The sequence below is a fragment of the Clytia hemisphaerica genome, unplaced genomic scaffold, assembly GCF_902728285.1.
Source record: "Clytia hemisphaerica strain Z4C2 unplaced genomic scaffold, Clytia hemisphaerica genome assembly, whole genome shotgun sequence".
NCBI classification, from domain to species: Eukaryota; Metazoa; Cnidaria; class Hydrozoa; order Leptothecata; family Clytiidae; genus Clytia; species Clytia hemisphaerica.
In genome coordinates this window covers 400-72,488 of record NW_027103409.1, presented here as the reverse complement: position 1 = coordinate 72,488, position 72,089 = coordinate 400, and the positions used below count along the sequence as shown (strand labels likewise).

General features: G+C 35.7%; 3 protein-coding genes and 1 long non-coding RNA gene across 5 annotated transcripts; 2 read left to right on the top strand and 2 right to left on the bottom strand.

Annotated features, from left to right (window-relative positions):
• Positions 1-26,182: 26,182 nt before the first annotated feature.
• Positions 26,183-42,814, bottom strand: LOC136797429 (uncharacterized). 2 transcript variants are annotated; one of them, XM_067054005.1, is made up of 11 exons: positions 42,675-42,814; positions 41,737-41,956; positions 40,706-40,818; positions 40,234-40,263; positions 39,403-39,590; positions 38,579-38,729; positions 37,803-37,977; positions 35,956-36,077; positions 35,376-35,408; positions 33,290-33,325; positions 26,183-26,436 (listed from the first exon to the last, which is right to left on the bottom strand). In XM_067054005.1, exons 1-11 carry the CDS (start codon positions 42,724-42,726, stop codon positions 26,189-26,191), a joined length of 1,368 nt encoding a protein of 455 aa, XP_066910106.1. In that variant the 5' UTR covers positions 42,727-42,814; the 3' UTR covers positions 26,183-26,188. The 2 variants fall into 2 exon arrangements, with proteins under 2 accessions (XP_066910106.1, XP_066910107.1); XM_067054006.1 differs by lacking the exon at positions 35,376-35,408.
• LOC136797428 (uncharacterized) lies at positions 27,103-27,813 on the top strand. Its single transcript, XR_010845252.1, has 2 exons — positions 27,103-27,441; positions 27,662-27,813. It is a non-coding gene; the product is annotated as an uncharacterized lncRNA (long non-coding RNA).
• A 2,766-nt stretch (positions 42,815-45,580) lies between the features above and the next one.
• LOC136797427 (fatty acyl-CoA hydrolase precursor, medium chain-like) lies at positions 45,581-48,798 on the top strand. Its single transcript, XM_067054004.1, has 2 exons — positions 45,581-45,661; positions 47,069-48,798. Exons 1-2 carry the CDS (start codon positions 45,646-45,648, stop codon positions 48,775-48,777), a joined length of 1,725 nt encoding a protein of 574 aa, XP_066910105.1. The 5' UTR covers positions 45,581-45,645; the 3' UTR covers positions 48,778-48,798.
• Positions 48,799-52,000: 3,202 nt separating this feature from the next.
• Positions 52,001-68,359, bottom strand: LOC136797426 (serine/threonine-protein kinase Nek8-like; the record flags this gene model as incomplete). The annotated part of the gene is given in 13 exon segments (XM_067054003.1): positions 52,001-52,117; positions 52,797-52,958; positions 53,676-53,834; positions 54,380-54,543; positions 55,902-56,052; positions 56,813-56,851; positions 58,481-58,636; positions 62,774-62,927; positions 63,694-63,872; positions 64,475-64,659; positions 65,791-65,999; positions 66,991-67,072; positions 68,310-68,359. Coding segments are annotated over 13 exon segments (1,728 nt in total), but the record flags the coding sequence as incomplete, so codon positions are not given.
• Between the last annotated feature and the right edge of the window lie 3,730 nt (positions 68,360-72,089).

The window sequence follows — 72,089 nt, the reverse complement described above, 5'->3', positions numbered from 1 at the left end:
ATCACATGCTTGGTAAAACTGATTTCCGAGCATGTGATCCTGCAAAAAATCACATGCGTGTGAAAATGCAATTCACAAGCCATCTTTTCTCAACTTAAATGGAGTGTCTGGCTAGATCTAAAATCACAAATCGGATTGTTTGTCTTTCTTAGAGAGAGAGGTTTAATAAAAGTAACTCACTTCTATTCTATTTAACAAGTGAGAAAAGGTGGACTGTGAATTACATTTTCACACGCATGTGATTTTTTGCAGGATCACATGCTCGGAAATTGGTTTTCACACGCATGTGATTCACGGATTTTTTCCTGTGACACTTTTTTATTTTCCAGTCTTCGAAACTTAAGAATTTTTTAGGGATCAAATTCGTGAAAAATTAAGAATCACGAGGCTCATCTTGATTTATGTAATGCTTATAAAAAAATGTGTAGTGATTTACTCCTCGCTTACTGTGAGTTTTTCAAAAAGTTTCCAAAAAGGGGGGGGGGCAAAAGAAAAAATGGAAATCCATGGGGGATTTTAAAAAGGGGTAACAAAATTTTTCTGGGGGGAAAGAACTTTTCAACCTTTTAGCAGAAAAGTGAATTGGCCAAAGTCGTTTCACTTTTGCATTATGGCTGATATTTCTCTCGTTATTTTATCATTTGACATTCTTTCGATCTTTTATAACATTTAAACTAGGATTTTTATTTAGATTAACAATTTATTTTCTAAAGAAGTACATTTTGGTGTGCAAAGGTGTGTAAAAATTAATTGCTCGGAATCGTGAAAAGGGGGAGAGAAAAAATTTCAACTTATCTGGGGAGGGAAAGTGCAAAAGGGGTGGGAAAAGGATTTTTTCATTTTCAGAGGGGGGATTTGACAACCAGGCAGTCTGAAATTTCTGGGGAACTGACCTAGGAGCCCCTCATTAGGTAATGGTTAAGTCATGCATGTTTTGAGAAAGTTTATTTATTTGAAGTTCATCTCAAATTTCAACTTTTCTGTCTTTCACTCTTTGCCGTCTTTCACTCTTTTATATGCAGGGAATTCCCCCTCTTGCTATAAAATAATTTATAAAACTATTTTAAAAAGTGTCAAAATAATTTTCTAAAACAATGGATACGTAACTTTACAACCGTGGGAACATTTTAATCTACTTTTTCTCAATTTCTTTTGCTTCTATTGAAAGCGTACATCACACTGAAAACGCAGCTGTTCTTATTAACACCAAAGAAATGTCAGTAATCTCTTTATTACATAATAAACTGAATATATTCTTTTGTTTTAAAACGTCTTCTTAAATAAGAGGAGGGAGGAGACCTGTAAATCACATCTTGGCCTCTTCAGATTTCATATGGGTACCTTATGAAGAATATTGTGAAGGAAATCACTACAGATACACGTTTTTTTTTTATAAGGAACCTTAACTTTGCTCTGAGCCTGGAGTTCCTTATTTTTACAGAGAATTTCAGCCTCAAAGTTCCTTATCGAGTTCCTTATTTACATAGCTGCTTAGTTTGGATAACCATCTCTTACTGTTCCTTAAAACTTGTTTTTTTATTCTCAGCCTGAGCAGTTCCTAAACAATTCCTTATTTTTTGGACCATTTTCAGCCTCGAGTTCCTTATAAACGTGTTCCTTATATAAAAAAAAACGTGTAGGGGTACTAAGAATATCATTTTATTTTACTTCTCATAATCTGATTCGATTCGATCTGTCAAAATTTTCCAGAAATGACCCCCGATTTAGGACGTGTATTGTCTGCCTACACGCTTTTTTTTTCTTTTACAAGAATATATGTTATACACGCTTTTTTTTTATAAGAATGGTGTTTTTTCATTTCATCATGGATATTCTTAACTTTTTAGCGAAAATCATCCAAAAATATTCTTATGGTATTCTTAGGTTAAGATCGAAATTGGCAATCTACAGGTTAAAATGCATTAAAAATGGCATTCTTAGGTTCAGTTGCAAATTCTATGATGGTGATATTCTTACCATATTCTTAATTTTTTGACCATTTTCATCAAGGACATTCTTATAAAGTGTATTCTTATAAAAAAAAAGCGTGTAAAAGTATTCATGATGAAATTGGCTCAAAGATTGAGAATATCCTAAGAATAGCGCCATCATGAATTTCTTTGTGCTAGCCCAAAATTTCTATTTTAAACTTTCTTCGAGTCTAACTCTCCTCCTAATTTACACTAACAAAAAGGTGTTTAATTTTGCATAAATTAATGCAGATTGTGGGGAAATTCCCTGTTTTCCATCACTTTTTTGACCACAAATACACGTTTTTTTTTTATAAGGAACACGTTTATAAGGAACTCGAGGCTGAAAATGGTTCAAAAAATAAGGAATTGTTAACCCTTTCCGGACGCACGGGCCACTGGGTGGCCCATGAATCGTGTTCCTATATGACGCACGGGCCACCGGGTGGCCCATAGCTTTGTAAAAGATTTTAACCGTTTTCGCGCCAAAATACAATAACATGGTTTTGAATAATGATTTTGAGATAAATTTCCCGTAACCTGCAAAAAACCGCTTTTCGATATCTTGTTTACAACTAGAATTATAAATTTTCAATATTTGTTGTAAATTTACTCAGGCTAAATCTGTAAGGGAAAAATTGCTCAAAAATTTGGACAAAAAATCACTTTACTCAGATTCTTGGAAAGCTTTTGACATGAAATTTTTTTTACCCGGCCAGTAATTCAATTCTCTAAATCATATTCAAAGTTCAAGGCGTAAAGCAAAGGCCTTTTACTCTATTTCTTTATTCAAAGTCAAAAATTTTGCTTTTCCGAAAAAAAATCTGCCGATTTTTCGGTCACGTGACCAGGTATCAGCCATATTTAAAATTTTTTTTTTGGTTTTTCAAAACCCCTATTACATGTGAAAAAAACGAGGTATTACTTATCGTGATATCTTTTATCAATCACTTTCTATTGCAATTTTAGTGAAGCCAGTCAAAAATCAAATTTTTGTTTGCGTCATATAGCCGTGAAATCAAGCGTCCGGAAAGGGTTAAGGAACTGCTCAGGCTGAGAATAAGTGGATTTGAAAATAATGTACCTTATTGGGACTAATTTGACCAAATTTTGATCTTTCAAGGGGCAAAAAGTTCAAAATTTCCTATGTAGTAAGGAACTCGATAAGGAACTTTGAGACTGAAATTCTCTGTAAAAATAAGGAACTCCAGGCTCAGAGCAAAGTTAAGGTTCCTTATAAAAAAAAAAACGTGTAGGCCCATAACTTTTGATCTAGAGAAGTTGGGACTTTGGTGTAATACACTTTTTTGCTCAGTTTGAAGAGCCCTATCATGTGATATAGGTCTTTTTTTAATTTGAAGACCCCCCAAAAAACCCCTTTCCAGGCCTTGCAATTTTGCCTGGAAACGCAAAAAATCGCCAATTACTCGTTACTTGCACGATAATATCGTGGAAACTTTTTGATTTTGGAATCTACATATACTAATTCGTGAGTTTCCATCAAAAAAAGTTAGTTCTAAGATGTGTGTCACGAAGCGAAACATTTATCGACCTCAGCAGCGGGACTACTTGCTTTTTGTTGTTATCTCTTCCTTCCTACGCGCGTGCTATTATTTTCAAAGAGTGTTTTAGGCGTGTTATTTTCGCACTCGTAAATCATTTTAAGCGTGTGCCAGCGCGTGCGCGTGCTTTCTCACGCCATTCATGGCCAGGCCTGGGTCATTTTTTTGCCCCAAAAGCCCTAAATTGGGCCTAAAACGCCCTTTTTGAGGGATTTTCAGGGCTTTTGAAGAATTTTGAGTTTGATTTTTGTATTCTACATGAAAAATTGAATAAAAATGGCAAGTTTCAATAAAATTGGAGAAACTTGATTTTTGAGTCATTTTTTTTGCCCCAAAAGCCCTAAATTGGGCCAAAAAACCCCTTTTTGAGGGGTTTTCAGGGCTTTTGAAGAATTTTGAGTTTGATTTTCGTATTCTACATGAAAAATTGAATAAGAATGGAAAGTTTCATCAAAATTTGAGAAACTTGATTTTTGGGTCATTTTTTGCCCAAAAGGCCCAGAATTGGGTCCGAAACCCCTAATTTTAGCTCTCATTGGTCCCAAATACACAAAAATCAGTATTGCCATTCAATTCTATGCCAAGTAATGGTGTTATATGTTAGCAATTTCATCAAAATTGGGGGACATCGATATTTTTAGCATTTTTGCCCTGGGGACACTCATCGGGGACACAAAGTCTTAAAGGGTTCACTCCTTTTACATATACCAGGCACATTTGAAAATTATAGACGATTTATTCGTTTATTTCATTGAAATAAAATATACGGTCATTTTTACTTCAAAATGTCTGTATATATACTTGCCATTAGAGGAAAATAGTCCCCCTCGCGAAAAATTCTATGACAGGAATCATGTAACGTGGCGAAAAATTCAAAACTACAATTTTTCTGATACGGCACCCGTACTTGGAGTCTCTACTGTGTAATGTTGCCATGTTGCCCTTACGAAATGGACAGAGAGCTTGAGCATGGTGGACAGAAAGCAATCACGATCTGATCTCATAATAGGTTACCCTTGGATTTGGCCGATTCTCACCCTGATATTCTTATAGAAGCTATTTTTAAATAAAAAGCGTGTTGTAATGAGACATGGGTGTTTTAGAAAATGTTGAGACTATTGCATCCGGGGGACTAGCTTTGCGGGCTAATGGAAATGTGCTGCCCGACTATTGGTAGTCGGGTCCTTAAAGGGACCAAAACGGATCATTAAAGGGACTGAAATCGAGGAAAGACCCGAATTTTCGTGAACTTCGTGACCCTTTTTGGAACTGTTATACTAGAAGGGTTTTGAGGGTCACGATATGGAATTTCAGCTGTTCACAATCCTTAGGGGACTGGAATTAGATTTTGTGTTTTATTTTAGCGGGGTTTTAAAGATCCAAAAAGGCACCCGTTAAAGGCGTCACTCCGTACCCTTCTTTTGAGGTAAGGTAACCCCCGGCCCAGTGGCATTGCATATTCATCATCATTTTTGGCCAATACTTATGAAGACTTTACCTTCAATTAATCGTTTTACTTGTTTCCTAGTCGTCTCCCCTTTTCCTATACTGAGCATGTTAATAATATCCAGAGGTTAAGAGCAAAGATGTGAAGAGTAGAATATCCAGGAGGTAAAAAGTAACATGTCCGAAGGGGGGGAGTAACATGTCCGGAGGGTAAGGAGTAACATGTCCGGGGGGTAAAAAGTAACATGTCCGGGGGTAAAGAGTANTTCCAGAGGTGTGGCGACTGGTTTGCATTCATTCATATTAAAACGATTAAGCACAGATGAAAGAAATGCATTTTGATCAATAGTCAATCTGCGATTTTTACGATCTCTCTTGACTTGCATGCCAAGGATGAAATGTACCTCACCTTTGTCCTCCATTTCGAAACGTTCCCCGAGTTTCTGTTTCTGTTCTCGAAGAATCTGGATGTTGTTGCAGGCGATAAGTAGATCATCGACGTATACAGCAACGATAAGGGTAAAGGATTTGTCTCCTTCGGTGATTTGTTTGTGGTAGATACAAGGGTCAGCGTCGTTTCTAGTGAATCCTGATTCTTTAAGGAATTCGTCTATCTTTTCGTTCCAGCATCGGGCAGATTGTTTTAAACCGTAAATGCTTTTTTGCAACTTGCATGCCATATTCGGATTGTCCCTGTTAATGAATCCTTCAGGTTGTTTCATGAAGATGTCTTCCTCAAGATCTCCATTTAAGAACGCTGTCTTGACGTCCATTTGATGCAGTTCTAAGTCGAGTTCGTTTGTAATTGCAAGTACGGAGCGAATTGAATTGTATTTTTGCGACAGGTGCGAATACGTCGTTGTAGTCTATTCCGGATTTTTGCGAATATCCTTGTGCTACAAGACGAGCTTTGCATCTTTGAATTTTGCCATCAGCTCCTCTCTTATGTTTGAAAACCCACTTACTTCCTACTAGGTTTTTGTCAGGTGGCATTTCAACCATTTCCAAGTTTCGTTTTCGATCAATGAATCGTACTCATTTTGGATAGCGTCCTTCCAAAGTTCAGCATTCGGGCTGGACAATGCCTCCTCAATGGTGGTTGGTTCCTCTTCGTCAACTATGGCGATCGATGCCGCATCCATCAGATTCCACCATTCACCAGTCAGGACGTTTAGTCTCTCAGGCGGTCTCCTTGTGCGTACAGGTCTAGCATTTGGGCGATTTTCCGGGTTGTCTTCAGGTTCGTCTGGCTCGGTCGATTCAGGAAAGAATTCAAAGTTTGAATTAGTACCGTCAAACTTTTCGATATCGAAATCCTTTTCCACAAAGGTTACGTCTCGGCTTCGGAACATTTTTCTGGTTTGTGGGTCGTAAAACTTGAATCCATTTTCGTTTGATGGGTAACCGACAAATATACATGAAATCGATTTCTTGTCGAACTTTCCTTTGCGTTTGGTATCTGGAACGTGTACGTAGGACTTACATCCGAAAACTTTCAAATTACTCACATCCGGTTTCTTTCGGTGCCATATTTCATAAGGTGTGGTCTCCTTCAAAAATGCTGTTGGACTACGATTCCGGACGTAGCAAGCAGTCGAAATAGCCTCAGCCCAAAATTTAATCGGTTTCTGAGCGTGATGCAACATCGAACGTGCAGTTTCTAAAAGAGTTCGATTCATACGTTCAGCAACTCCGTTCTGTTGAGGAGAATACGGTATAGTCGGTTCACGCGAGATTCCACGGTCGGTGCAAAAACTTGTGAATTCGGTCGACGTATATTCACCACCATTATCAGAACGTAAACGTTGGATAGTTTGGTTCTCTACGTTCAGCCGTTTAACTTTCAGTCCCGTTCGATTCTCGACAAGATTTACAAATTCGGTAAATTTAGCCAACACTTCTGATTTATGCTTCATCATATAAACGGTCGTATATCTGGAGTAATCGTCGATAAACGTAACGAAATACCTGGAACCTCCCACTGAAGGTACATCTATTGGACCACAAAACATCACTGTGAATCAATTCAAGTAATCCCTTTGTGGTGTTCGTCGATTTCTTTTCGGGAACGGTTGTCGATGTTGCTTCCCCTTCCCCATCGCGCAACCTTCACAGTTTCGATTGACTGTCTCCTTCAAGTCGAAATCAAGGCCGTTGACCATTTCCTTCTTGTTCAGTAATTTTAAGTTGTCGTAGCCGAGATGACCATATCGTTGGTGCCATAAATCGATTTCGTCCATTGCGTTTCTAATATAGCAAGTCTGATCAGAATTTATCGTGTTCAGTTTATAAAGTTTACCGTGTTTCTTTCCGACGCTATAACGTTTTCCTTCGATGGATATTCCGCAAGAGTCTCCCTGGAAATCAACGATATATCCTTTTTCGGTAACAGCCGGTAGGGAAAAAAGCTTGTTTTGGATTTTCGGTACAAAAAGAACATCTTTTAAAACAATTTTAACTTTCTCAGTCGTATCCTTAACTGTCAAATGTACATTACCTTTTCCATAAGAGTATAAAATGCTCTCATCAGCAAGTCTCACTGTTATAGGTTCTTTAAAAGCAACATAATTTTCGATACTTTCTTTTTGGGGCGTCATATGTTGGGTAGCGCCAGAGTCTATCCACCAATTTTCGTCTTCGATTCGATTCGATGATTTTAAAGCGAGTTCGGAATTTGCTTGTACATCAGATACGGCTTCATCTTTTGCGAGTTTGGCTTGACCTTCTTTCCTTTTAAGATCATTTTTCTTCTTGTAACATTCTCGCGCAAAGTGTCCAGTCTTTTTTTTTGCAATAGTGACATTTCAAAGTCTTTTGTCTAGCTTTGAGATCAGAGCTTCAGGTGATGTTGGGCTTTTCTCCGACTTCTTCTCGCTTTCGTGGATTAAACGGTCGCGAACGTAATCCCATGTCAAGTTATCATCCGCGATTGTCTCTAAAGCGGTAATTAAATAATTGTAGTCGTCCGGTAAACTGCTGATCAAAAGGATCACAAGATCTTTCTCGGCAATTGCATCGTCGATGGCTTCCAAATGCTCCCCTAACGTTTTGATTTGGTTAATGTGTTCGGTCATGTCTTGTCCTTTCTCCATCCGTGCGGAGTATAATTTCCGGCGGTAATAAATCTTTTTCGAAAGAGTCTTTTGCTGAAAATGTTTCTCAAGATTTTCCCATGCAGCTGTGGCGGTTGCGGCGGATCGAACATAAATTTGCAAGTTCGTTGCAATCCCGAGACAAATCGCAGCCAGAGCTTGGTTTTCTCGTTTTTTAAACTTTCGTTTGTCAGCCTCAGTCGCATCTCCATTCAAAGTTTCTGTACCGTTGACTATATCCCACAAGTCTTTTCCGATTAGATACATTTTCATATTAAACTTCCATGAATGGTGGTTCTCAGCGGTCAATTTTTCAACCTTAAATGAAAAATCTTCAGACGCCATGTTTGTAAAACCAGATTACAAAAATATTCCAGTACTCTATAAAAGCTGTATTGTGTCTGGGCCCATAACCTGTTAAAAATCAGACACACCGAGTGACTTCACTCATAGAGTACTATCTTCATAATAAAAAGCCTAAAGAAAAATTACACACTTCACTACAGTAAAATAATTAGTGACAATTAAAAGGGCAGCCGATGTAAAACCCCTAATGGAAATGACATCAGCTTTAAACTAATAAACAAAGCAATTAGCAGAAAAAGTTAAGACATACAGATAAGTAAGTAAAACGTCATATTTTTTCAAAAAGACCAAACACTTCTCCGTCGCGCGTTTTTCCTCATCAGAAATGTTCATAGTTTGGATCAAAAACACCAAACACTACTTGGTCGCGACTCTTCACTCCTTAAACATTGAGATATTTTTCACATAAAAACCCCAACAAATGTTACTCAATCATATCTTTCATTAAAAGCTCTCCTCACTTCCATTATTCGTCCAAAAATTTCTTCGATATTTAAAGAATTTTACGACATATTGAAAGTTCAGGTGAAGAGGAGTTGCTAACTTGCACTTTTAGTACATTTGCGGCCGAAACACCCGACGAGACAGAAAGAGATATACCTTTTTCTATTGAGATTTGTTAAGAATATTCAATTTTTTTTTAAGCTTTAGGGTGTTCTTTCTTTTGAATCTTAACCCTAAAAATATTATTGAAATTTTTACGGCGATCTTTAACCGGTATGACCGATTTTAAGGAATCCCAATCGTGATCAGGATAGGATAGAGTGATCTGTCGAAAACGAAAGTGTCCCAGAAATTGTGACCTGGTTGATGTATGTATCAAAAAACTTCTTTCTTCTACATTTTGACTTGTCATAAAGAGACTTTATCATTACTTTTAGAGATACTAAAGAAACGCTACACAGATAGTGATCTGTGAAAACTAATTTATTTAAAATTATTTAAAAAATAATGTCAAATTTGATTCCATTATTTTATAAATTTTCTTGTGCCGCTTCTTAGAAGCCGTATACAGTACGTTCTTTATAAAGTTTTTGACATTGAGATTTCAACCATTACTTTTTGCTAGACGGAACAAGAAAGCGATCTTCCATTCACTTTAATAGTTTGTTTGTTAACACCTTTAAACAAAGAGAGAGATCAACCATAGACTATTTATTGTTTCATTTGTTTATTAACACCTTCACATGAAAGAACAATTTTCTTGTTTAATTTCAACAGCTATAAAGGTGTTACAGAACAATACAATTAAAAAAAAAGCAAGTAGAAACCACCTCTAATCTCAAGATCAATCAGAAATAATTTATGCGATTATTCATGCATATATTATGACGTAAAAGAGAAAATAACAATAGGAGACGAAGTAAGGATATGTGACGAAGTAGTGCTATGCACAGGGGGGGGCTGAAGTTTAGTGACACCACGAGGGCGAACCATGGTTTGGCCCGAGGGGGGAAATTTTGAAAATTTGAGCTCTAGATTGCTTGAAAATGCACTCAATTGTGACAATTATGACAAATTAAAAAAGAAAAACTTTGCATTTTGCAAAATAACCATTTTTGAAAAAATTATTGGGGGGGGGGCATAGCCCCCCTTGCCCCCCCCCCAGTTGCTACGGCACTGCTAAAAACAAGAATCCTATGAAATAGGGTAATATCTGATTTATCAGGTCGTCTAATAATTACATATGAAAATATATACATCAGTGCTATGTATTGTATCATTCAGATTTTTTAGACAATGTTTTCGAGACTTCATACAAAGCTTCAAGTAACAAAGTCACGAAAAACAAACAAATCACAGTCAATGGCGTCAATAACGCCTCAAAAACGCCCAAAAGTTTCAAACCACGATCAATAGGATTCTGCAACGGTAAATCGAACGTGTATGCAAACGATCGGAACATGTTATCAACGACGTAAAACGTCAAGAAAACATACGACGAAATATCGAGTAACGATAATAAAGTCATAGTCTTTTTATATGGTTTGATCTGATAATGGAATATGGACAGAAACGCCATTACTGGTGCAACGACGCACATTCTGAATAACGGCTCTATGATGAATGTCACTAACATAGCAATGAATAATCGTTCGTAAAGCCGCCACGCAGTCCACCAATACAACGTCCGTTGTTTGCTATCATCACCAGTACTGTGAGTCTCAATAACTCTGTAAGGTGCCTCAAAAACGTCATACAATGCTAAATGCAAACCCTGGCGTTCCTCCAATAATCGACTTTTAGTTTTGCGATAAAAATACGTTAATACGAATGCAAGTGGTGGGAATAAGAGGCAAACAATGAACCAGAATCGGTTCACAAACCCAGCATCATATAATCGATAGGATAGTACCAAAGCTGTTGGGAATGGTACGATCCAGATGACGAGGAGGACAACGACGAACCATTGCCACATTTGGTAGCATTTGATTTCACCAGAAATGTAAAGGACTTGATCACCATGAACCTCCACACAATGCAATGAAACGATGGTGAAAAGAGATATGTTTTTGTAACCAAACATGAGGATTTTGATACTGCATAAAAGGATTCGATCAATTACTGATAGATCTAGAATGGTCTTCAATTGGTTTTGTGCGACTTTTTTTATTGTGTTCGGTTTTGATTCTTCATCAATGGGTTTTTTGGAAATGGAAGATGTTTTCTTTATCTTGGTCTTACATTTGAAATAGCTGATCCCTGCAAAACAACATGCGAAAATGAACAAGAAGGAGAGCATTGTTGCAATGATTAAGAGGTTCTTGATGAAACTAATCCATATAATGTTGATGGATTGGAAAGGACATATCTCTTCAGCTTCCTTTACTGCGATCTGTAAATTAAACAAGTCAATTATTCGGGTCAGTGTTTTATTTTCTTCTGCGTGGTTCCTTAAGGTCAATAAGCTGACAATTTGGAAGAATGATAACGTGATTTGTAAAACTGCAGAGAAAATAAATCTTCGTGGTTTTTCTTCTGATAATAAGCAATTATTAACGACCCGTTGGTTGTGATACATAATACATGATGCGTGTTTCGGGAAATGTCTAATACCATCTCGAGATAGTTTACGTTTAACTTTCACCCAACGTTTTTGTATATACAACATAATGGCGATTAAAATCAAGACCACATCTTTAGTAGCAAAGATAGCGATTGTGATAAGAAACGCGGTAAAGATGTAGATAACCCAGAACTTTTGTTGATTCTCCGGTGTGCATATTTTGTTGTCGATGCATTTGGGAGAGAAGTAACTTTCATAATATCCTGGAATGACAAAAATAACGGTATTTGAAAGGGATGATAAGACAGTTTAAAATATTTGTCTGTGGATTCCATCCAGAGTCCTCTACAAAACATCCAGATCTTCTTGTCGAAGTCTTGTCCGAAGTTGAGAGGTCGAGATGATTTTAAATATACACAGTTTTTACGTCGAAATCTTATTGATGCTTTCTTGCTAAAAGCCAAAAACTTGTATCTTACATATCTCAACTTTTGAAAAGGGTGAGGCAAAAATATTTGCTTAGGACCATAAAAGAAATCTATAGGCAAAATATACTTCAAGTCATCTGATAACCTTCATCTTACGTTATATAAAAGTCACTGACGCACGCTATATGGACATTGAAGTAAGGCATTGTCGAGGTTCCCCAAGCAGTTTACACAGTGGTTGGGCCTTTTTTAGGAGACGTACAAGAGTTGCAAACACCAAAATACGTAATAGAGATTATCGTCACATCAAGCTGAGGTGTGAATGCTAAAGATTACTCAGTATGACAGTGTCTCCAGTTATTATGGTCGACCAGTCCACCTTGTGTTGCTTTCTCTTTTAAGCTAAATTACTGAACGTACGAATTTCAAGACATTGCAATTACAGAGTTGACAACTGGAATAAAAACAATATGTTTGACTAATCAGCTCTTAAACTGGACACATTTCCTTTTTCTTTATACGGGAAGCCCGATCTAGTCAAGTAGTTAGATATCAGTGGTCAAAACAATCAAACGGTCTTACCATCCATACAAGATCCACACAATGCTCCTTCTCTATGATGATTACAGGTTGTAATACTTTCACATCTTTGGCCCTGGTTTGAACAACAGTAAGCTGGTGGACATGGCATAAACTCGACAGTGATGTTGTTGTTTGTGTTTGATGATTCTGTGGGAGTCGTGACTTGGCCGAAATAGTTTCCTTGGCTTTTTATTCCTGAAATTTGGAGATATGTAATTAAGTTTTGAAGATTAGTTATTAAGATCATTTGAGACAGCTTAGATTTTTATTGAATCACACTTACTAAGTCTAGCCTTCAAACAAGTTTAAAGGATTTAGTAAAACATTATCAAGCCCTTTTCGTTCCCGAAAACTTTTGAGAATCCCACCTGGAATTCTGAACTGTAAACGAATATGAATTGCTGAGCTCGCAATTCAGCTTGTGATTTATCATTCCTGTATTGTACACCTTAATTGGCTTGAAAACTTTCTCACCAGATTATCCAAACAGGAATGTATTGACAAAACAAAGCACATAGAGAAAGTGTCTGGTTCGCATCTATTGTTTCATTTTCAAAACAAAAATTTGTCGTTCTTTTTTAATGTAGCGAAGTAGGCACTTTCTCCTCTCATAGTGGTCAATCAAAGCTTACCGTAAGTGCAATTAGCACCAGGTGGGCAATCAATGCATTCTCCAATGATTGGTGAGTTCTGAATAACCAACTTTCGGCCATCATTATCCCAAAGAATCACATCAAAATCTGTCGTGTTAACGTAATCGATCACGTGTGAACCACGTGCTAAAGTGTACGACCCACGTGGGCATGGTAAACAATCCACTTGATTCGAATAGAATTGCTCACGTGTTTTGGGTGAGCTTGTTGGATTATAGCTTGGAGGACAGATAACTTTAATAGCTGGGTTTTCATGCTTTATGGAGAGCACATTCGGGTTCTTTGTGGGGAACTTAAGATGCAGAACTGAGATTTTAGAATGTTTCATTTCTTCAATATCGATTGTATTATTCTCCATATTGAGGTGAAACTCTGAGTTAATTTCTAAATCCATAATCGCGCTTTTAACGTCATATTCGTCATGGTCTATAACTGAAATATCAAAATTTCGAATATCTATGAAACGTTTCTGTGTGTTACACGTGCTCTCGTATATGAGGGCTTTACCGTGACTCCGTGCAAGATTCTCACGATACGTTATACCATTGACGAAGACATCAGATGCAAAGAAGATGAATCCAGAAACAAAATCATTGCCAATGATGGTGAGATTCTGAACAGTGGTATTGCTGCGTCTGGAGTGCCATAGATTCTCAGCAGTGTTATTCAACAGGATTGCATTCTTTAACATGATTCCTGGTGAATCAACACCACCGAAGAACGTTGACCAGAGCTGGTTATCCTTGAATCTAGCTCTGGATACAGCTATTATTCCAGATGTTGCTAATGTCTCTAAATTACTCCCATATGCTAAAAATGCTTGATGGAAGCGACTTGATTGGACATTTATATTATCAATATGAATTTCTCCATTTAAAGCTGTTCGGAACATTTCGTATTCACAAAGGCTTTGGCCAATTTCAATATCTTTGATGTTTGTTTTCGAGTTATCCATGCTTGTTAAGATTTGTTGCTTTAATGTGCTTTTTAAGATGATTATTTGGTTCATATCAATAGTATTGGTCACGTTAAAAACAAATAACGGTTTGTCAAAGATGCTTGACTTGACAATAATCTGATTCTTGAATGTTAAGTTACTATGGGTCGAGTTGAGGAATGTATCCTTGATTTCAGCATTATTGATGTGGATGTTTTCAAATGAACCTTTGGTGTGGTTCAAATGAAAACCTCGTCTTATGGTTGAATCTTTACTGAAGCTGATTTTTGATGCTCGGATATTGCAATAACGGCATTTCAGGAAATCTGTATCATTGTATTGTCCTTCGATTGATATATCTTCAAATACAATATTTGAATGTTCGACTGATATTAGTTCTTGGTAAGTTGTATTTCCAGGTGCTCCATTCCAAGAGACATTCTTGAAATATAGACTGGTGTTTGAATCTAAGCTTTGTATGGTTCCAGACTTGATTGTGGTGTCTTGGAGATTGAAAACCAAGGAATGAAGATTGCCAGAGTTGATCAAGATAGCATTCTCAACATAAACGTTTGAATTCTGCATTGAAATGCTTATTTGTTTTGATTCAACTGCTTCATCATTTAGTTTCACCTTGTTTTTGTTTTGGCTTTTGGTGTCTTCTGATGCATTGACTGTGTTTTGGGTGAATGAAATTTGTGAGAAAACATTTTGTGTATGGTCTGTAACGGTGGCATTCTCAAATTTTAATGTAGAATTGTTGTGCGGTGTCAAACTATTAAAAGTTCTCTCTGTTGATTCGAATAGATTTCGAGACCCTGTGAATACGCAATTTTCAAAGTTCAGTTTGACATTATGCGAAATGTTTTGAAACAATGTTACGTTATCAAATCTTATTCCAATAAATTTTATTTCTCTGTGATCGGTGCTTTTGTTACCAATAAATTCGACTAATGGTTTGTTATTAAGACAATCAAGTCCTGTAATAGTGTTCAAGGCTTGTTTAGTGTCTTGATGATTTACCATCTTAATTGTCAACGATTTCTGTTTGATTTTCAATGTATCCGGAACAAAGAAATGATCCATAGCATTACATTCAAAGTGAATCGTATCGCCATCTTGAATGACGTCACTATCAAGCATTTTTTCAAAAACTCGGTATGGTTTCGGTAGCGAGCTGCAATTTGATTGGTCATTTTCGTTTGTAACAGGGATAACGTGGATTTTTGCCAGGGCAAGATCTATAAAAAGAAATCAATTTTGAAAAAGATTTATAATATATAAGAGTTTTCCAGTTAATTGATAAATTTTCTGAATTTTCTTAACCATTCTAAATGTCCACCCTTAAATGATCCAAAAGCCCCGATAAGTGGTACCAGGTCTCCTGATTTTTTTGTGCTGAACCCCCAAAACTTCCCCTGAGATTCAAGTTACATTACACGTCTTTTTTTTTTAAGAAACTAGTTTTACCAAGCAGCCTCAATGTTTCTAAAGAAATCGGCCTTTTGAGCCTTAAATGTTTCTTACATGTTTCTAACTTTTTGACATAATTAGCCTTGATTGGAAGGTTCTTATAAAAAACCGAATTAAAAAATGTTATTTTCTCATTCTCAGCCTCAGCATGTTTCTTAGATGTTTCTTAGTTTTTAGGCATTCTGAGCCTCATGTTTCTTAAAAGTGTGTTTCTTAAAAAATAAAAGACGTGTAGGTCATCGATTAGTTTTGATAGATGAAGTAGGGTAGTCACTCGGCAAATTAATATGACTTCGCCATAGTGAGGAGGCTTGGTTACCTACAGGGAGATATGCCTACCACTGTGATGTGGTCGCTTGTCAGGTTCGACCATGCGAGGATGTCTGACGTCTTTCAAGTAAAGCTACTATACACCAGTAGCTATGTGTTTCGGGAGCACGAGTTAACAGACTCAGGAAAGCGCAGTGATTTCCCTATCCTAGGATATAGTACGCTGACCTGGTTACTTTGTTCAACTCTTAGCTTCGATAAAATAATTGCCTAAACTCTAAATAGTCCCATTAGCATACCGAAGACCTAAATCATAATTTGTCCATTATGCAAAAAATAGATGAAGTCCTGACTTTGTAATCAAATTTAATGAACCAGTAATTAATCATTTAAAAACCTTTAGCAACCAGAAAATATTAAGAAAATATCCTGATAATAAATGCTTTGCTTAGAATAAGACCGTTCACACACTACGGGGTTCCGTTTCGCTCCGAAACGAAATGAAGCCATTCTATTGGTTAAATTCAAGATTTACGTCAATTCTAACCAATATAATGGCTTCTTTTTCGTTTCGGAGCGAAATAGAACCGTTACGTGCGAACATGAAATGACAAAGGAGGGTCTGTCTTTCATCCAATCTCCCAAGTGCTAAAAAACATTGTTTCAACGTTTATTTGGCGCTAAGGGAGTGGTCAGAAAGTATCTACTAGGGCATAGGCGGTTTTAGACCATGTCAAACTTATCAGAAGAAGAGATATTTGTCATTGTCTTTTAAGAAGCGTTGCACTCCTTCGCATGTTTCCGACGTACTTGTTCTATTGTCTTGAAATCGCCTGTGTAGGGTGAGGTGGAGGATATTTTCAAAATTTCCAAATCCCCCTGGATATCCTCAAAAATTTCAAGCCCCTCTTGAGTCAAAATATTTTTGGCACCCTCCCCCCACCAAATATAGAACCCCCTAAAGACATGAGATTTTTGAGAACCCCCTAGCTCCTCCTCTCTAGAAGATATTTTCTGACCAAAAATGAACAGGTGGACGTTCATCTTGTTCAGCTTACTCTTAGGTGCCTAATCAACGCCTCCCCCGCTTCTCAGTTTTTTGATTTTTCCAAATTTTTCCAACCCCCCAGACCTTATCAGGACCCTTTATTTATTAATTTTTGAAAATATTTTTAGCTTATTTCAAATAACTATTTTTAGTTAGGGTGTAGAACTAAGGTTGGATTACTTAGTAGGACTAAAGGGCTACATACACTACACAATATATTGTCAGGCAATATATTGATGATATATTGCTGAATGTCGACAATATATTGAAAAGGTGTCCGCAATATATTGTCAGCTCGATTTGCAATATTCCAACAATAAAGGGGGATTGTTTACAGAAAGAAAATTCCTTTTTATAATAGAGTACCAGTTGTTTACTTCGTACATTACGGTCCGCAAACCATATTGTCGAATATTGTTCGTCAATATATTGTGTAGTCTAAGTAGCCCTTAAGGTCTCGAAATGGGCTTTTCCAGAAATAGTCCGTGCCCCCCCCCCCTCTGTCGAGGCTATCGGATATCCAGAGGTTAACGATCTTTTTTCAAAAGTGGATATCCAAGGGGTTAAAAAATCTACAAGGGAGCGGATATCCAGGGGTTAAGGTGTCTTTTCAAGCAAAAAATACAATATCCAGGGGTAGGCATCTTTATAAGAGAGGATATTCAGGGGATTGAGCATATTTTTAAGAGTGGATATCCAGGGGGTCTTTACTAATAAAGTAATTATTGTCACCTACCCTAAGATAGACTTTTTTGAAAGATTTTCTTCGATTTTTGAAAAAATCCTACCCTTTCCTTAGAGAGAATTATTTACTATTTTTTCTCTCGAAATCAAAAGAATTTCCTAAAAATCGTGGATGTTCCGACCCTTTGTGAGACTTTGAAAGGTGAAAAATCCGACCCTTCTTACCGTCCGCACATACCCAGCACCCATTTTCGCCTGAGTACCCCCCTCCACCCGGTATACAGTAAAAGAGGCCCAATGGGCCCAAAATTCATTTCAGATTTCGCGCAAAATGCCTGCAAAATTCAATTTTGACGATCATACTAACCTTAAATTCAGTCTCTCTAAAGGATGTAGAAATTTAGATTTTTGCGTCTTAAAATCCACATTTCGGTAAAGACCCTCTTTTTACATCACTTTTTGACCCAATAAATGCTCAATTTTCAAAGGTCGAGCAAATCCTCAACCCCTCCTGACAAACCTAATACCTCGTTCTAAAGTTTACTGACAAGAATATAACAATCTGATGTTATCCAAAGATAGCTCAGCGCAAGCAGTCAATGATACGCACAAACGTTTTAGGGGCTCCCCTCGGGGCTGGCATGACACGTGAATGAGCCTTTTTTCTATTGTGAATACGTGAATTGGATTTTTTAGCGCGTGAATACATGATTTGAGGGTCGACTTGGGGGGGGGGGGGGGGCGCACGCACGTCTTACTATTTCAAAATTCCATAAAATAATTTTGAAAACACCCTATCATAGGTGGTGAACTTTCGATACAATTCAATTACCAAAAATATTTAACTTTTCGGAAATAATGCGTGTGTTTTTTAAACTAAATTTCCTAATTAAAATGAAATGTAAACATTTTTGATGATTTATGAATGTCTACCTTCTTGGGTGATCAATTAATTTCTTTTGTTCATTGATCACTTCTGATGCATTCCAATCAGAGACACATCAAGTAAAGACCAAATTAGATAGCATTCTAAACAGCTATGATATTAGTAAAATTCCGGTAAACAGAACTGACTTTGTTTTCAAAGAGTTTCATCTCACTGAATTTTTGGAACTGAGAACGATATTATTGCTATCCCCATTGGGATTTTGATAGAAATGTTCATCCCCACTGTGCGGATCTGTGAGACGGGGGTGCAGTAGAAAAAGACTCAGCAGAATACAGTAGGGCAAAACGCCGAAAGTTTTATCACACTTTTTATTTGGGGATCACACCCTCTTGTCAAAGACCCGCTGGGACCTCCGCCTCACTGGAAAACTTTGCAAAAATTCCGTCCCCGGTGGAAAAATTACCCTACAATGCCAAGGGAAAAATTGCACATGAAAACCATCCTCACTGAATTTTTTTACTCAGGTAAAATGAAATTGCTATTCCTATCGAGATTTCGATAGAAACTTTCATTCGCATTTTTGAAAAGATTCTCACCGGGGCTAGAAGAAGTTTCATCAAAGTATAGAACAAAGTCAGACCTGATAACTCTAGTCATTATGACTTAACGGTTGTGTTATCACTCTCATAATCTATAGCCTCGCGACGAATGAAAAAAAAGGCTAATCTTAGCATGGAAATTATATTTTTACTTCCTTTTTTCATGTCGTACAGTTTATCGAAATGTTATTTACGAGATAATTTCCATGCTCCAATGATGCCTTATATAATTGGAGGTACCTTTTTTAGTGCTTGTAATGTGTTTAAAGGATTTCCATACCCTACAGATGATCAGATACACGTTTTTTATAAGAACATCCAAAATTTTCGAAGCCTTCGGATGTTCTTAACTTTTTGAGCTTTAACATGTTCTTATTTTCACCGTTTTTTGAGTATTTTTGTCAATTTTTTAGAGCAAAGCCTTAAAATGTTCTTAACATGTTTTTAGTATTTTAGCCATCGAAGCCTTATGTTCTTATATAGTTAGTTCTTATAAAAAGAACGTGTAAGTTTGATAATTTGTCATGCTCCCCATTTTTAGATGTTAACTTGTACGAAAAATCTTTACCGAGAACAATAAAACAATGCATTTTTGAATCATCAAAACCCTAAAGGGTTGTAAAGTTTAAAAAACTTCAACAATTTAGCAAGAAAAATCCTGATTTTTGTCCCTAAAAAGGTTTTTTCGACATTTTTTTCCTGGAATTTTGACCCAAAATTTCCGACATCGGACAGCAGCCTCCGGAAAACGTAATAGTATCTCGGTTTAGAACATTATGCTATCAAATTTATCAACAATAACAGTTAAATTGAACATGATTAATTCTGATTAGTTTTAGATATTGTTACTTTAAAAACGTTGCCCCTATTTTTATATAGTGTGATAACCACTTTTTAATTTGGAAATAATTTATCAGTCAATATTGCATTATATAAAATCATAGGTCTATTGGTTGAACAGAATTAAGGAAATCAATATCAGCCAGAATGAAAATTTCTAAGTAATATCTGGCAAATAATTTCAATGCTCAAGGTGCATTTTTTTGGAAGAAGGAAATATTTTTGACAAAAATTGGACTTTCTCTATTTAATCTAAACTGAATAGTGTAAAAAGTTAATTTCATATAATTTTCGAACCCAGTCGTGATTTAACCCCTATAGAAAATGAAAATTCCGCAGAGAGAAAAAACAAATTTTCTAAATAAAATAATAAATTCAAAAACAAAAATTCAAATTGCTATTTACCTGTAATAGATGACAATAAAAACAAACAAAGAATCAAAGCCATGGTTAAACGAAAATTTGAAAAAAATCAACAAAAACAACATCAACAACTTGTCCACACCAACTAAAGTGTCATATCTTCATAAAAATACACGAGTTGTACAATTTATTGCCGTAATTGAATTTATCTCCACAATCTTATGCAAAAATCTTCCTGCAGCAAGCATGTAACAACTTATGGTCGATAGATATAATCTCAAATGTCAAACCTTATCTGTATTCAGTTTCCTGATGTGAGTAAATCAACTTGTTTTTCTCATTTTATCAAACATTCTTTATTTGAAATGATCCCATTATCATTAAGTCTTAATTACAAACGACATTGTTTAAATTATAGTTTTACACAATGCTTACTGCAGTACCTTTTTCCTCAATAATTGCTGACTGACAGTAAAAATATAAATGGTTGTGCGAAATATGTGATACGTGGTCCTGACCAGATTATAAAAAATTGCGACTTTTTATTCACTTGTTGACAAATATGTTCCATTTTTTTAAGCAGCTTTTTCTTACATACACTTTTATTTTTGCTTAAGCATAGGGTTCATCTGAGCTGAGACTAGGGGGGAGCGTACAGGGTTTGCGATTTTCGAAATACCGAATAATTTTGCTAAAATTTCCGATATTCCGTAAAAAAATACTTGCAATTCCGATACCGATTTGGGTATTTTTCCTCGTTTTGACTAATTTTTCATCAAATTTGATTTTTAATGTTTGAATTCCGAAAAAGTATTAAAGGGGGATAAAAACTTTATAATACCGAAATTCCAAAGAAAAAATTCATGGATTTCTGATACCGTAACAATTTCAGCATTCCGAAATACCGAAGGAATTTTGCCCGATTTCCGCAATTCCGAAGAAAAAAGGATCGATTTCCGCAATTCCGAAATACCGTACACCTAGTAGAGGGCATTTTGTAAAATCGCTCGACTGTTTTGTTAGAAGCACTTGTTATACATTTTTGGAAAGCTAAGGGGTAGGGGAATCGAAATTACTATGTTTCCAATTTTTTTTCGGACACTTTGGTGTGATTTTCGGACAAATATGACGGTCTCAGGCAAAAATCATAGGGTTAAAAATTAATGAAAATTTTAGCTCGAGAAAACGGAGACCTGTTGTATATTTTTGGAAAGGTCTCCAAAAATTAGGATTAGAGATATATTGCAAGTATAGGTGATTTCTGTACCTAACTCGAGATATTAACCCTTGAAAACCGTGTTTTTCAGCCAGAAACAGCTATTTTGTCCAGTTTTTGCGCTTTTTTGAAGCTCAATATCTCGAGTTAGGTACTGAAATCACCTATAATTGCAATATATCTCTAATCCTAATTTTTTGAGAGCTTTCCAAAAATATACAACAGGTCTCCGTTTTCTCGAGCTAAAATTTTCATTAATTTTTAACCCTATGATTTTTGCCTGAGACCGTCATATTTGTCCGAAAATCAAACCAAAGTGTCCGAAAAAAAATTGGAAACATAGTAATTTCGATTCCCCTACCCCTTAGCTTTCCAAAAATGTATAACAAGTGCTTCTAACAAAACAGTCAAGCGATTCCAAAAAATCGAACAAAATTCCCCCTACTAACCCCCCCACAGACTAGGCATATGCCTAAAATTTCTATTGTTCTATAACAATAGATCTATTGTTTTCAAGCCCAAAGCTTAGCCTTTTAGCACACTTAAAGCGAATGGACCCTACTGGAGGCATTTATATGGTGGCGTCAACCTTCTAAATAAAGCCTTGTAAAAGATCGATTGCTTATTTCGTTTTTTTGGCAAATTGAACAAGTTTACTTTGAAAGTTTTAATCACTTATGAAACCGATTCTAGATTTATCCCGCCTCAGGTCTTCGTATTTTATATAACTGAGTCAAGTGATTTTGTATTCCTTTTAAAAGTATATATTCTAAACTAAATTTATCCATTGAGGTTAAAGCTACGAAAGCTAGAGTAGAGATGAATTCTTATAACCTTTTTCTTAGATAAAAAGTCTTACAGTAAAATTTGCACCGCTTCTAGGATAGGGGGTTGAACCTATCCCTTTCTTCACGCGGTGCATGTTTTTAAACCCAGTGCGAGTCACTTATTTTGGATGGGAAATAGTCTAAGTGGTTTCATTTCCCATCCTCCAACAGTTTCAACTCTAGCTTCTTCGGGGCTTTGAACTCTTTATCAATCTATCAGTCAGAAATCTGCTGCATCATAAAATACATTTTAAATTTTCATTTCGAAAGCATTTTTGATATCTTTATCGGATTTAAAACTAGAGTGTGTTTCTTGAGTAAGTAAACGGAAAAGTTGCTGAATCCATGAAAACTATTTGTTTATTTTTGCATTCAAATCCCAATTAACGCAAACTTCCATTGTAGTGTAGTCTCCAGAACTCGAACCTCTATTACTCGAATATCTCCTTAAATCGAACAAGTTTTCTTCTCCATTCAATAAACATAACATAAATATAAGTATTTTAACTTGAAAACTCCATTGCGTATTCGAATTCTTCTGTTATTCGAACCAAAAGATTAACCCCTACAACTTGGTAAGGCTTTCAATCGTAAAAATTACTCCCTGTGATTCGAATATTTCTCTAACACGAAACTTTATTCCCAAATTCCCCCAAAAGGTACCCTAAGAGGAACAATTTTCTATTTTGGTGTTTTTGCGCTCCTAATTGGGACTCATGGTAGTGAAAAAAGGTATCCTGACCAGCGGCACATCCCCAGTGAATAATTTTCTTTTTAAATTCCCCCAAAAAGGTACCCTAAGAGGAACAATTTTCTATTTTGGTGTTTTTATGACCCTAAGTGGAACTCATGGTAGTGAAAAAAGGTGTCCTGACCAGCGGCACATTCCCAGTGAATAATTTTCTTTCCAAATTCCCCCAAAAAGGTAACCTAGGAGGGACTAATTTTTCTATTTTGGTGTTTTTACGACCCTCAGTGGGACTCATGGTTGTGAAAAAAGGTACCCTGACCAGCGGCACATCCCCAGCATCAAAACGCCTTCCGTACGCCCTGACTGACGCCCGTTTTAACGCCCAAAGAAAGTATACTTTATAAGAATCAAATCGATATCTCTTGATTGAAGGCAATATGCCTTTCGGTAATTAGTTCTTACAAAGTAAACAAAGGATGGCGAAAAAGATGAGCATATTTATTTTATTATAAGCATCTACTTTATAAGAATCAAATCAATAACTCTTGATTGAAGGCAATATGCCTTTCGGTAATTAGTTCTTACAAAGTAAACAAAGGATGGCGAAAAAGATGAGCATATTTGTTTTTATTATAAGCATCTACTCTATAAGAATCAAATCAATAACTCTTGATTGAAGGCAATATGCCTTTCGGTAATTAGTTATTAGAAAGTAAACAAAGAATGACGAAAAAGATAAGCATATTTATTTATATTATAAGCATCTACTTTATAAGAATCAAATCAATAACTCTTGATTGAAGGCAACATGCCTTTCGGTAATTAGTTCTTACAAAGTAAACAAAGTATGGCGAAAAAGATAATCATATTTATTTTTATTATAAGCATCTACTTTATAAGAATCAAATCAATAACTCTTAATTGAAGGCAATATATCTTTCGGTAATTAGTTATTAGAAAGTAAACAAAGGATGGATAAAAAGATGAGCATATTTATTTTTATTATAAGCATCTACTTTATAAGAATCAAATCAATAACTCTTGTTTGAAGGCAATATGCCTTTCGGTAATTAGTTCTTACAAAGTAAACAAAGGATGGCGAAAAAGATGAGCATATTTGTTTTTATTATAAGTATCTACTCTATAAGAATCAAATCAATAACTCTTGATTGAAGACACTATATCTTTCGGTAATTAGTTATTAGAAAGTAAACAAAGGATGGCGAAAAAGATGAGCATATTTATCTTTATTATAAGCATTTTCTTTATAAGAATCAAATCAATAACTCTTGATTGAAGGCAATATATCTTTCGGTAATTAGTTCTTACAAAGTAAACAAAGTATGGCGAAAAAGATGAGCATTAATTTAAAATCTACACATGCGTAATTTTGCTTACTTAGGGATATTTCGATAGGAAGCTCTGCGGGGCATTCTTAGCGACAACTACTTGCTAGTATATGTCAATAATGACCTTCAATTTTAAGGAAATATTTAGTCGCAATTTTGCGATTCTTGTTTCGATAGATTCATAGACCGCCGAATACTATTTTGAGAAATGATTTCATGAATTTGTCTTTAAAGAAACAGTACTCCTTCGCCATGGAAACCAAAGTCTTCAGAAAGTACGTAGGCGTCCAAATCCTAAAAAGAAGGGGGGGGGTGACCAAGAACGGCCCAATTTATGAACGAATAAAACCGAAACTGAACACTTAGAAAAAATTAGAAAAAGTGATGAATAGGAATACGATCGAAATAGTTTTCTAAGAAACCAGGCTATGAACATCGCACAGAAAACAATCAGAAGAATTTATTCCGTTATTGTAGAAAATTAAAAAAAAAATACATATAAGACAAGAGAGGCTAGATGAGACTCCGATGAAATGTATAGAAACTCAGGCTACAATGCATAAAGGTCGTTGACTTGACGTCAAAGACTTAATACTCCTGAATGAGAAATGAAGCCACTTGATTTCCCATCCAGAACGCCTGCGCGTGGTTTTTACACAAACCCCGGACTTAGAGTAAAGTCTATCGCTAGATTTAAAAAATGCAGCCTTCTAGGCGCGTTTTGGATGGGAAATAAGTGGCTTCACTTTTTCTTGCCTGAGAAAGGTTAAAAATTCTACTCTAGCCCTTCGGGCTTTAAACTTAATGCATAAGGTTATGGGTTCAACCCACTAGCTGGGCCACACAAAAGCCTTGATAAAATTGCTTGATGTCTCTCTGCTTGATGCTCAACAACTAAAGGAGACGGTTCAAGGGTAAGAATTGGCTGCCTTCTTTAGTTTCGGGTTTACGGTTTAAAAAAGCCGAACCTTTGGGTCGCCCACGAAAATAATGGTGTGTGGAGAAACTTAAGACACCTCGCCATCTCTGTCAAGAAGTAATAAAATGAAGGATTTTCCTCACGTTGGGTAATCTGAGGTTTTACTACGCATCTAATTACTGGCTAATGACGCTCAAATATTTCAAAACATGACATTTTGAGGTAAAGGGAGTTTAAAACAGATGATTTATTTGAGTTTTTTGAGTTTTTAATATATTTACAGATACAGATATCGCTTTATTTCATTCATGATCCAGAATCTTTAGAGTCAACAAAGTGGGTTTTACCATAGAGATTGCACCAGTGTCTTTCAGCATTCCCTGAAATAATAAAAGGTTTTATTGATTTGAATCTACTAGAATCTTTTAGCATTTACTAGACGATGCGTCCTTTTTTTCTACACAGTAGCGCCTATTGCATTTTGCCACTTTTACGAATGTTTGGAGCATCAATCTAACTTAAAATGAATGTTGTGAACGTTAAATAAACGTTGAAACAACTAGTAGGGGGAATTTTGTTCGATTTTTTGGAATCGCTTGACTGTTTTGTTAGAAGCACTTGTTATACATTTTTGGAAAGCTAAGGGGTAGGGGAATCGAAATTACTATGTTTCCAATTTTTTTTCGGACACTTTGGTGTGATTCTCGGACAAATATTATGGTCTCAGGCAAAAATCATAGGGTTAAAAATTAACGAAAATTTTAGCTCGAGAAAACAGAGACCTGTTGTATATTTTTGGAATTGGATTGGTCTATTTTCTAATCACATGATCAAAAAGTTAGCAAAATAAATCGATTTTGGTACGTAAGCTCCATCTTTTAACAATAAAAAGAGATAAAAGCCTTCCAGACCAGTGTTTTTTATAATGACTATGATAGAATAGAGATAAAATCTAAAATATTCTACCTTCAATTCATTCAAACATCAGGTTGACAGCTATAGTCAATCATCAATCCTTTCTGCACATGGCAATGTACGTGTTTGAATAAATCAACTGATGCCGTGATTTTATTTTGACCATCGAACATTTGTTTGGCGAAGGCCGTGGCATCTTCCTCGCACACAGCATTCTGGGTATCGGTGTCGCTGAAATGTCTTACAGAGGCTTTGGAGACGTTCAATTCTTCACCAGCTGGACAGTAGATCTCCTTTTCACTGAATTCCTCTGTAAAATATAAATAAACGTATATGATATATGTTCTACTTTCAAATAGTAGAAGGGAATTAGGTTATGACCGGAAAAAAATACATATAAAGCTGAAATTTTGCACATAGTTAGGGAAAGGTCTTGGGAACCTCCCATTAAAACCCCCCACCTTCAGCACCTTGGCGTCACGAGCTATGATGTCATAATCCATAATGGCTGCGCTAAAATTTGTTCAAATTTAAAGTTGTTCAAACATAGGAATATTATATACTGTTGGAAAGCTTATTGAATTCTGAACAACTTTTTTGTTTACGAAATTTTCTAAATATGTACTGAATGTGAGTAAATTGGGCTTAAAGGTCTATGACGTCATCAGGTCAAAAACTTCGAAAATCAAACTTCTTCAAACATAGGCATATTATATACCGTTGAAAAGCTTGCAGAAAGCTGAACAACATTTTTGCTTACAAAATACCCTACAAATGCACTGAATAACAGTAAATTGAGCCTAAACTTATGGCGTCATAATGAGAAAATTCCATATTAAATTAAGTTAGAGCTTATAGCAAGTCGAAAAAAAGTCAATAAATCTGCTATTATGTCAGCTGCTTTTGTTTTTATATTCTAATTATAATAAAATATTTTCATTTTGTTTTTCTTATATTAATTAATAGTGTTTGATTTTCATATTTTCTTTATAATTATAGGCCATGTGCGAATATCTAAATTTATTCCAGTTCCTACACGAAGTTTTGTTAGATCTTTGTTGTTAGTAAAAAGCTTTTGGTGTATGAAGTAGACTCTTGATATTGAGTTTTGGTTGTATTTAGTATTGGAATATCATTCTAGTCTTACTTCGATTTTCATTTAGAGTATAAGAAGGAAAAATTAAAATAAAGTTATGGAATATTGCATTATATGTAAGAAAGATTTCAGTGATGTCAAGAAAGTTACCGTTACAAGAAAAGGTCTAAATACTTTGATCAGAGCATGCAATGATCGTGGTTTGGATATCTTGCTCGGGTAAGCTTAATTTTTAGTTTAAATGTGGACCTTTATTTCATTTTAATATTGGACTAAAAGCTAGAAAGAATGTTGACAAGTTTAAAAACCAAGTCTGATCTAAATTAAAGTTCTATAGGAGCTGATAGGAGGTGTTGTGTTTGTGATACTGTACCTGCTAGAAATATTTGATTGTTGATTTCTCCTTTAAGTTTATTTTCATTTCACTTATTGTGTAAAGGGAGCTGAACGATGCATCGAATTCAGAGTCCAGTATCGCAGTGCATGAATCATGTAGGAAAAAGACAATCGATAAGCGCACCCTTCCAGTTCCAGATAACCTCCCAACTCCACAACCAAAGCGCTTACGATCATCGTATGCTGCAAAACCTGTTTTTGATTGGAAGAAAAACTGCTTTCTATGCGACGAAAAAGCTAACCGTAAATATTCGACCGTTATTGCTGTAGAAACTCTACCGATCAAGAAGCAGTTGCTGAAATGTTCACGAGAGAGAGATGATGAGTGGGGAGGAAAGGTAGAGGCTCGTTTGAACTCCATAATCGACTTACCGGCTGAAGAAGCCGTTTACCATATAGTTTGTATGAATCGATTCCGTTTAATCAAGCCTACTAACGATAAATCCTCAGGTAGACCAGTCGATACCTCTTTGATGGAAAATTTTTTGAAAGTGTGCCAGTGGCTAGATGAACGAGATGGGGAATTGTATACGCTTACTGAGATTTACGATAAGATGATTGAACTGAGTGAAGGGACTGACTGTTATCATAAAAAGTATTTAAAAACAAAACTCATCGAAAACTACAAGAAACATATATATTTCTTTCAATCTGAAGGACGTAGTGACATCATAGGATTTAGACATATGAGCAAATTCTTCATGGAAGAATTCATGAAAATGAAAGAGCGAACTCCAATTGACATGATTGTAGCTGCAGCAAAAATTGTCAAAAGTGATATCAGAGAAATGCCACTTGACAAGACACTTTACCCATCGCTATTCGAGATGAGGAATTTAGATTACCAAAGCGATTGGGTTCCTGAAAGTTTGCAGATATTCCTGGACCAACTTTTTCCTTCAAAGCTAAAACAAATCAGCATAGGACAATGTATTACCCAAGCTTCGAGACCACGATCTTTGATATCACCTATACCCTTTGGAATTGGTGTAGACCTCGATAAGTCTTTCGCTACTAGATGGTTCGTCGATCATCTCGCAAAGTTTGGTTTCTCCGTAACATCAGATGAAGTTAAACTGTTCAAAGAATCAGCGATAGCCTCGGTTAAACACAGTAATGATCCACCGACCAACAATTCGTCAACCCAAAGCATCGCACCAACTAACAGTTCGTTAACCCAAGATGTCGCACCAACTAACAGTTCGTTAACCCAAGACGTCGCACCAGACAGCAGCTCGTTAACCCAAGACGTCGCACCAGCCAGCAGCTCGTCAACCCAAGACGTCCTATCGACCAGCAGGGTCATCTATACCGATCATGGAGTTATACGGTTCAAGTTTCAATGGATTGAAGGAGCTGAAGTTTAATTGTCGTGTCGAAGCTACAGAAACTATCACAGCCGCTGAAATGAATCTAGACTTTTTATGGCATTCAGCTTGGTTTTTCGCTTCGTCCAAAAATCCCCGGCCAAGTTGGTCTGGCTTCATGATGCATGCAACATCGCAACCTTCTAACGTGTATGATGTAGCTAATGTGAGCTTCCTTCCAATAATCGATTTGAATTCCTCGGACGAAAATTGCATCTATTCCACTCTTTTGTTTGTAATCGACGAAGCCAAAAGATCGAACATTCCTGTCCCTTGTAGTACCTTTGATCAACCGTTGTGGCAGAAAGCATTGGGCATCATCAAAGTCAAGCAGTTGAATATCGTTTGCAGGCTCGGAGGATTCCATACGTTGATGAGTTTCCTTGGCAGTATCGGTAATTTAATGAAAGGTTCCGGTTTGGAAGAGCTATTCGAAGAGGTCTACTCTGAGGATACCGTAAAGCACATTTCTTCTGGTCACGCCGTGTCAAGGGCTCTGAGGGCTCATCTTTTGGTTCAAAGCGCTCTAGTTAACCACATTACATGTACGCTGTTGGAGGAAAACAAACTCGAAATCGACAGCTTAGAAGCACCTTATCTAAAAGTAATTGAGGAAGGGTTTACAAATCAAGATCTCGATTATCTCGGTGAATGAAATGGAAGCCATCAAAAAATATGGAGAAAGCAATTGCTACTTTTTCAACCAGTCTCTCCGAAAAATCACGTACTGCAAAGCTTTGGCTGTCATATATTGACTACGTTAAGGTTGTCAAAGAATTCATAGTTGCTGAAAGGAGCTGCAATTGGTATCTACACGTCAAAGCAATCAATAAGATGCAGAACCTTCTTGCTGCGACATGTCACCGCAACTATGCCAAATGCTCGAGAATATACGTCCAAGAAATGAACGAAGCGCTAGCCTCAAGTGATTGGCTGAGGAAACAATTCGAAGAAGGACGCCACGCCGTTAGACGATCGAACAGGTTTTGGGCTGGAATTTGGTCTGATTTAGTCATCGAACAAACGTTGATGAGGTCAATCAAGTGTTCAGGTGGTTTGACTAGGGGACGCGGTTTTGGAGAAAATGTCCGCAATCTATGGACAATGAGCGTTGCTTTCAGCGCCACAGTCCACGAATCAATGGTCCAACTATCAAGCGTCAAAGTTGGCTCAGCTGATCAAAACATCGACATGGGAATAAATCGCCGAAACAAAGACCAAGATGATTGCCAGAAGTTTTACGAATGGATCGAGGTCAGGAATCCGTTCAACATGGTCGACAACAACCTCCACTCGCTTTCAACCGGATGCATTTCAGTCAAAGGCAAGGACAGGGTGAATTGCGAGGAAGCCGAGACTATAGGAGAGAGCATTCAAAAGAAACTGGATGGTATGATTTTTACTGAAGGAAAGATTCTGAAAAAAGATCTTATCGTCAACTTAGATGCCTTGACAAATAGCACAACAGATGAGGGAAATAAAGATGCAGTGACTGTAAATCCGACACTACTCTTCACAAGACTTGCTGCGATTGCAGAACGAGAGGAAAATGTGGAGCAGTACTTCGACTACGAATTAAATCACCAACCACTTTCGTTGTTCAAGAATGGTTTAATGCGGAAGCCCGAAAAATCTGCGCTCAAAAAACAAGTACTAGCAGATAAAGACGCCGTCACTGTGAAACCGTCGAATGTGAAATATGTGTTGGATGGTGGAGCTCTACTTCACAGAGTTCCGTGGAGTAAAGGAATGAAGTTCAAGAGCATTGCTGATGCGTACTTGTCTTACGTGAAGAGACATTACGGGTGTGCAAAGATCGTATTCGATGGGTACAATGATCCAAATTCAATCAAAGGAAACGAACACATAAGAAGATCGTCGAAAGGCTCATCTCGTGACATTCAGGTGATAGCAGAAAATGAAGTGCCTTACTCGAAGGAGCGGTTTCTCTCGAACAACCACAATAAAGGCCAATTGATCAATCTATTGCAAGATGTACTTCAAGCGAATGGCCACATCGTCAAAGTTTGCAAAGGTGATGCTGATGCAACAATCGTAAGAGAAGCATTAGATACCGTTCTTGAAACAAACACAGTTGTGGTAGCTGATGATACTGACGTTGCAATCATGCTTCTCTATCATTGGAAAGACACAGATAATGACAAGTTCGACATTTATCTTTTGCAAGAAAGTTTTTCAAGATACTGGAGTATCAAACTTGCATCCAAGAAAATCGAAGATGTCAAAGAGCACTTACTGTTCATTCATGCATGGTCTGGATGCGACTCAACACCAATGATATTAGGGAAGGGGAAACCAAGCTTCCTTAATCTCGTCCGCAAGTCGAAGAAAATACAAGCCGCTTCCAGAAATATGACAGATGTTTGGGCAGATCAAGCAACCATTGGAAACATTGCTGTTGATGTCTTTGTCGAGTTGTATGGTGGAAAGAAAGATTCTTCGTTAAGACAACTGCGGTGAGCTCTACTGTAAATTAATAATTCGAGATCTTTGTCACTAATAACACTATACCAAAGACCCGTCTGTTTTATTGATTGCACACTTTCACTTCCCAACTGATTTCAAAGAAGAACCTATAGCAATTTTACTTAAAACAGAAATTTTTTTTTCAGCTACAACAAATATCAGGAGATGTTGGCGAATGGATTGATTGAGCCTGAGAAACTTCCACCATCTGAAAGGAGTGCATACCATCATGGGTTGAGAGTGCATATTCAGATAACGCAATGGCTGTTGCTTGACGAGGACGACGAGACATTTATTCCGACAGAGTGGGGATGGGTCCGAACAGATGATCACCTTCGCCCGATCCCGACTGACAAGGTTATAGCCCCACCTGAAATTCTTAAAGTCATCCGCTGTAAATGCAAGTCAACCTCAAAGAATCAATGTGGGACAAATCTTTGTTCGTGCAGGAAAAACGGTTTGAAGTGCATGTCTTCGTGTGGTGATTGTCATGGAGAGGATTGCGCTAACAAAAAAGTAAGTATTAACTATACCCATCAAAGAGAAGACAAAGTAATATACCTCGCAGAAATTTACGACTAAAATCTCAGACTAGACAGTCTACACGAGACAAATAAATAGTGAAGATATATATTATTCTTTCTCTTCGTTAACTTCTTCAGCTGGTGGATCAATACGACGAGGGTGAAATAGACGAAACCGATCCCCAACATGATGATGGAAACCGAAACGTCTTCAAAGATATTTTTGAGTGAAAGAAGTTTTTAAATTCTAAAACGTTGTCTGAATTTATTGGACTATACCCTTCGATAATCTAATTTTGAAAATAACCAAAATAAAGGACCAACCAAAATTTCTCTTGAAATTAGGACATGATGACGTCATAGCTTTAGGCTCAATTTACTGCTATTCGGTGCATTTACAGGGTTTTTTGTAAACGAAAATGTTGTTCAGTTTTCTGCAAGCTTTCCAACGGTATATAATATGCCTATGTTTGAAGAAGTTTGATTTCCAAAGTTTTTGACCTGATGACGTCATAGACCTTTAAGCCCAATTTACTCACATTCAGTACATTTTTAGAAAATTTCGTAGACAAAAAAGTTGTTCAGAATTTGATAAGCTTTCCAACGGTATATAATATTCCTATGTTTATACAACTTAAAATTTGGACAAATTTTATGACAGCCATTATGGATTATGACGTCATAACTCGTGACGCCAAGGTGCTGAAGGTGGGGGGTTTTAATGGGAGGTTCCTAAGACCTTCCCCTAACTCTGTGCAAAATTTCAGCTTTATATGTATTTTTTTCCGGTTAGGTCGTTTATTCACCTAATTCCCTTCTACTAAAAGTAATCTTTGAATTTGCGAAATTCGCGAAATTTTATCCTCGCCGACAATGATGTTTTATTTTGAAAACAGAAATGGTGGGAGTGACTCTAGAAGAATCCCTTGAACAAAATCATTATATAAAGAGTTTTCTAGCACTAGCTAGAAGAGTTTTTAAAGTCCATGTGCTTTGAGTATGCACTCTTTTTTCAAACATGTGAAAACCATGTAAGTTTAATATCATACCAATTCCCTTTAGAGTGGTTCCCACATACTAGCAAGAAGAGTGCACACATCAAAACGAATGGACTTAAGTATATCATAGGATGGCTAAGCTTTCTCATTCCCGGGGAAACATTCTTTGTGCATTTCCAGGATCTTTCCGCTGTTTTTTGCAGGCAAAAATTAAAGTCATTAAATTGCAAAGTCAAAAAGTAAGCAATTGAAGTGATGCTTGATTGAAAAATGTTCAAAAGGAAGTATCACTCACCAGTGACTGGACCAGGTCCTCCACCGCTACCATAACCTGTAAGGAAAGGTAAAAATTATTGATTTCAAAGTCCTTCTAAGTGCGGGTCAAACTTAAGGCTTCACTTTTTCATGCTTAATGAAAGTTAAATATTCCTCTCTAGTCTCTTCGGGGCTTCAAACTCAATGGAAAAAATACATTTTTAAATAGACGATATCGGCTTTCGATAAATGCAATGCATTCTGGTTTCTCGGGACTCTCAAAGGAATTATAATAGATCAATTATAATAGATTATAATTCCTTTGAGAGTCCCTAGAAACCAGAATGCATTGCATTTATCGAAAGCTGATATCGTCTATTACTGCGATTGATATTTCCTGCCTGATAAAGAACATTTTGAAATGTTGTATTGAACTTTAGAGTTTATTGGGAATTTTCTATTCCTTTTTTCATTTAAAAACCTTTCAATTTCAAAAAACATATATTGATTATCGGTCAGAATTCAGAAAAGTCAAAAACCAGAGAATCACTGAGTTTGTGAAAGTCGGTTTACGAGTTGTAAAAACCCTGCAAAATTCAAGATTTTCATAAGGTTTTAGAGGGGGTTTAAAGTTAAAAGTGCCTGGAATTCCAGTAGGGTTAAACTATTTCGAGTCATCACAAAAAGGTCTGTTAATCCATGATTTTATTCTATATTGTTCTTCCGTGTTAGTTACTGTGGCTTTTATAATTTTACTGTACGGTTAGACAAGTGTAGTGAGAGCTATCTTGATGAGTAAAAAGTAACTCCAGAAAATTGACTAATCCAATCTGGAGGTAAACATGTGTTTTTTTCTAAGCATAATTATTTTTGGAAACCAGGCTCAGTTATGCTAAAACTACATTTTGGGATCAAGTTCAAATTATGCTTACAATATGCTCAATTTTCCGAAAAAAAGTTTGAACCATTTAAAATGGAAAAGAAAAATGAACCTTCCCAAGTACAAAACCCAGAACAATGACTAATGACCAAAGCTCACTGATATATGCTAAAGATATGCTTATTTTTTCACCAAATCTAGGGTCCAGTATGCTTAAAACGTTATGCTTTCAAATAAAGATGAAGTACAGTTAAATTATGAGAAAATCATCATTATGAAATAGTCTTCATGCTGTCAAAGATTGCCGACTGACTGCCTTTCGGTAATTTAATGAGGACATTAAGTACCATTTTTGTGGGATGAACGGTTTCGAGCACTTAGTAGCTAAGGAGATGGCTGCTTTTGATCATTTTTCGATTAACGTCAGAAAAAGGAGGGCAAAGGTTTGTTGACCTCCCAACTTTCACAAAACCCTTTAAAATTGTTTACAAATTCAGTCAACACTTTCTGTAATTCGAACCTCTATAATTCGAATATTTCTGTAATTCGAACTAGGATATTGGTCCCCTCAGGTGGAGGGTGGTATAAATCATTCTCTGTAATTCGAATCTTTTTCTAATTCGAAGAAAAATGTTGGTCCCTTGAAGATCGAATTAGAGAGAGAGTCAACTGTAAGTAGTATAAACACATTCACTGCCCATTACAGACTTTATTGATATTGTAAGGTTAAAACACCGGCATTTACTTCTAATTATACCATACAGCTTTTTGATACAAAAAATTTTGAAAGCAAAACTCGCACAAGAAACCTCTGAAAGCCAAATTTTCCACGAAATTTCAAGAGGTCTTTTTATTTGTGAAAAGATGAGCGTTCTAGCACTTTGTGCTGTTAGCGGGTCTGTGATAAATTAAAAGTGGGCCAAAGTGAATGGGCTATTCAAGAAATAGTCTGTATCCCCTGTTTTGAGGAGGTGTGAGATCCAGGGAAAATGAAAAATCCAGCCAGATCTGGTTTTTCAAGGAGTCAGTAAAATGAGGTAAAAAACCAGGGTGGTCAGTAAAATGACAAAATCCTGGGTAGTCCAAAAAGTGATGAAAAAATCCAAGGGGGTCCTGAAAAACTGAAAAAGATTCCAGTGGGGTCACCTTTACCAAAAAAAGATCTCCTCAACATAGGGGGTACAGTTTTTTTCTGGAATAGCCATGTAAGATTTAAACAACTTCTTTCCCCTATAAGAAAACTCACCTAAATTGTCATCATAGACAAAATGATCTTTATCTGAAAGTTAAAACGTGCATGATTTTTTATTGCGGCATATTTTATGTGAATAGCTAGTCAGTACTAGACGAATAAGACTATTCAAATGCTTTATCCAAGCTGGCATACAACGTTGTTTTAACGTTTATCCAATGTTCACAAAGTTCATATAACGTAAGATAAAGGTTGAAACAACGTTTTGTGCCAGCTGGAATTTGATTAAAAAAAACGGTAAACATGACGATAAATAAGTGCAATTAAAACCCCTCGTTTTTCTGGTCAAATAGGCGGGCCTTTTCTGCCAAAGCTATTTTAACTGACAATTCTATAACCGAGAGCGCCAGTCACAAAAAACTCCTATATCCAATCGTCCGCTGCTGTTGTCAAAATCCGGAGATGTACAATACACGTTTTTTATAAGAACACCTAAAATATTTCAAGCCTTTGGATGCTTTTATTGTCACCATTTTGTGAATGTTATTTGTGCGATTTCATAAGAAATTAAGAACACGAAAAAGCTTCAAAATTTTGGGATATTCTTATAAAAAACGTATAAGCTAATACAAACCTTGGTTGTCTTGTGCTGCATCTTGACATTCGTAAGTCAATTTCAACATTTTGTATGATGGACACAGATAAGCAAAATAATCGTAAATATCATCTTGAATTTTCTGTTTTCCGTTGAAATATCTGAAAAGAAATCAAGCGGAGTTTATTTGATCTCGAGCCTTTAAAGAGAACCACCAGACACATATATCTTAAAGATACTGGCTAATCTTCAGGAGGCCTCCAAGCCGTTTATGTGATAGGGACATTTTTTCTAACGTGACTACGTGATTTGGAAATTTTTTCTTCGTGATTGCGTGACCAAAGGTCAAAGCGTGATCGTGATTTGAAAGATTTTTGAGCTCTGATACATCATTGAGACTTTTTTCAAAGGGATGCGTGATTATCCAAGTTTTTTGCTGTTTTACGTGATTGTGATGGAAGACAAAAATTGCGCGATATCGTGATCAGAGTTACCACTGGGGGAGCCTTTTTCATATTATGTGATTTGAATGTGTTTCAGGCTAAAGTCAGAATGTCCGACCTAAATGGGACCTGTTTAACATAGAAATATCGATTCAATATCCTTCAAAATATTCATGACCTCGGTATTTGACCACTGCTAAATCAGCAAACCCAACGAACAAAAATGGGGAAGTAAGGCCCGCCTATAATGGCAATGTAACATTTTATGAACTTTGAATATCATTTTGAAGGTGTACGTTATGATCAGTTTTGAACATCAGAGGAACGCTGAAACAACGTCAAACTGGATTAAAAAACAATCGTTTACATGTTTCTTCTTATAACCATAACGCTTATAAGCATATGAAGTTTCAGAGTTGCAGAGTTCCTAAGCATAACATAAGCATATACGAATAGAATAATATACGCCAGCCTGGAATATTTTTCAAGTTGTCATTTTTTATCTGTTTAAAAAGGTTTGATAGAGGTCAAGTTAAACAAGCGATACTTTTATGGACCTACCTGGTTATCAAACTAATCAGTGAACATTGAAACAATGAAACACATAAGACATAACTGGTCAAAATACAAAAAAATAAAGAAAATGAAAGCATATCTATTGAGAGAAACTATCAACACTATTGAAAAAGATTTTTGAAAAAGAAATAAAAAAGCTATTAAGCGCTTTTCTTTATAAAAACCACTATCAGAAAAATGCACAGCTTAATAAATAAGGTTTCCAGAAAACTCAAACCGTCGAACTCTACCGTGACATTTTCTTCTGTTAGAAAAAATAATAATAAAAAAACAATTTGGCTAATAACATTGATATATACTCATAAATAGTGATTCTTATAGATAAAGATTCGTTTTTCAGCCAAAAAAATAATAAGTGTTTACAGAAAACTCAAATCATTAGCCTCCACCGTGACATTTTCATCGTAAAAAAATTAATAAAAATAATAATAATAATATGGCTAAGAACATTGATGTATTCTTATTAAAAGTGGTTCTTATAGATAAAAATACGATTTTTGAGCCAAAAAAATTTTTTTGCAAAAATCTGCTTGAGCCATCCTTTAACTATGATTGTACCCTACTTTCATGCTAAAAATCAGAAAAAATTAATGATCCAATTTTTCACAATTTTTCACCTCCACCCCACCGGGGTAGGTCCAAAAAGATATTCCACGGCTAGCTAGCATTCCACTGCTCCCAAAATCTGAATTTTTTTTTACAAAAGTTCTGAAATTTTACTGAAAACTTGGCTCGGGGTGAATCATAAGCATATAATAAGCATAAGCTATGTCTGGATGCTTTAAGAACTTAAGCATACACGAGCCTGACCAAGGGGCATACACTTGCTTATAAACAAAAACATATAGTTGGGAAAAAATATCTTACTTTGCAATGGTACTTGTGATATCTTGTTCGCAAATATAATTGGATGAATTGGCCCAGTTCTTTGTACATTGGCCAAGCTTTGCAACAAGTCTTGCATTATCAATAAACAGAGCATGTCCATTCTGACAGGTGGCTTTTTTAGCAGTTTCCACATTGGTGTCTTGACAGTAAGCAACTTAAATAAGAAAAATATGATTTCATAATTATAAAACATTCCCTTTTTGGCTCACACGACAGTCTTTCTTTTTCGTTTTCATGTGAAACTTAGGAAGAATCATCTTTTCCTCTGAAGAATGGGCTCAACATGGTAGTATAAATATGTATGGAAACTTATCGTAAATGGACAAACGCTTTTTGCAGCTAAACCCTTCAGTGCTTCCCAATTTTTGACCTCTTTCAGCCTTAGTTTCTTGGAAAAAATAGATATTTTTTAGACTTGATACCCCCCAACTTTCAAAAATAATTTGACATTTGCTTTAAAATTCTGTCATATAAAACCCCAGTCTGTTCCTAATTTATTCCAAGTGAGCCCCATTTTCCGAAATTGCTTTTAGAAAAAAAAAGAGGCTCTGCTATTCTCTTATTTTGGCCACTTTGATCCCTAAATCGCTCTTATCCTATACTTAATTTCGCGTAAATTGTTAGGTATACCAGGCTTTATACCCGATTTTGATAGCTGATATTTGCTTATACTTCAGTCATTCCAGGCTCAGCATTTTCCTATGTTCTTAGTGAGCCTCATTTTTCTTATAAAAAAATAAATGATAAAGGCTTACTTTGAGCGGAACATTTGTAGTCAACTTCGAAGTAGTATTGTCTGTACGGTGTTTGACCGTCACGTTTCAAACAGAAACTAGTGGTTCCCAAAATGGCGTTTTTGTGTGCTTCTGGATTGCAAACTTTCTTCCCTTTACAAACATCTTGAACCTGTGATCAATAGTGGTGAGAAACAATGAATATAAGCCCGAAGGGCTAAAAGCGAATCTCCTTGGTAGGATTTAAAGCCAACAAATCCTACCAAAGTTTCACGGCCTAGCGCCGGCCCACCTGGTTTTTACACAAATGGCAGATTGGAACTAAAATTAACCGCTAAATTTCGAAAAAAATATCATTCGAAAACAAAGAAATTGCTAAATTCGACCCATCGTCAAAAATACGGCGCCTATTTTAAGGCTTCACTTTTTCTTGCCTGAGAAAGGTTAAAGATATTCGATTCTAGCCCTTTGGGCTTATGCTTCATTGATGAGAAGATTATTATAGACTCAATTAAATCCTCATAAGCTTATTGGCGAACATTATAAAGCTGCAATCTGATTGGCTGTTAGAAAAACAATAGAAAGCACGCCATTTCAAGATCTCTTAATTCTGATATCATCCAATCAGATTGCAGCTTTATAATGTTCTACTCATAAGGACATGTTTAGTTTAAGCAAGAACATGTTAAAAACATTTAAGGTTTTGTGGACTCTAAAGCACCCAATTTCAAAGGAAAATGGAATAAAATCTTCAAAAAAAGGGTGCACATAAGAAAATGTTGAGAACATTTTTAGTCTTAAAATTCAAAAAGTTAAGAACATCCGTAGGCTTAATAAAAGTATACCTTGGTTGTAACTTCCTCGTAACATCTTGGGATGTATCCCCAAGGACGATAAGTCAAACAAACTTTTTGTGCATTGGGACCATGACGACCATACGAAGCTTTAACAATGTTTGGATATAAGTCATCTTGTGCACATCTTAACAATGGTTTCTTTGGACGATTCTTTTTACAAATTTGTCGTTGGAATGCTGGAAATGTAAAACATGCCTAACAATACCTCACCAAAAACCGGGTTTATTCATTTCCGTTATTTCGTAGAAAAAAACAACCGGAGTGTAATCAAAGAGACCGCTAGTGTTCGATCTGACAAAACTTTTTTGACAATTTCGATACGGCGAACACGTTGAGGATGGTTGGAAAGGCCGAAAGCTCTCGAACTACTGGCTGAAACATGCCTACCTGTTAATAATATCCTTAAGCACGGAATACATTTCCTGACAACCGTTCATAGCTAGATCCGATTTAGCTGAGAGACACTAATCTATATTTACAATTTGTCCCTGTGTATACAGTCCCTTAGAAAAAATAAAAACAAATGAAATAGGAAGATAAGACGGAATAGCCAAGTATGAAGATGTCAGTTTCTAACGCGGAATTCTATTGGCTGTTAAAATCACGTGATTTCATTGTTTTGATAAATTTAATCGAAAATCCATAAATCTGATTGGCTATCTTTACCAACCGTATTTTGGCATGAAATTCATAACCAATGTAAACAAATGCAAATTGGGGAATAATTACCATATTCTCGCTGAGAAGCTTTTGATGTGATTTTTTGTATATAAGTGGTGTTTTGATAAGAGAGTATGGATCTAGGCCTGATTTACTTACTTTTTTGCTTTGTTTCTGGCTTTGGAGTTGCTAAAAATGAAAATAAGATTTTTCGAACAAAGATTAAACTTGTACTTTCGGAGGATGGAGAGTAGTGAAGAAATATGAGACAAATATGCATTTGGAAATATTGTTGACTAACTCACTACTTACAAATTGTTCTTATCATGTTCTTATTTTGTAGGATGTAATTGAGATATTTTAGTGGTTTATACCCAATCTTTACTACGTACTTTGATCCCTAAGTTGCTTGTAATTGAGTAATTTCAGGCTCAGGATTGTTCTTAAACTGTTGTTATTTTTTGGCGATTTTAATGTTCTAATAAAAATGTTCTTATAAAAGAGAAAAAATTTATGCTCCTGTCATGCTACTATAATATTTTGGGTAAAATTATCAAATTTTTCTTTGGAGTTGCACAATCGTGGAAAAATAAAACATTGAGAATTTCTAGAAAATAATCAAATAACTTACCATCAATACATTCGTAGAAGATTTCGAAATAAAACCGACTGGATGCACTATCGACACCCCAGCATGAGTGCATGTCCAAGATTTGATTCTTTTGATCGTTTGGATTGCAGATTCTGTATTGAAAAAAGGGAAGTAAAATTTAACTTGTACTTTCGGAGTATGGGAATTAGTAAGTAATACGAAACAAGTATGTATTAATTGTTTGGCGGAATTATTGGCTAACTACTCATAATATATGTTTTGGGTAAAATCGTCCCTTTACAAACAGTATATAAAAAAGTGTTGCCTGCAACCATTTCCTTTGTAACTGTAGGGCGGGAGGGCGGTAAAAAATTTTTACACCAGTCTGAACTCAGTAGCTTTGCGAAAGAAGCATCAAAGGTTACGGTTTCCCGATAGGACAGGGTGGCTAATTTGCAGAATGAATGTAAACCAGACATCCAAGGCTAAAGGGCGGAGGGCGTAAGTGCCGAAATAAATTTAAACTCTGATTTAAAACTATACTTTAAATCCCCATTTAACTTGTACTTTCGGAGGATGGGAATTAGTAAGTAATACGAAACAAGTATGTACTAATTGTTTGGCGGAATTATGTACGAAGTAAACAACTGGTACTCTATTATAAAAAGGAATTTTATTTCTGACAATATATTGTCTAGTGTATGTAGCCCTTTACCTTAAATCCTTAAAAAACTTTTCTTAGTTGCATTTTAGACGAAATCTGACGTCAGACTCATTTGAACTGTCGTTTTCACAGCAAATTAGCATGTAAACTATTCTTGGAATTTCGGTGACTTATACAAAATTTTGAAACAGAAAAGCCTTTTTATATACTTCGCTGAGTCGGTAATCTGTTTGTCTGTACACAAACCCATATCTACGGCTAATTTTAAAATTCATGCTGTAGAGGGACAAGGACAATGCGCCAAGAGTGTACTACGATATACGAAGCGATAAACGTGAGATACACTCTGGTAAAGAGTACTAAGTCGGTAATCCGTCTAAGACGGAAGAACACTGAAGAAGTATACCTTTTTCCATCGCAAACTTTTTTCATGCCTTCAGTAACAATATCAGTACAACGACTTCTAATTGGGAATGCATATTTACAAGGTGTTGACCATTGTCTGCCGTAAGTTGCTTTGTGAATTTTGATAACTTTTTTGGCAGTTTGTTGACAGCTGACCGGCTCTTGTCTTGGATAGTTCTTGCGACACACATATCGATGATGTATTGTTGGTTTTTCTTGTGCTGAAAATGAATAAATTTGAATCATTAGAGTGTTACGTTAGATGAACTGAACATAGTAACAATTTGGTGATTCTTGATATGCGTAAGTCAAGATTACGTCATCTTCTTTTACACCGGAAACCCCCGAAAAAACCGGAATTTGACCCATGTGTTGCTATTTCTAGTAACACTGATGGGTCAAAATCCGGTGTTTTCGGGTGTTTCCGGTATAAAAGATGACGTAATCTTGACTTACGCATATCAAGAATACAATAGAAAATTAGAAATACATTTGAGACTCTTATAATTCGAAAACGGACGGAGTACAAAAATTAGTTCGAGTTAAGGAAAGTTCGAATTATGGAGCAAGGTTTATGGGAATTATTATCATTAACTGAAGGGACGATAAAACTCCGTTATTACAGCGGAGTCTCCATAGCTCGAACACAGACAGGGAACACAAGTTTGTAAGGCATTCTTAAGTGAAGGGACTATAAAACTCGTTCGAGTTGAGGAGACATTCGAGTTATAGAGGTTCAAGTCAAAGAGACCACTGTATCAGAATTTCTAATGTTTTATCTTGTGTGGATTAATTTTCGCGAAATTTAATCCACTCACTTAAGATTAAATATTACTAAATATTTATAGTTTAGGTTATTTTTATGTTGCAGTTCCGTGCCATCTGCCGTGTGGGATATGCCAGATAGATATTATTTATAGATATTTATAAATCTCTTACCAGATATGCAAACTGCAGCCAAAGCAAGTAATAGTAGTGAATATGAATTCATCTCGATTCTGGTAAAATGCGTTCAATTACAGCCAGCAAATGTGAACACCCAATGCACCTCACTGAATTGAATATTTGGTTTCCCACATCACATATCAGTAGAACCTTTTATACTGATTTTACACGAGGCTATATTTCTATACAACAAGCTTGTCGATTGGCTAAATCACAAAACCTTCTAATAAAACGTCTTTTGTATCGAGTTTGTAATAATTCAATCATTACTTAAACGTTGGGAAGGACCCTTAATATCAATAAAATTATTATTTGTCTTTCACTTTGTATAGCTGGTCAAATTTGATGGACGGGGTTTCTGAAATGTACTTTCTTTACTTTTCACGGCAAATCTCCTCTATTCATAACGAAATTTATTAATTAGATTTCTGACATTTCATTATCTTTGCCTCCTAAATTAAATACGTGGACATCAATAGGGTATCAAATCATAAAGGTCATGAGCATAAAAAAACTGACTGAAATTCGATTGGGATTTAAATTCCATTGTCTTCGAATCAGAAAATTCAGTGGGAAGGGAAAAAATAGCACAATATTTTGCAGTGAGGATTCGATTTTTTTAATCATTTTCAGCAGGACAAATATTAGAGTAGAATTTTCCACTGGGGACATTATTTTGGCCGACTTTATTTTCCAGTTGGAGAAGGTCCCACCGGGTCAGTGAGCAGCGGGTGTAGGGCGAGACCAATTTGATTTGTTGTTCTACGGGCCCGACCCGTCTAAAATCAAAAAAATAATATTGAATTTCCACTACAATATATTTTACACACTAGTTATTTGTAAGAATTAAATTTGAATAAAGCTGGAAATTAATTCAAGAAATTTGAAAAATTAAGAAAATCAAGCATTCCATACACTAAAATTTTATTTTGATATTGAATTTTTTATCCAGATATTTTTTGGAAAATATTTCCGGTACCTTACCAACCCTGATAAATGAAAAATCTATTCTTATTTTACCGACCGACCGACCGACCGACCGACCCATATTTTTCTAACGATCTACCCATAGAACAAGAAATTAAATCGGTCTCGCCTAGCTAAGTAAGCCTTTGAAAATTTTCATTTCGTACATAGTCATTAGGAGAATTTTAGCGTCTGTGTGTGTTTTGAGTACATAATACATTTTCATTTTCATTTTCATTTAGACAGAGGATTTCTCTGGGTCAATATTTTTGCAATGTCCTGGGAACGACAACATATGGCACACGTAAGATGTGCTGCGTAAGATGTGCTGCGTAATTTTAGAATTATTTTCATAAACTTATAATTTTAAATTTCAAAAGTCCAAACATGTTTAACCCTGATTTACATTGTAGATAAAAACTGCGTATCGTGGTGACATCCTCGTGTCACAATCTTCAACCCCGATCGCTCAACGCTATCATTTTGAGAAGCTCAGCTCGATTTTTGTGCTGTTCATTTTAATTTTCAATTTCATCTAAAAGGAGGATTTCTGGATAAATATAAATATTTACAATATTTACACAATGTCCTGGGACCAACCATAAGGCACACGGAAAAGTTGAAGCGTACAAATCACCTATCTCATTGGGGCAACGTCAACACAACCAAATTTTAGTGTGGAGAGTACACTGTTTTTCTTTTATAAGAACAATATAAGAACAATGCTGAGCCTGAAATTACTCAATTTCAAGCAATTTAGGTGTAAAACGCATAAAGTACCTCAATTCCACCCTATAAATGAGCACAATAAGAACAATTAGAGGCTCAAAGTGTCAAAAAATAAGAAAAGTCGAGCCTCAACAAAATTTTACTGGTTCTTATAAAAAAAGATGTACATCATTGTGTCTGCTTTCGACATTCTCTTCAATGATTAGGCAGTAAAAATTTCTATTTACACCCCTGTCTCAGTGACCCAGAAAAATAGGAATGAATTATTGGAACTAAGCTGACTTTTTAATGAAACAGTTTGACTCGGAAATTATTTTTTCCCTAAAATCAAGTTATAAATAGACAACTTTAACAAAATATGTTTATCACTAGAGATTTCAAATAAAAGAATGTTTAAAACACAGCTGATTGGCTTAGGTTTTGAAACTCTCTATTTTTTCATTAAACCTCAGTGCGCATGCGATTTATCCGGATAATTTCAATATTCAAAACAAGAGCAGTGCTCATATCCCGAAGAGTAGGAGTTTTACGCTAGAAACGGAGGAAGAGATATGACGTAGCCTAGAATAGACGGTGACGCAGCCAATGTAATGTAAGATATTATTCTATCTGATTACAGTTCACTGATTGGAATTTGAGCGCCGTTGAACGTAAAAACAAAATTCTTAAGTATCTATCTTGAGCTTCATTAAATAAAGATTAGTGTGTTTCTGTCAAAAGTAAATATATAAGAACATTTTGGCTGGAATTAGTCGAAAAATTAAGAACATCGTAAGAACATGCCCAGCCTCAGTTTGGAAAAAAAATGACAAGCAACTATAATCTTTTCCTCTTTTCAAGCAGTTTTAACCGAACTTATGGATGGATTTTCTAAAATCGAGAGTCAAATATTGTCCAAATTTTACCAATTTTAAGTGTTCTTTATTTTGCATGAATTGTCGATTTAGAGTAGTCCGAAAAATTAAGAACGCATTTAAGAACATTTTAGGCTAAAAGTTGCTAAAAAAATAAGCACATTCAGGCTCAGCCAAATTTTAGGTGTTCTAATAAAAAAAACGTGTAGTGTGTTTCTGTCAAAAGTAAATGTAGCCTTCCAAAATGTCAGATCTAGCATTGTCATCGAGTGTTTGTGTTTGTTTACTATCAAAACAGCAAAATTTTGCTTGTAATGCAAGTATTTTTGTAAAACCCTTGAAAAAGTTTTTTTGATGAATTTACAACTGCTTTGACTTTGGCAACACACGAAGTGTTTTTTTATGTTCTGAGGAAAATGGCTAACAAAAAAGGTAAGTTGGGTAAAATAACTGGCTTTGAAAGAAATTTGGATATTTTACGGTTACTAATTATGAAGGTTCTTATATGATAGTCCATTTCTTTCTTAAGATGTTACTCACCATAGTTTCTGGGGGGGGGGGTCTTGGGTTTCGATGAACCAAAAGCAAGGGGGGTGTTAAAAGTATGACTTTCCTAAGGGGGTTGCCAGTTAAGGGGGGGGGGGTCTTCTTACCTAAGACCCCCCCCCCCCGTCTTCATAGATAAGGGGATCTTCCTTGAATTATGCGAAATTTCAATTTTTTCATTTATACTAATTTTTTCACTTAGTCGGAATAAAAATAAAGAAATCGACTGAAACTAGATGGTGATCGATCTTTCCATATTTTTCAAGGGATTTAAATACCATTGTTTTCAAGTCAGAAATATAGCACAATATTTTGTAATGAGGATTTGTTTATTTGATTATTTTCAGCGGGGACAAAAATTGAAGAATAATTTTCCACGGGGACGATATTTTTGCCCATTTTTCTAGTGGGAGGTGGTCTCAATCACAGATTTCTGTAAAGCCCGAAGGGCTAAATGTCGTGCTTTAAGCCATCGCAGGCAAAAAAAGAGAAAGTCGCAAAAATATTGTTGCTAGTATTTTCGAAAACCCACGAATCTTTTGATTGGTCAAGCGCTGAAACCCTATTGTAATGTCACGTGGCCTAGGCAGGAGTTCCTACCTAATACAGTACACTTTTCAGCCAAAACACGAAATCTAGCCCTTCGGGCTTTATAAATCTATGGTCTCATCGGGTCTCTGAGAAGGGGGTGTTTAACTGATAATGATGTCTTTAATATTTTTTTCAGTTGAATAGTAAGGTAACGAAATTAAGGTACAAATAAAAGTTTACTGTTGACTCTTGCTAATTCGAACTCGAAGGGGGGATCTTATTTGTTCGAATAACAGAGAGATTTGTATTAAAGACAGTAATTTAACAGGGTTTTGCCCTGACGGGAGCTGAGAATAAGTTCGAATAATAGAAGTGTTAATACGCGAGAGTTGACTGTCCCGCCTAGACTTCTAAACTAGTTTGATTCAGTCACTAGGATAAATCTGATGATAAGTTGTGACTGAATAACAGTATTCAAAGGCAAAATTAAAACCCGCAAATTTAAAAAGTCTTTAAAGCGCCGAAAACGCTATAATATTGTCTATGCCATGTGTCTTAGCCTTGTGAATACGGGCTTACTCTCGGGTACCTAATAGCCGTCCCCCCGCTAATTAATTTTTCGAAAATTTTCCACCCAGGACATTTTATTACAACGCCCCCACCCCCGCTTATCAAGTTTTGAGATTCTTTCCAACCCCCCCGGCTATTAGGTACCCGAAAGTAGTCAACTAGGTTATTGACTGTTTATATTTTGACTTATAGGACTGCTGATCGCGACTCTTATCATACTCATCATTGTCGTTGCCGTAACTTTAGCTCTTGTCTTCACATTGAAGAAAGATGTTGACAACAAGAGCTTACCAACAAGTTCCTTTAAAGTCGTACAAACAAAGCAAGGTGGAATGGAAGGGAAAATCATCAAAGTAACCAGAGATGACGGCGAAACAGAGAATGTGTATCGATTTCGGAATGTCCCGTATGCTGAACCACCTATCAGAGATTTAAGATGGAAAGCTCCTAAACCAATACAAACACAAAGTAAAACATTGAAATATAGTGATCAACAGATCTGGTGCGCTCAGATTAAACCCCCCAATAATATCCTCAATATAACTGAAGATTGTCTTATATTGACTATCAGGCAACCGGAATCTGCAACTCCTGATCAACCGCTACCAGTGCTTTTCTGGATTCACGGTGGCGCATTAGCTAGAGGATCCAGCGATTGGTACTATCCTGATGAACAAACTTCAGCATCTCTCGGTATGGTTACTGTCTCCGTAAACTATCGATTAGGAATCTTCGGTTTTTTATCTATCAAAGAGTTATGGTCAACCAATGATGGCGAGGAAGGACAATATGGCAATTTTGGGATCCTGGATATGATCGAAGCATTGAAATGGGTTAAAATGAATATCAAATCTTTTGGTGGTGATCCTAACAAAGTGACAATCCTTGGTGAATCTGGCGGTGGTGCTGCAGTGTTTTCATTAATAACATCACCGCTAACGGATGGTCTTTTTAATAAAGCTATTGCAGCAAGTGGTTATCCAGTATCTTTAGAAACGACTTTTGAAAGAGCTGATTCGAGATATGGTTCCAGTTTCAAAGAGGATTTACGATGTTCAAACGGGAATGATGGAGATGTAATGACCTGTCTTCGTGAGAAAACAATGACCAGTATTCTTGACAAGGATCCTTCAATGATGAGACCCTTAAATGAATCCTCCTGGGTATTCCCCTTCAATCAAAGACTCAACGATTACCCCATTCGCGTCATTGATGATGAAATCATCGATACTCCTTTGGGTTCACCAGGGAAATATCTCCAAAAAGGATTGAAAGTTCTTATAGGAAATACTGCTGCGGAGTTACCCCCACAAAATGCAACTAAAACAATCCAAGGACTTGAGGAGTTTCTAAAACCAAGGATTCTAAGTTTCACCAATATGGATACTTATGAGGAATTAATGAATCTGTATCGCCAGAAACGTCCTGAGGATAAAACATCTCCAGCTGTTATAACACCACAGTTGGTTTACCTCCAGATGGCTGCTGATGTTGTTTTAAGTTGCCAGACGAATGATATTGTCCATAATATATCATTAGAATCTAACTTAACGGTGTACCGGTATCTCCATAGCCAGCCTTTATCGGAAAATCGGAATAACGATAATGAGTTTGAATCAACAGCGTACCATGGTATTGATACCGATGTTTTATTCGGGATCAAGTATTATTACCCCGATTTTAATATTACGGACAGCGACCAGAAACTGATTTTGAACTTCCGTCAAATTGTTAAAGATTTTGTTTATAGTGCGCCTGAATTTGACACCTCCTATACAAATAAAACCATTGAGTTTTGGGATGATCAAATCTTGACCTGGGATAAACCATATCACGAGAAAGAATGTCAAGTTTTAAGAGATAATGGATTTTTGAAACGAGCTTGGGGACAACTTGGTTGATTTGAAAATCACGAATCTAAAGATATGAACCTATATGACCATCAGTGTCCCGAAAAAGCGGACAAATTTTTTTATAAAGTAAAACCCTCATAAGCTATAGAAATCGTCATTTAATTTAAACGTTTAATAAATTTTCACAAATAGTACATGTTTTTTTATAAGCAAGTGTCTGCCCCTATATCAGACTCGCTCGCATTATGCTTAGCATTTTATTGTTTTCAAACAATAGAGCCATTGTTTAGGTACCCAAAATTGAGCCTGCATATGCTTATAAACGTTATGCTTATAAAAGAAAAAAACATGTATTCGAACATACGTGGAGTTTAAAAAAAAACGAATTACTAAAAATTTACGAACTAAACCTTACATCATTGGGCCATTCCATTTTATATCCATACAAGGGGGGGGGGGGGTGGACGAACATTTCCAGAGGGTTATCCGGGGAAAATTTCCAAGGGTGTTTTTTCATTTTTCCAATGGGGTAAGAAGTTATTCTAAAATTTCCAGGGGATAAAGGACTGATTTTAGCTCATCCACCCTCACTTAAAGGTATGAAAAGAATTTTTCCAAGGGCATTCTTGGAAATTTTACCATTTTCCAGGGGGTATCCACACATTTTCAATAATTTTTTTTTGACTTGAAAAGGTTCGTCCACCCCCTTGTATGGTTTTTTAATGGAACAGCCCCGTAGCACTTAGCTTTCAACTAAGAAAATGATGTGGTAAAAATCGTAACTCCTCCCTATGTAATATATTTTGAGATAAAACCAATTTTTGTAAACATACTGTATAGCCAAATTATGACCACCACATCCGTCTTATTAATGTACACGATATTTTTTAAAAGAACATCCAATATTTTTGAAGACTTCGAATGTTCATTAACTTTTCGAGTTTTAAGCCTAAAATAAAATGTTATTTTATTGTAATTTTTACCACCATTTTCCTAAGAAATCGGGTGTTTTAGAGTCCACAAACCCTTACGTTCTTAACTTGCTCTTACAAAAAAAAAGGTGTAATCTCCTAGTTGTTTGAACTTCAAAGATTGGAACATTACATGCATTCGAGCTTCCACCATTTTCAAAACGTTAGAAGTAGTATAATAGAAGCAACATAATGATGTTTTAAGTGATTTAGAAGACTTTTAAGTAAGCAAAAATCTAAAACCTAAAAATTAACCAGGAATCACTTTATTTTTACTTTTATGAATTTCTGGATCAATTTCCCTTGTTCATATTTTGGAAATTTTCCTCGCTTCATTCGTGAAATTTCAAAAGTTAGAAAAGTGAGCTCGGGAAATTATCCCGGATTTTGCTAAAAAAAGTCCCTAGAAGCCAAAGATGAGCCGAATATAACACTATAATCAAACTTTTGTGCAACGAAATGTGCTTATTTTTACCATATACGTTTATTTCTTATAAGAATATCCAAAACTTTTAAAGCCTTTGGATATTCTTAATTTTTTGAGTTTTAAGCCTAAAAATGTTCTTATCATTTTTTCATTTTGACCATTTTCCTAAGGAATCGGGTATTTTAAAGTCCATAAAAGTTTAAAATGTTCTTAAAATTATTCTTAATATTCTAGCCATCCAAGCCTTATGTTCTTATATAGTTTGTTCTCATAAAAAAACGCTTAATCTCAGTTTATTACAAATTGCAGTCAGAGAAAAATTTAATTTCAATTTTTATTTTCCAAAATTCGAGTAACGTTAAGTCAATCAGAAAATTCTACACGTCTTTACAAATAAAATACAGTAAGTAAAAAAATTGCGAAAAATTAAAATGCATGTAAAAAAACATTGGTTTGCATAGGTATAAATGTTTGTAAAAATTTTGCATACTTTTCCTTACTTCCATTTCGTAATGATCCTATGTAGGAGAGTGTATTGTTTATCAGAAAAATATTTTGGTGGGAATCTAATCTGGCGGATGGTCGAAAAAGTTTTTCAGAGGAAATCTAATTGGGTAGTCTGTTAGACGAAAACTGCTTTATTTATAGCGTTTTAACGTCTTTTGTTTTGATCTTATGTACGGAACTCTAAGGTAGACTAGATTTGACATCGACGTCCAACCTTTGCCAATTCGGTTTTCCAATCTAGTTTTCATTTTCGAGTTCTGTGTTTTCCCGCCTTTATGCACTCCACGCGTCACCCTGCGGTAACGTTTGATGACTTTCGCCAAACGCTTAAAACAAATGCAAAATTTGGTTTAGTGGGAGTTACTGGCTACAAACTTGTGAACGGCTAGAAAAAATAAATTTGGCGGTTGAAGGACACACCTTCGGTCAAAAACTGATGTTAAAGAAACAAAAAACCCATCTCAAGCCCCGGAAAAACAAATTTCGAAAATACATGAAATAAATAAAATTTAGAGGGAATTTAATTGGGCGGATGGTGGAAATAAGAAATTTTGGCGTAAATCCGTCGAATCCGCCAAATCCGCTAAATTTTCGTTCAGTCAAAATTTCTTCCTTTATGATATATTGAATAACGTCACGCGCTCACAAATTACATTCTACATATACTGCAGGAACTTGAAAATGGACCGCCAAACAAGACGCCATTTTGACAGATTTTAACATCAGTTCAAAAAAAAAATTATTTTAGTATCCTGAATGGTGTATATGATATTTATTTCCCAGTCTTTTAATCAATATTTTTCATTTGTACTAGGCAATCCAACATCGAATAATTAAGCAGACTTCATCCATCGAGGTCGATCATTACAACAATTTCCAGTTTCCACAAAAAAGAAGTAGATAAGTCACATTTATGGAACAAAAAATCCATTCGTTTAGATAAAAACGAGGTTGTGTACATATATGTGTTCTGGTTTGACTCTGACTGAGGACGACGGTAAGCAGTTTCACCGTCCTCGATTTCGCGAGCCAAAACTGCGAGCTGTTACAAATCGTTTCAGTCAATCTGCCGTCCTCAAAAGTGAAAAAGTGAAAATATACTCGTTTCACTAAAAAGCGTTCTTCGGGTGTCATTTGATGTTCATACTACGTTCGTGAAATGTTGTGACAAAGATGCTGATATTAATAAATGTTGCTCTTCCATTTAATATCCATTGAACTCAATGCTCAAAAACCAATTTCCTTGGAACTAATCATTTTTCTTTCTGCAGTGTACATTTGTCATTTTTCATTTGATAGCTGACGATTCGATAAAGATGAAACTTGAAGTACTATAATTCAGATTTTGTTTTGAATCATCTATCACTTATTGATATTATTTTATATCATTTTTATTGAAAACAAAATATTGCTGACTTACCAGTGAAAATAACCAACGACCATTCTTAATAGTTCATCGGAGTCAATGTTGAAGCGTTGTGAACTGAAAAAAAGTAAAATAATTTCAACCACATGAATTTTCAAATTTTCTTATTAGCAAACTGAGGCAAAACTACTTTACATAACTAACTAGAGAGCTGTTGCACCCTCCCTAGCTAGGGATTGGTTAGGAAAAATCTAGATTTCCAGATCTGGAAATACACATTGCCATAGCCTAGTTAATCAAAAAAAATTTCCTGTGTAATGTAATAACTTTAACTTTCAAAAATCTTTGTACCACTAACAGATAATTCAAAGGGCTTCCACGAAAATATTTCTTTCTAAATTTCTATATGGGAAGTATAAAAGAAAGCTTCCATGTAATGTAGAAAGTATATGTGTGACTAAATCAGACTAGATTTTATACCACTTTTACTTTAATGTTTTTAAATAATCTGTTCCTACTGTTAAAATGGTGTGCAATAAGAGACCAGGAAAGAATTATAGACCACGGTCTAGAGCGAAATCTTCAACCCAAGCAAGAAAAAACAAAAAGTTTTGAGTTTTGAAACGTATTTAGAATGGTGGATGGAATCTAGCCCTTTTTTGTTTTCATGCGGCTATTTTATCTAGCGATATATTTTATTTCCAATCTGTAATTCGGGTTAAAACCATGCATGCCGCCATGTATTATGGATGGGAAATAAGTGGGCTCATTTTTTTAATCCAAGTTATAATCGTACCTTTTCCAGCCAACAGCGTCGTTCGATGCGAAACTGAAAGTGATTGTATTGTGACGTCATTTTCTTCAATTTCAATCAGCTGTGGTTTCCAAGTATAGTCTTCATCTGTTCGGCGCCCTAAACGCCCGTGGCGGCTACTACCAAAACTATAGATCTGATCGTCTAAAAAAATGCAAATATAATGAATATCAAACATAAGTACTGCAGATTATATCTCATGATATAATCAGCTCAAACAAAAATGCATGCACTTAGCACTTTAACACTCTAAAGAACAATGTTGCTTTTCACTCTAAGTCAATAACGTTATTCCTTAAATATCACTGTAGTATTTAAGCGATCGTAGTACAAAGGTAAAGACCTCGGCTACGGTGTTCAAGGTTGTTGGTTTAATCCTCGGTGGGGTCATACCATAGACTTTGCACTTATTCTTCTCTTCTTAATGCATCAAGGGTAAGTCAAGCAATCCAGTGAACCCTCGCCTACCTTTGGGTAGACATTGGCAGTCATTTAAACGATAAACGATTTTGCTAAACCTACCTCATCCACCTTCACTACGTACGTACTACATTAGCGAGATTATGTATCGGAGATATTCTACGGCTACCGTTGCGGGGCTGCCCATGCGGGTCGTCACCAAAGGCGACATGTCGTTGTCTACTTTGCTCTGTACGGAAAAAACACCAAAACACCGTATAAGCAAAGTCGATATAATGCCACACGTCAAACATCGATTTCCCTCGCCGCTTTAACCAATTCGTAGAGAATTCCAGATACATAATCTCGCTATTGATGCCCCGAAAGTCAATGTCCCTGGAGAGAGGTTTCCACGTGGCATCAAAAAAAAGAGTGTACACTTAAATAAAGACAATGTCTTACCAGAGGTGACAACCACGGTATGTAGGTCACCGCAATCCATCAAATGTATCGGATTTTGTCTCGATAATTCAACAATTCCTGGTCGTAAATCATTTTCTTGCCTCTCGTAACCCAACTGGTAGCTTGAGTTTGCACCACAAGTGATTAGAAGTCCTGATTCTGTAATAAACAAAGAGAAAATCAAAATTTCACGTCATTGCAAGTGAACTACAAAAAACATGAACTCAAAATATTGTCACTCTTGAAAGGTAAGAGGGCAGTGAAAAAGATTTTTAAAAAGTTTAATAAGTGAAAAATTCTTTCGGTGGACTTCGTGTAGAATATATTTCCAACGTAGCATATTTTTGACGATACAATAACTGGTAAAAATTACTGTAACAAGCCCTCGTAAAATAAGTACAGTACTGTATACCATGAATCTAGCAGTCTATCTAAAAAATACTTGATAAGAAATTTCTGAATTTTAATAAACGTTGGGGTCCTAATAAGGTCCGTGGGGGTTGGAAAATTTTCGAAAAATTAATAAGCGTTGGGGCACGTTTATTAGGTACCTGAGAGTACCGTATTACCGTTTTACAAAATAACTTTTTGGCCCTGGTATTACTATATTTTGTGAGACGTTATAAAACGTCAAAATCTTAGGCCGAATAAACGTCAGGTAAAACCAAATCAATAAAAATCATTGAAAATCACAGCAAACTTACCAGTCAAGAAACAAGAATGCGTTGGACCGGTTGCTATGGAAATAATGCGATGCTCACATATGGGGTGACATGTGATCTTCTTGAAAACGAGGCAATCATTTTCCACTTTTGAAAAATTGCCTTTCTTCAATTCATTGTCTGTGAGTAATGCAAGCTTGTTGTTTCTGAGGAGAAAGAAGAATATTGGAATCAGATAAATTGTCGTGATATTTAATTTCGCGAATAGGCCTTTTCATAAATTATTTTGAGTGCAACGACTGCTTCGTTTGAAACCATTTCCAAGGTTCAAGCGTTACTTTACATAAATGAAGCATAACAAGTTGAACTCCTTTGGGAATCAATTATCATAGCAATATTTTGAGAACGAGGTAAGCGTTGCTTTTGACGTTATTCATGAAAAGCTTTATTCTTGCCATTTTCGTGATAAAAAAAAAACTCGCCCAATCGCGTGAGATTGCTGAATCCAGGGGGGGAGGTCCGGTAGTAAAATCTCAGACATATATGAGTAGTAAAAGGATTTTTACGAATCTTTACATACCACCACCCAGACTCTTGGAAGAGGTATTTTACTACCCTGGTAGTAAAAGTTTTTGGGACAATTTGTCATGGAGACCACCTACTTTTTGGTTGCTTTTAGGACTGATTTTACAAAAAAAGCTAAAAAATGATTATTTCTGTGACACATTTGTCACTTAGTGCAAAAATGTTTTGCCCTTAGAATCAAATTCTTTTTTATATTGACAAAAAATTTCGAGGATTTTTTGTTTGCAGCAAACAACTTTCCAACAGAAAATTTTTTCAAATTATAAAATTTTTTAGATTTTTTCGGAAAAGTCTTCCAAAAAATTGAGAGAATTACAATAATATAGCTAAAATTTGCTAATTTTACCAGTTTAACTACCCAGGTAGTAAAATTTTTTCAACATTTAACACATAGATACCACCTATTTAAGTATTTAACTACACTGGGTAGTAAAAGTTTTTTTCGATTTTTCGTCACACCACCACCGTAGTAAACGTCATTATGTCTGAGATTTTACTACCGACCCCCCCCCCCCCTGCTGAATGGCAAAACTAAATCCACCCAAAATTTTCAAAATTAATTCTTAAGCGTTAGGCTAGTATATGCCATTTTAAGGTACACTTTGAACAAATTTTTGAAAAGAAAGTAAAGAAAGTAAAGAAAGTATTACCAAACCTAGACTGCGTGCTTCCCCAGAATTGATTTTGATATAGGGGATGTGTGTTCAAAATTCCTGTCCCAGAGTTACCTGTTTCAATTCAAAAGCTTCAGAAATCCAATGATTGTATTAACCTCTAACCATTCGAATTTTTAATTTAAATTTAATGAAATCTAAAGATCTTTCATATTCACTTACTAATCAAGCTAATCATGTTTCTAAAACTCTAAAACACAAAATCTGGGGAAACTCTCGGACGAGAATTTTATATACAGGATACGCACGCACCCACTATATCAAAACATATCAGAGGGGATGCGTGCAGCCTATATCAAACCCACCTATTGTTTCCACAAGCATAGACAGCCCCTTTATCAGTAATAATGAAAGAGCAATCTGTTCCACAGACAACGGATCGAGGCTTCGTATCCATGGGCAACGGGACATTGGTTGGATTACATCTATTGTGACGGTCGTTCAAGCCAAAGTTACCTGGGAATATGAAGAAAGCTGTTAATGAAGGCCAAAAACTACCATTACAAAAGAAAAAGTTTAACAACTGAACCCAGTAGAAAGATGAGAGGATACACGTTTTTTTTTTTAAGAAACACACTTTTAAGAAACATGAGGCTCAGAATGCTGATTATGTCAAAAAGTTTGGAAACATGTAAGAAACATTTAAGGCTCAAAAGGCCGATTCTTAAGAAATATTGAGGCTGCTTGGTAAAACTAGTTTCTTAAAGAAAAACGTGTATTACATTGTAAGTAGTTTTTAGTTTTTTATAATGCTCCATACATATGAAGAGCGATGTCAGTAAGGAAGGAAGGAAAGACACTTTTTTTATTCTGCTACTGGCAGTTTCATGCTCTTGTAGCTTTATACAAAATGAACTGAAGTTGTCGCTAGAGAGCTCAAACCATTAAGTTTTGCGATTCAAAAAATTGTAATTGTAAGGTGCTATTTCTCTAATCCATATTGAAATTACAAAAGCCCAGATTGAGATTCCTGATGAAGAAAGTCCCAGGGCCCGGTCGTTTAAAAGTATAAGCAAGCCAATTAGATCAATTTTTTTGACTTAGCCAAAACAGCCAATCAGCTTTCTCGAAACGGAGTGGATCAGCCAATCAGAAAATTCAAAACAAGGAGGAAAATTTCTATTTTGCGATTTTTTCTATCTCAGTACTGTAGGACTATATCACTGACCTTGGAAAAAAAAAACAGAATATTTATTGAAATATGTGATAATCTTACCATGAGAGCCTCGTCCCCATACAAACACCTGTTGCTCAGCTAAAACAAAATAGAAAAGATTGAACTACGCATACATCAAAATGCCGCTCGATAGTGAACTGTTTCACTTAGGAAATTATCAGGTGTGATGGGTTAGATTGCTCATGGGCCTCGTAGAGCCGTTTGAAGTGATGGGGTCAAAATTTTGGGAAAAGTTAGTGGTATAAGCTAAGTGGTTACAAAGCATTGTCAGTTAGTATGATAGAAAAACAGTGGAGTTGTCCTTTGAAGCTTAGCTGAAATTCTTTTCTTTAAATTAGGCAAGCAAGCAAGCAAGAAGTAAGTAAGTCTGCGACCGCAGTCGGAGGCGACCCGAAGGCTCCTCTTTCGATAGCTATCTACCCGAAGGTAGGCAAGGCCGCTGTCACAGTAAAATATTACTCCCCAAAATTTATACTCTCCAGTCATTATTTACTGGGAAATAATTACTCCCCAGTAATCTTTTCCCAGGAAATTATTACTTCCGGGAGTACAAATTTACGCGAAAATAAAGACTCCCTTCGGGAAATTTTTACTCCCCTGAAAGTATACCAAAAAACTGGCATAGATCACGATCAACATTCGGTTTCCAAAAACAAAAACAATATGGAAACTTTTACTGTTATTTTGACATTAAACTTTCAGTTTTCTTGAGTGCGATTTGCTTGAGTTAGAAAATTGAGAGATATTTTAAAAACCTGGCTACATCTTGACACTGCAACACTGTTTTCTTTATTTTGAAATAATTCTTGAAATTTAATTCAAAAAAAAAATTCTAATAAAAAGGCATCTTTCTTGACTATGCTGATTTCGAACCACCCCCCCCGTTTATTCAACCCCCCCGTCTATTATATTTTACAGAAATTTCGGACCCCCTCCCCCTTTTATATTTGGACCCCTCTATTATTCGGGTCCTTAGAGTAGAATATTTCAAAAGAAAAATGAAGATAAAAATCGCTACAGTGGGGATAGCATTCTTTGATTTTTCCCCGAACGGATGAAAATATTCTTGGCGTCACCAGGGGTACAGTTCAACGGGATGGGTTGGGGTAACAACGGGTCACTTTAACTTGTAGATGATTTTATGGCTAGGTTTTCTTTTACAGCAACCACAACAATAAAGTTTATGGATTACAGTTTGCATACATTTTTAAAACGTCTCTACTTAGCAAGTGAATTCATTGATTGGAATGTCCAAATCGAATGTTTAATTCGAATATGCAATAGCCGGAATTCACCAGGGAGTCATAATTTACTGGGAAAATAACACTCCCCCCTATTTAGAGCAAATAAATTTGCAATTTGAAGGGGAGTAATTTTTTCCACGGGGGAGTAATAATTTCTCAGGTAATTATTACTCCGGGGGTCATTTTTTCCTGGGAAATTATAACTGAGGGAGTGATTTTTTCCGGAGAGTAAAGATTTACGGTTACACCGCCACTCTTTCTCTCTGGATTGCTCCACTTACCCTTGATCCTTCTCTTAATTGTTGAGCATCAAGCAGAGAGGCATCAAGTACCATTTTGGAAATCTTTGGTATGACCCGGCTGGGGGTTGAACCCACAACCTTGCGCACCGTAGCCGGATGCTCTACCACTTCACTATGGTCGCAAACAAGAAAGTAGAACGAAAATGGGGTAGATAACTTACTGGTCAAAGCCATCATATGGGCGGAACCGCACGAAATCTGTGCCACTGTTGAACCGACAAGATCTTCTACAACTCTGGCATGGCTGACGTCATTTGTGTTTCCGTGACCAAGGCAACCATCTTCACCGCTGCCCCAAGTCATCAGAATACCTTGGTCTAGAGAAAAATTGAAGAAAAAAATACGATACAAAATCATATATTTAGGAGAGATCCAATGCCGTAGTCTTTGAAACAATGTTAGATTTCACTGGAACAAAATTACGGGTTATTTCATCGTTTTGGTCATTCCTCCCTCATCAAAAAACGTGAATACATAAATTTGCTAAAGTGAAATAACTTTAAACAAGTGATACTTTGATGGACCTACCTGGATTATGCATTTAACACGTTTATAATTGATATCTACGTGACCATTAAACAATCATTCAGAACACAAATAGTGACGATCTATTAAAATTAGTCGTTTGCTTCTTATAAAAAACGTTTAGAAACCAAAATTTCATGCTCTTGAAATGTTCTTTCATATTCAAGACTTCGTGAGCAAAAAAACATCTCCAAAAAATTGAGTAATTTGGCTAAGAACATTGATGTATGTTTATTAATAGTGATTCTTATTGATAAAGATGCTTTTTTTGAGCTGAAAAATTCATTTTTTACAAAAGTCTGCTTGAGCCATCTACTTTCATACAAAAAATCAGAAGTCCAAAAAACCCTTTTATGGCCGTTTTTTTAGCTGAAATATACCCCAAAATCTTTTTCTCCAAAAATCGGGCTCCGTCACATTTGAGGGTTTATAATTATGCATCTTTATTTATTTTTATTTTTTATTTTCCAATTTATTTATTGTTGGTCTGCCATAGTAATAATAAAATACTAATTAATACCAACCGTAGAGAATAAACTAATTATATAATGAAGAATATAAGATAAAATTTTTTTTATATACATATTTTACAAAGACAAATATTTGTGAGGCTTATTTCTTTCAGTGAGGATTTAAAAGTTTCGATAGAGGATTCAAGCTTGATTTTTTCAGGGATCTGATTCCAAAGCAGGCTTCCTCGAAATAAGAAAGATTGAGTTCCGTAACGTTGTGAATTAGCCTTAGGTATAGACATTAAAACTTTGTTTCGGAAGTTGAATTTTATTTTCTTCGTTACGTAGATTTCTTGCATGAACTTCGGATTTAATTTGTTCTCAGATTTGTAGACCTCACAAAGTAAGAAGCAAAGCTGAGTTTCATGAACCGTCTTACATTTGGCGTTTTGCAATAAAACTTCATAATCGTTTCTGAAATCACAGAGTAGAGCTCTTAGGGCCCGCTTATGAACTTTAGTGATTTCTTCATATGTGGTTTTATTACAGAACATCCAAATGATCGGTGCATAGTTAAATATTGACATAATATAAGCATTAAATAATAACTTTCGCTGGTCAAAATTAAGATAAAAACGAATTCTGTTCAAACTCCAGATTCTGGATCTTGCTTTAGAGCAAAGTGAATTGATATGGGTCGCAAAAGAAAGATTGTTATCAATAGTTATGCCTAGAAGCTCAACAGAATCCGTTGATTTTATCCTAACATTTCCAACGCTGATTTCTACAGGAAGATTCCTATTTCCTAGAACCAACATTTGGAATTTTCCGGGGTTAGCTTCGAGGTAGTTATTTGAAAACCAGGCTAAGATTATTTCTAGGTCAAACTCAAGATTTGAGATGACCTCTTCAAGAGTTTCCGCACAAGAGTGTGAGGTGTTATCGTCCGCAAAATTGCAGATGCTGGCTTTAACAATAAAAAGAAATAAATCGTTTATGAATATATTAAATAAAAGGGGACCAAGAATTGACCCCTGCGGAACACCTAGAGTGATTTCTAACCAATCGCTATATTCAGAGCCGATCTTTGTTCTCTGATAGCGATTACTCAGATAACATTTTAGAAGATCGAGACTTTTTGTTTCAATTCCGTAGGCTTTAAGCTTTGCGATAAGAAGTTTGTGGTCAATGCAGTCAAAAGCCTTTGATAAGTCCATCAGTACTGCTCCCACCTTCCCGGACTCATCAAGACTTTGATGCCATTGACCAATCATTTGAATTAGAGCATGTTGAGTGCTGTGCTTAGCTCTAAACCCACAGAGTCTCGAATCAAAAATGCCATCAAAGTAGGATGAAAGTTGGTCGTGCATAATTCTCTCAAATATTTTTGAAAAAGCTGGTGGTAATATACTAATTGGCCGATAGTTTTTCTTCAGAAATTTATCTTCCTTTTTAAAAACAGGCGTAACCCTTGCCCTTTTTAGACTTTGGGGAAATTTAGAAGTACTGAAGGCAAGGTTTACGAGTCTTGATAATGGCCCTGACAGTATATCAGAGACCACTTTGATTATTCTAATGGAAAAGGGACCGCTGACAGATTTATCTTGATTAAGTTTGAGCATAATACAATGGATATCTTCAGGAGTTACTTCGCTAAAAGAGAAAGACTTGCTTGCAGATAGAGATTCGATGATGCGAAGTATACTAGGATGGTTTTCAAGCGGATCGGTTTCAGAATCTTCTGGAAGACTGCATTCTGAAGTTTTTAGGCCGAGATGGGAAGCAATATTTACAAAATAGTCGTTAAAAATTTTTGCTATGGAGGCTTCATCATCAACAAGTTTTGATTTATTTGAATCGTCAAGCAAGAAGATTTTCTCGTGATGTTGGACTTTCTTTGAGAAATATGGTTTTGCAGATTTCCAGAAATTTTCTGATGTCCCTAAATCACGAAAGTATTTTCTCTTTGCTTTCCTATTCAAATTTACAATATAATTTTTTTGTTTGCGATACAAGGTTTTATAGAGGGGGTTTCCGGTCTTATTTGCTTTGTTTTTGTAGTTAGAGCGAACCATGATTGCTTTACGTAGGGTTTTAGACATATGAGGTTTTTGATAGCAAGAAGTCGTAGAAAATGAAAGAGCCAATCTAATACCTAAGTAATTGATAATGTGCTTATAAAAAAATATCGAATTTGGCCAGTTTTTCTATAAAAACATGCCAAACAACCAAAATTTCACTCGTGAGAAAAGAAAAACATCTATCTCATAAAAAAATTGAGTAATTTGACTAAGAACATTGATGTATGCTTATTAATAGTGATTCTTATAGATAAACATGCGTTTTTTGAGCCAACAATTTTTTTTTGCAAAAATCTGCTTAAGCCGTCTTTTACCTATGATGGTACCCTACTTTTATGCAGAAAATTAGAAAAAATTAATGATCCAATTTTTCACAAGGCCAAAAAACCTGTTTTTTTAGCCGTTTTTTGGCCCAAATTTGCCCAAAAACATTTTTTTTCGAAAATAGGGTTCTGTCACATTCAAGGGTTTATGGTTATGCATCTTTGTGTAAAAAATCATAAAGAATGAAAGAGCCAATCTCGAGAAAAGCCAATACCTAAGTAATTGATAATGTGCTTATAAAAAAATATCGAATTTGGCCAGTTTTTCTATAAAAAAACGCCAAGCAACCCAAATTTCCTGTCTAAACACACATACTCTTCAAAAGTAAGCCCTCTTGAGAAGAAAAAACATCTATCTCATAAAAAAAATTGAGTAATTTGACTAAGAACATCGATGTATGCTTATTAATAGTGATTCTTATAGATAAACATGCGTTTTTTGAGCCAACAAAATTTTTTTGCAAAAATCTGATTGAGCCATCTTATACCTATGATGGTACCCTACTTTCGTGCAAAAAATCAGAAAAAATTAATGATCCAATTTTTCACAAAGTCCAAAAAACCCGTTTTTTAGCCGTTTTTTGGCCCAAATTTGCCCCAAAAATTTTTTTTTCGAAAATCGGGCTCCGTCACATTTTGGGCATTGCCATTTTGCATCATTGTGCAAAAAATCAGAAAAAACTAATGAGCCAATCTCGAGAAAAGCTGGTAACTAACGGACGGACGGACAAAGGTTAATTTATAGGACCTCCACCGGGGTAGGTCCAAAAGTTGATATTGCTCACAGACATCTTATTCCTTCACGTACAGATTTGTTTGACGTTGGTTTGACGTCGGCTATAGCCCGCCATGTTGTTTTCTAATTTACCTTAGATTTTCGAATGTTCGAATTTCAAAACATTCGAATCGCACTGTTGACGTTCAAAGTAAGGTTTTTCTTGTGCGACGGAAAACGAATATTACACAACAGATGATCACATATTCTTAAGACTTTCGTTGATTTTGCAGAATTTCGAGACGAAAAAACTTCGCTGAGACGGAAAAACTTTTAACACTGTTGATGTATTACGTACCTGATCTGACGGCGACAAACTTATCTCCGCAACAGACTTGTTGGATATTACTTTGTGTCAAGTCACCAATGATCTTTGGACTGAGGACATTGTAATTAGCCCGTGATCCCTGATCGTTGAATGAAGCTGTGGATGCAGTCGTAGCAAAACTGTTCTGGAGAAAATGAGAATCGTAAAGGACACGAGTATAATGCATAGCGTCAGCCTGGGTTTAGGTCCCAGGCAAAAAATAGGTCCCCCCTGAATTTTAAGTCCCCCCAAAGATTTATGAATTTTTCGTTAGCCCCCCAGGACTTTTGACCCTAGAAACTTTCAAAAAATTGATCCAGTAAAAAAAGGTTATTCCAATGTAAATTGCGTTCAGCTCTAAGTTTAAGATAAATAATTTTGCACACTTTCTACAAAAATATTGCGCCACAGACGAAAATTTTTCAGATTCATGAGCTTCAATTTGAGTAATTGAAGCCGACTATTAAGCTGAATTATTTTAGCCCTCACGTTAAGTGATGAGATTTTAGCTCCCCCCAAGTACATAGGTCCCCCAAAAAAAGTGGTGTACTTCCAGCCCCCTCCTCTTTTGGGAAAAATTTAGGGTGTAACCCCCCCCCCAACCAGCAGGGGGGGCTGACGCTATGTAATGATGAGCTGGAATTTATTGCTTCTGACTGTTGGGTTGTTAAATTACTTTGACGGGGTAAATTTTCACGAGGATTAAATTCAACGGTTAAACTATCCGCGAAATTTTAAGATTTCGCGGGAAATTATTTTCGCAGTTAATGCCTTTTCAAATATTTTGAGGGGACTTATTTTCGCGGGCTAAGGACAGTCGCATTGGACTGAAGGTGGCATTGAATTTTAGTCAACTAATAACTAATGAGAAAAATGAACAAAAAAGCATAACAAATTAATTTTTGACTTACCTCCCAAGACACAACACGACCGTATGACGTCAATCCAAGTTTCTTTGTTTTACCTGTGTACACTGACGTCACAAGTTGATCATGGAAAGGTAGAGTGAGTAAAGTGGGCGTGTCAGATACTGAACCCCACATGTAGACAATTGATGTTTGTTCGTGATTAGCACGTGTAGCTTCGTCACCTGTGAACAGAGCATTGATACTTGGATAATTTTCACGTACTCTTAGGTTCCAAATAAACAGCCCCCACTTGTTAATTTTTCGAAAGTTTTTCAACCCGGACCTTATTAGGAACCCCCATTTATTAATTTTTAAGAATAATTTAAGCTTTCAACAGTAAAGGTCCCTTATTTTGATTTTAGCCTATATTTACCTTATTTTGGGGTTTTTAGAAGTAAAATTTCCACCCCCCGGCAAATAGCCCCCCCCCCCGTTAATTAAAAATTTGAAAATTTTCCAATCCCCCTCCATTTATTTGGAACCTAAGAGTAAGTTGATAGAGATAAAGTGGATAGCACGGTAATCTATAGTCTAGCAAGTATTTTCAGACACAGTAGAAATAAAGCAAAAAGTAATGGAGGGAGCAATTTTAGTCTTATACAAAAGAGTTATACAAACTAAATCCCGTAACAATAATCGTATTGTCATATAACGCCTATACTACTGTATTACACGCATTATAAACGACTCCAGTCTAGGTAATATAAGACTTGTAGACAATCATTTCGATTGTTTCGATAGCCAGCCGGATCGGCTATCTATGAGGAACTCTAAAATCACCTACCCCATGATGTAAAACTTTGTGTTCTGTAAACTGAATCATCTACGGCGCCAATCGTACGCCCTCCACTCGTGGGCGTATTACCACTACCACCTGAATCGGACCCGGCCGACTGATTGGTTCCACTCCTGTCACTTTTATCTCCTTTCTTTGGTTTCCGCCTTTGGGCGTTGTTGCCACTGTTCCAGCTGAAAAAGTAAGGGGCGTTAGGGAGTTACCGTATTTTTATCAAATTAACGCGGGGCGTTAAGTGATTATTTTCGATGATGTGCATAAAAACTAGGAGAACAATTTATTTCAATATTTTAGTGTTCAAAGGACGCGTTAATAACTAGGAAAACAAATTGAGCACGCTAAAATGAGCGCCCTTTATCGACTCATCAGCATTAAGCTGAAACTATCTAACTAGGTTCAATGCATAGATTTATAAAGCCCGAAGGGCTAGATGTCGTGCTTTAAGCCATTATTGCAGGCGAAAAAGATGTCGGAAAAAATATTGTTACTATTGTTTTCGAAAACCCGCGAAGCTCCTGATCAAGCTTTGCAATTCTATTGTAATGTCACGTGACCTAGGTAGGCACACTTTTCAGCAAAAGCACGACATCTAGCCCTTTGGGCTTTATAAATCTATATGGTTCCAATAATCATTTATCAACGAGGTTACTGTCTGACTTTTTAATTCTGACAAGGATTATGTCATCCTAACTACGCACGATATTGCGAAGAGGTTTTGAAGCTTGAATGGTAAAATATGAAGAGCCTGTCGCACATAAAAAAATCATAGACACGTCTTTTTATAAGAACAAACTATACAAGAGCATAAGGCTTCGATAGCCAAAATATCAAGAAGAAGTAAAGAATATTTTAAGCCTTTGCGGACTCTGTAGAACACCGAATATGGACAAAAATACTCTAAAAATGACGAAAATAAGAACATGTCAAGAACATTTTTAGGCTTAAAACTGGGATTAAGGGAGTTTTTACTTCTTTTTGATAAAAGTCGTATTCCGCGGAAATAATTTCGACCGATCGTGAATATCAGTTTCGCAAAAATTAGTAACCGGGAATATTTTAGTTCCCTTAAGAAAAAAACATCAACCTAAATTATAGGTTAGAGTAAATCACTTACAATTGACGCTTTCTAATTTAACGTTCTACTATCCGATACGCTCAGTATTTGATAATATTGAAAGCCACCGTCAAAGAGAGACTCTCATAAACGACGCTATTCGCTATTCGATACCCTCCCTTATTTGATGAAAAATTAATCCCTCTTAAAAATCGAATTGGAGAGTGTCAACTGTAGTCAAAGTCCTTACTGATAACAAGGGATTCTTCCGACGTCGGTTTCCAAATCAAAATACGCATTGATCAATACAGGGGCCGCTAAGATGGCGTTCACATCGGGTCGTTTTGCTGGGTCGATTTGTAAAATGTCTTTGACCAGTTGTCGTAATTCATCGCTATAGTTCATCGGCATCGGGGAGTAGTCGCATCGTAATATTTTGCTAATGATCGCACTTAAGAACTGAAAATAAAAAGAGTCAAACGGTAACCAAGGAGAACTACCGGGTGCGCCACAAAAGTTTCTTTCTTTAAAACTAATTTTCTTGAAATCTAAAAATTTAAAAAATAACATTCCTATTTCATTGGAAAGAAAGAAAAACTTAAATTTTGATGGTTCATTTATAAAATTCGATTATCTTGATCAAAAGCTATGCTCAATTGAATCAAAAAGTTTTACTGAAAGTGCTCAAAAACGTTTGGTTCTTTAATTTTTTTAGAATTTGAGAAAATTAGTTTCAACGAGAGAAACTTTTTAGTGGCGCACACGGTATGATACATATTCTTTTATAAACATATTTTTTTTGGAAAACAGGCTCAGTTATGTTTAGCTGTATTTTGGAATCAAGCTCAAATTATGCTTGCGATATGCTTATTTTCCCAAAAAATATTGTAATGTTCTATATCATCACTAGAGTGTCTTCTTCTTCTTCTGTCACCAACCCAGACGGCACACAACGTCAAAACAACGTCCATGTGACATTCATAACGTGCAAATAACGTTATTTGAACGTTAAAACAACGTTGTGTGCCAGCTGGGAAATAGCAAGCTTTTCATTCACTTCCAAGGTTCATATAAAATGATTCGTATAAAGATTCCCCAAGTACAAAATCCATGACCAATGAACAATAACCAAAGCTCAATGATATGTTTGCTATATGCACTGACCTTTATATACCCTGTACCAAGCTTCTCAATCCCTAATGGCGGCACTACTCAATAGCGGTGTAAATGCATCGAGATCGTTAGGTGTACTTTCCTTCAAATACTCTTGATGATGTAGCGCCGTTAAACACTGTAATGGCTTAATCTCGGGTACCAATTCCAAAAAAACTCCAATCAAAGATGTTGGATATAGCTTGGTCCAGGGATATATAAAGGTCAGTGGTTAAATGCTTATTTTTCAAAGGGCCGATATAGTAACGAATTGACTTAAAAAGAAAGGCGTACGTACCTCGGCATCGAATGTTCGCTTCAACGTGATTAACTCATGAAGAATGCAACCTAACGACCAAATGTCGGATTTGTAATTGTATCTTCATATTGAACAGATTAAATATGTTAAGGTAAAAAGTTACAACAAACTTACTTAAGCGTCATAGCGCATTCATTAAAAGAGAAAATTTTCGATAGATAAAAATACACTTGGCACTCTCTAATTCGATTTTCAAGGGGAATGAGACTTTCACTGAACGAGGAAGCGTATCGAATAGAAGAGCGTCGTTTATGAGAGTTTCTTGTTGAAGGTGGCTTTCAATATTATCGAATAATGGAAAGTATCGAATAGTAGAACGTTGAATTGTAGAGAAACTTTGAATTGTAGAGAAAAGTTGAGTTGTAAGTAAAGTATGTAAAAGTATCTGAAACATTGTGCACCACCAAAAAAACAGTTTGAAAAAACTGAACAAGCCAACATTATTTGACCTGAGCGTGTGGATAGAATCACATAGATTTCTGTAAAGCCCAAAGAGCTAGATGTCGTACTTTAAGCCATCACAGGTAAAAAAAAGTTAATATCACAAGAAAATATTTTTGAAAATCCGAGAAGTTTCTGATCGGTCAAACGCTGAAATTCTATTGTAATGTCACGTGACCTAGATAGGATTTCCTACCTAACAACGGCACACTTTTCAGCAAAAGTACGTCATCTAGCCCTTCCGGCTTTATAAATCTATGGATAGAATCCCTTTAGATCGAGTTAAATTGGGGTATACCAAATTTCTTTCGATCAATCAACTAGCAGTTTCACTGCTGAAAAGCTAATTCCATGACCCGGATACCATTGGTAAAGTTAACACAGCAAAACCTGTTTGCTGAAGAGCCTTGCACTTTATTTTATTGGATATTTCGATTTTGTAGGGATTCAGTGGCTTTTAGGCTATATTCCCAGTCTTATTGCAACAATAGCGAGTTTATGTATTTACACTTTTGAGGCTGGTAAAGTGACTGAAGCGATTTGGAATAACCCACAGTTCTGACACGCAAAATCGGGGACGGTAAAAGTGCTGATTTACCGTCGTCCTCAGTCAGTCAGGATCTAGTCAAATTAGAATCTTACCATCTTCGTCGCAGAAAAACACACATACATAAACTCGGTAATTTTGAGCTTTTGGATCCCGCGATCATAAGGTCTTAAGACTCTACGTTGAAGAAGTAGATTAGAGCACTTGTGGTGTTTAAAAAAAATGTTTCAGGTAATTCCTTTTTTAATCTTTTTCTGACTTTCATTGCCTGATTGATCCACAAACAATTGTAAAACGAATGAAAAGATACGATTTCCCCTCCACAACTTCAGGAGACATGTAATGTGCAGTTCCAACAGTCTGAAGAGAAAATGAAAAAGAATTTTTACAACGTATGTTTTGAACAGAATCATTCCATATATAGATGATGCTCTCTAAATCAATTTTCAAAGGGGATTGGATTTTCATCAAATAAGGGAGCGTATCGAAAATTGAGGGTTAGCTGTATAGATCAGTTGTCGANAAATTCGGCATGAAAATATGATACTTTCATCACTGCATATATCAATATATATCTGGGTAAAAAAAATGATCCGTCTCATTTCATAACATTGAAAAAGTTTTCATCAGCCGACATTACTGCCATTTTAATGAAATTAGGCGGGAGATTAGATTTGATAAGATATTGAATTATTAAATATTTTTGGATGATTTTCTTCTTTAGAATTAGTATATGTAATCACATGATAACGAGTGCAATTCGAATATAATTGCACGAGTGATTTTTTTGTTATTAATTTTCCGAGTCCTAAAGGACGAGGAAAATTTGAAACAAAAAAATCACGAGTGCAATTTTCGAATTGTACGAGTTATTATGTGATTACGAGCTAATCGCACAATGACTGTCACTACTTTTTCCCAGTTAGGAAAGTAAATTACAGAAATTACACTGACAGTTTTATCTTTTTCTCTTCTCTTTATGTCTTTCTTTTAGTATTATTTTTTGATTTTCTTTCTCACAAAATAAATTTCGAATGCAATTAAAACGTTCGATGCAAAAAAAATGCAAGAAAAAACATTAAAATCAATTTTGTAAACATTGGCGCGGCATTGGAGAGTGTGATTAACGATTAATTGCTCTCTACAGGATGCAATTAACGATTAATTGCTCTCTTTGAGGGCGTGCCAAATAAGAAAAAATAACCCATCGTGTGATTAAAGTCAATATTAAATAAATTCATAGTTATATCTATTTACTCATAATTCGTGTTCTAAAAATCTAAAGTATGCCTTATTTACATAAAATGACTTAAATTAATAAGATAAGATAACAAATAATTCATAATATATATAATTTTTTCTTAAATGACAAGAATTGATATGGTATAGAAGGAGCTTATAGGGTTGGGGGATATTTCTGACAAAATTTGACATTGTAAAGCACTATTCGAATTTAAGAGATAAGATTTAGGTTACGGTTCAACAAATTGTATTCGTATAAAAATGGATGACTAACAAAAGAAGTCGAACAATTACTTCTTCAGTTGTGTATCGTGCTTCTTTTCCCGAGTGCTCTCCTATTCTCCGTCTGATCTGTTTCTTTGGTGGTGTTGTCAAACAACCATCTTTACTTCTTTTTCTTAATACGAATTATTTCTTGGTCTTCTGACGAGACGATGTTCATTTTGTGATAAGTTTTCTCCACACGTCTTTGACATTGCAGAGAATTGATATTTCGGCTCCCTCCGCCGAGCTCGCGATACGTTTTTCGACTTTCTGTAGAGAGAAAATTATAGAAATATACTCTACTTCTTCTTAAACAGGATTATCAAACAGATTAGTTGCCCATTTATCTTTATTTCAAATTGAAAATAATCCAAAATGACTTGAAGATTACAAAAAAAACATAATAGCAAAGAAAGAAATAACGTGTTTTAGACAGGTTATTCCAAAAATAACTTGAACGGATGAGTACTTACATGATCATTGGAGGGCCACTTTAGCATTATTGACGTATAATCATCGCCAAGTCTTTACTTCTTACTTTTGTTTCACTCTGTGGCTTACTGTAAAGTTCGTATGAAAGCATTTTACAAGATTTCGTGACAAGTCAAGGGCTTTCTTTCCCTCTTTATTTCTGTGCCAATTAAAATCTCTTTTATCATCAACATTTTTCTATAAAAGACTTAATTGGACTGCGATTGAAAATATCTTGATTTCTCCACAATTATAAATGTGTTAACACAGGGTCCCAAAGGGAATGGTGTTGGTAAGTTCAAACAGTTAATTGTAATTGTTTTTGAGGAAACCGCCGAAATTAATTTTTCAGCCTTTGATATATCGCCAAAAAAAAATTACAAGAAATTACGTATCCTTATTTTCTTCCATCAAGTTGAAGCATTCGAGTTTAATTTTAACAAGTTTAATTAATTGAACTGTTTTATGAGCTCTTCATACATACCATTGCCAGAGCTTGCCCCAGGCGAGGGTTAGTTAACGCAAAAACTTAATACTACATGTTTTTTATAAGAACAAACTATATAAGAGCATAAGGCTTAAATGGCCAAAATGTTAAGAACAAGTTGAGAACATTTTAAGGCTTTGGGGACTCAAAAACACCCGGTTTCTTAGGAAAATGGACATAAATACCCATAAAATGGGGGAAAATAAGAACATGTTAAGAACATTTTTTGGGCTTAAAACTCAAAAAGTTAAGAATATCCAAAGGCTTCAAAATTTTTGGATATTCTTATAAAAAACGTGTATTCATGAAATATCAAAGCGATTTCTATTTTATACATTCCCGATTCGTTCTGTATGTAAATCTCCTCACACTCACCGACCATGAAAATTATTTACGGCTGATTTGCGAAATTCCCAATAATTTTTATGCTATCTATAATGTGAAATACAGGCTTAATTGCAGCCTGCTAGCCATAAGCGCAGCGTCGCAAACGCTGAGAGGCCCAAAACATTGAATCGCTTTAAATTCAAAATACTCAAACGAAACAAAGGTAGCTGCCAAAGCATTATACTATTTTCATTTTATGAAAATTTCAATTAAATTGTTCTTCATTCCTTCTACAAAACGCCTTTGCACTTGATTCAAATATGTAGGGAGTAAAATTTGCCTTGCATTATATTTTTCAACTATAATGAAGTAAATCGAGATTTAGAGAATTAAATAAAATATCTTTGTATGCATAATGGCTAGACATTCGAAAAAAAAAACTTTGAAAATAATCTCAAAATGAAATGAAATGAAAGTCATGTATTATGTATTTGAAGAAGATTGATTTGAGCACGTCCAGTTTTCAACCCTTAAACAAAAATCGTTTCTAAACATCTCCAATTAGTCTCGTTGTAGATATTCTGGTGAAGGTGCTGAAGCACAATGCTTCAAAGCCAGAAATGGGAGGATTTGTAGAGCTTTGTTAGTTGATTGAAAAAATGTATAGAAAATGTTTTAAACTAACACGAGCAAACGTTTTTATGTATAGATTTTACCTGGTTTTTTGTAAAGATTATAAATTTCCAAGAATAAATTCAGGTGAACTTTTGGCAATACCCTCACCTAAAATCTTTATAATGAATTAATGAGTTAATTAGTAATTTTATTTTAATGCGTATAAAATGCATAGTAATTTTATTTTAATGCGTATAAAATGCATTAGAATCAATAAGAAATTGAAGAGGAAATCTTCATACACAACTATTTACTCAACTCCATTGAGACACCCCTGTGTCAAGACCCGCAGTTGGATAAAAAATTCCTTCGAAATCCCAATGGGGATAGAATTTATATACTTTTTGAGTTCAAAAACTCAGTGGGATGGTTTCGAATGCAGTTTCTTAAAAATAATTTTTCAATGGGGATGAATTCAAAGTCGATTTCCCTTTGGGGCTGAAATAATAGGGTATTTTCAGTCAGGGGATGAAGTTTTTGCCAAATTTTCCAGTGGGTTGGGGTTCTATTACAGCCCTGGTGGAGCTTCGCCTACTGTGAGGATGATAGTTTTTACAGGGCATTTTTTCAGCGGTGACAAAATTTCAGCCAAATTTTGTAGTGGTCTGTGATATCGGCAGTACC

Coding starts and splice junctions, on each gene's coding strand:
- LOC136797429 (XM_067054005.1), bottom strand. CDS start 42,726: ATGAATTCATATTCACTACTATTACTTGCTTTGGCTGCAGTTTGCATA. Junction 35,409..35,955: donor TGCAGCACAAGACAACCAAG/GTTTGTATTAGC, acceptor TTTAACTTTCAG/ATAAAGATCATTTTGTCTAT. Junction 26,437..33,289: donor AGGACCTGGTCCAGTCACTG/GTGAGTGATACT, acceptor TATATTTTACAG/AGGAATTCAGTGAAAAGGAG.